This window comes from Peromyscus californicus, unplaced genomic scaffold (assembly GCF_007827085.1).
Source record: "Peromyscus californicus insignis strain IS unplaced genomic scaffold, ASM782708v3 Scaffold_5__1_contigs__length_169319896, whole genome shotgun sequence".
Lineage (NCBI taxonomy): Eukaryota > Metazoa > Chordata > Mammalia > Rodentia > Cricetidae > Peromyscus > Peromyscus californicus.
In genome coordinates, this window is record NW_026294573.1 from 25,723,518 (window position 1) to 25,789,123 (window position 65,606).

Here is a 65,606-nt window from a genome sequence, read left to right on the forward strand (position 1 = left end):
TCCTATTTTTTGTCTAAAATAATAAAAGGTTATAACTAAATAAGAAAACTATATACAATAAGTACAATAAATATATACAATCAAGAGTTACATTAACAATGTTCAGTCCATAAACATTTGACAAATTCAGACAAAATGCTCCATTATCTATCCTATTTTGGTGAGTCCAAAATGTTGTTCCTAATTCACTTTCTATCCTAACTTGTGTTACCAACCAAAAACTATCTTTTGATGTCTTTCAAACTTATACACTTTACACATCTTTAGTGAGTTTCTTTTCTGAATTTGTTAACAAGGAAAACTATAACTATAACTGTCTAATCTTCAACGCCCTCAGAGACCCGAGAAGGAAATAATATTACCTAAGTAAGCAGGAAGTGCAAACAAGCAACTTCCAAAAAAAACCATGAGAAATGACAGAAATAGACAGCTGCCTGGACAGTCACCAGAGGTTTCTCTGCAATGTTGGGGCATCCATCTTTGGGCTACAGGCCTAGCATATCTGACAGACTCGTCTGTGAAGCATGATTTTCTAAAGGGCTGTCCTACCTTGTCTTGGTAAGGTTCATCAGTCCTTTCTTTTGTCTCCTACTTGTCCATTTGGACAGCATACTGTCAGCAGTAGAGGAGAGGGCACTTTCTTGCCCAGTGGCTAACTTGCCACAAAGAAAGTAAACTCCACAAGGAGTTTCTTTGATGTCCACCATCTTCTCTGAAGCAGATTGGTGCTGCCAGGAGCAGAGATGTCTCATTGTCATTAAAAAAAAATCTGAGCCGGGCGGGTGGTGGCGGCGGCCGCAGCAGCAGCAGCAGCAGCAGCAGCAGCAGCAGCAGCTGCGCACGCCTTTAGTCCCAGCACTCGGGAGGCAGAGGCAGGCGGATCTCTGTGAGTTCGAGGCCAGCCTGGTCTACAGCTCGAGATCCAGGAAAGGCGCAAAGCTACACAGAGAAACCCTGTCTTGAAAAAAAACCAAAAAAAAAAAAAATCTTAAATGCCATATTCTGTAGATCTCTAAAGTGTTTGAAGATGACCTGTTTATCCAAAAAAATATTTCTGTTTGACCTTGAAAACATATCTAATATGACTACAGTTCGATTGTAGTAACTAACTACTAACTTTCATTTCTTTATATCCTAATTAGTTGGTAATAATAAGTTTCAAGGACTAGCAATTTTCATTTCATTATTAAATGAACTATATAGGTACAATACCTTGAACAAGATTAGAAGTATATGTACAGTATGTTCTAACAAAATTAATCTCAAATTTGTGTCAATATACAAAATTTGTATACAATGTACAAAAATCCAATTCAATGTAAAATATTTAAAACAAGTAGTTGTTTTCTAAAAGTAGATTCAATAATCTACCCTTTTATCGTGTCAACTGATCCCACTAGTCTAGCTAGCCAGCTTGCTCCAGAGGTCCACCCCCACTTCCTGAGTACTGGCCCAGCAGTGTGCCACCACACCATAAAAACCTGGCTTTTTATGTGGGTGCTGAGGATCAGAACTCTGGTTCTCATGCTTGCAGTGACAAGCACTTTATCCACTGAGCTCCCTATTTATTTATTTTTGAGACAAAGTTTCACTATGTAGCCCAGGCTGTCCTCTAAAACATGATCCTCCTACCTCAGTCCCCTGAGTGCTGGGTAGTGAATGTATTTTTAGTGGAAACTGCTTAGCGGGGGATGTTTGAATCAGTATCAGTTTCAAAGAAACAGCCATGAGCAGCATCATATTTTTTCCCATTTAATAGGAAAGGGGCTGGAGATAATGCTCAGTGTAGAGCGTGCCAGAAGCCCTGGTCGGTCCCTATCACAGAAACAATCATAACCAATAACAAGAACAACAATAAATATTTTGAATGGAGTTTTTGTTTTAAGACAGAGTGTCACACAATGTCTAGGTTGTCCTTGAACTAGCTGCAATCCTCCTGCCTCAGCCTTCCAAGTATTGGAATTATAGGCATGAGCCACCATGCCTCTCTTGAAAGGAGATTTTTATGAAGGTTTTTGAGACTCACCACAATGTTTAAGCTTTCTTTTTTGTCTATACATCAAACAATTAGGTTCATGTGAAATGAATCATGAAAATTAAAATCAAATAAAAAACATATCAACCAACAATATAGATCATAAATGTGACCATGCTTTTTTACTCAGTGTGAATATCAATTTTGATGAAAGCATGAGAAATTCAGAGGAGAAGGCACAGAAACAGAGAGTGTGGGATTATTCTGTGTCTCTCAGACTGGTGGGTCTACAGTTACTTGCTTCTTTCAAAAACTGTACCAACAAGGTATAAATGGAGGCAGAACTTTCTGTCCAGTACACTTGATTATACCTGGTGGTTGCTTCCCAAATTACTACACAGAGACGTATGTTAGTTATGCTTGGCTGCTGGCTCAGGCTTATTACTAACTAGCTCTTACAATTTAACCCATTTTTAATAATCCATGTACTGTCTCAAGGCTTGTTGCCTTTACCTCTATCCCATTTTGTATGTCTGACTAACTCTCTGTCTGGCTCGAGACTCTCCTGGCTCTTCCCCTCTTCTCTCTGTATCTTTGTTTGACTTTCCTGCCCAGCTTCATTCTGCCTGGCTATTGGCCAAATCAGCTTTTATTTTCAACCAATGAGAGCAACACACATTCACAGCAACAAGGTTGGGAATCATAAATCTGGGCCGGGGAAATGGCTTGGTAGGTAAACCATTTGCCGTGCAAGTATGAGGAGCTGAGATCGAATCCCCAGAACCCAGGTGAAGTTGTATGGAGTGGCATGTGTCTATAGACTCAGCATACTCCCGTGGGAGACAGGAAGGGGAGACAGGAAAATCCCAGGAGCTCATGGGCTGGTTTTCCTGGCATATACATGAGCGAATAGCAAGAAACACAGTAGATACCTAAGGCTGTCTTTTGACCTCCATACTGAGGCTCCATGCTGTGGCTCAAGTGTGCCCACACTCACACACACAAACATACACACACCATACACATGTGAGCACACACACATCATAAAATTGTTTAAAAAAAATCACAAATCTGTTATTTTGTGTGTGTTAAAAATATTTTACTTTCTGCTGCTATTACTGGCATCTCTGCATTTCTTTTGTAGCCATTTATCATTCATGTAACTTCATGATTAGTTCTGAAAACATTGGTGTCATATAGAAGAGAGAATATACTAACATATTCTTTGACCTGGGTATTGGCTGCCTTAGAACAGTCACCAAGGATGCAGCTTTCATTCAATACCTATGAAAAGTGTACAGTCTGCTTCGCTTCTGAGCACAAGGACACACCAGACAACAAACTGAAGGACATTTATAAAGTGACTGGCCTAGAGAACCTTCAAAATGTCAAGTTCGAGAAAGACAGAAAAATGTCAAGTTGAAGGAAGATGGAAAAGGTCGGTAACTGTTTCAGATTAAAGGCGGCCAGAGAGAGTTCAGGAGTAAACGTGGGCACACCGTCTCGGATTATACTCTCAACAGGAGACCGATCGTTAGCCAGGGCTTTGCTGGGGAGACTGACAACATCGGAGTGTGGGCTGTGGTTTAAACAACAGCGCTGCAGCCCGGCTCTGACTCCCATTTTCTGTGATTGTACTTTTGTTTCTTCTGGGAACTTTGTTCTTAGGGAACACAGTCTGAAATAGTTAGTGGAAAGTAGGCACGATGCTTTCCTATGCATATTTTTATGTGAAAAATATGTGTTTAGAGAAAGTTGGAGTGAATGAGGCCAAACCCGGATAAAAGACACTCGGGGGTTCTCATGCTAGCTTGCAACTTTTCTATAAAACCGGAATTACCTTAACATGAACGTTTAACTCTTCCACAAACGAAAGAAAACAAAGCAATCCAAACCCTAAACAGACTGTCCTCGGTGGTGTGTGACACTGAGCCGCTTTTGTTTGGGTTTATAAGGGGAGGGGGGACAGGCTGGCTACAGTGGGTTCTGCGGTTATTCCCCAAAGATATGTGTTCACATCCTGCCTCCCAGAACTGGAAAAAAAAAAGTGAATTTATTTGGTAAAAGGATCTTTGCAAATGGAATGAAGGTGATCTTTTAGGACATGTTTTATTTATTATTAGCGTGTGTCTATAGGAGTACTCGATATATGAGTGCAGGCATGGACATAACAGACCACATGAGGTCAAAGGTCAACTCTCAGGCGTTGATTCTCCTCTTCTATCCTGGGGCTTGAACTCAGGCCACCAGGCTACCAGTAAATGCTTTTACCCACTGGGCTGTCTTTGTGGCAGGAGTTTAGGGAATCTTAAGATGAACTCATTCGGGTTGGTACATAGCTCAGTGGCAGAGTATTTGTCCAGCATATGCAAAGCCCTGGGTTCAACCTCTAGTACCATGAGAAAGAAAAACAAACAAAAAAAATCATTCTGAATTTCCCATTTGAATCCTAACCCACTGACTGGAGTCCCTAAGAGTAAAAAGATGGAGTAGGACCATGAGGAGACGAAGGTCAGAGCTGAGCCCACGCGAGGGCTAAAGGACTCTCTTCTAGAGCCAGAGGCTTGAGACGGGCTTACAGACACCTGCATTTGGACTCCTGGCCTCCAGAAGTGAGAGAACAAGTCCCCATTGTTTCCAGCTACCATTATGGTAACTTACTGTAACAGCCCTCAGACGCTAACCCAGCCACCCAAAGGGAAATTTGAATGTAGCCAAAACAAGGGAGGAGGCCGGTGGCATGGCTGCACTCTGGGGCAGCTGGGGCCAGGCAGGGAGAGACTGCCTCTCCATGTGTTGTTTCAGATGGGTGCTTCTGGGCCCGTGGCTTTGGGCGGTTCCAAAGGAAAAGCCGGAAAGATGGCGATGGCTACCGGGCTGGCCTGTGTCCCGGGATCCACTAGGCCCACGAGAGTCATTCCTGTGGGCCACAGAGAAACCCAGAAAAGTGGTTCTCTCCACAGAGGGTGCCCAGCTAGGAGGAGTGGCCTCCCTTGGAAGCCTCCACTCCCCTTCCTCTGGTATTTCTGCATTCCTGGAAGTTTCTGTTGTCACTTTGGTTTTAATGACATTCTGCCTTCCCCAATGGGCAGGCCACAGGCAGAACATTTATTTCAGCTGTGAAGATACCTACCTTTGGGCTCCTACTTCTTTTGGCCCTGGCCTCTTCTCTTCCCACAGCCCTGAAGGGACCGTAGGGCACTCCAAACGCTGCCCGACTGGCTGCAGGTGACCAGTCCAAAGGTGGTCCCTGACTGAGGCCGGCCAACGACAGCAGATGCCCTTAGGTGTGGCTCTGAACTTCAGTTTTCAGGGAGAGAGAGAGAAGTTTATCTGAATCGTGGGCCGGGAGAGTTCAGTTCATGGTCTGATGGACCCGTTGCTTTTGGACCACATCATGGCAGGGCTGGACAGCACTTCTCACTGGGCAGGATGCGAAAAGAGATGGTGAGACCAAGGTCTCAATATCCCCCTCAAGAGCACACAACTGCAGAAGACCCCTCACTAGGCCTCACAGTGAGACCCTCGCTTTGTTCACGGCTTTGCTGTTCACCCCCCTCCTCCTTTTTGGATTTCGCTTTTTTGCCACCGTAAGAGATTTCTGTCTTTTGCAACATGGAAGATGCAAAAAGATGGTGTGTGGGCAGAATGAAACCCAGCACCGTCCACGGTAGCTAGGGAAGGTGGCCGTGAAGCCACCATGGTGGCCTCAGCTCACTCTGCAGGTCGGGGAGCTGAGGCCGAGAGCGAGGAGTTGACCTCCCCAGGCCACAAGCATTTGCGCAGGGGACCTCCAACACAGGAGCTCACTTGCCTGCCACTGTGAATCTCTTTTTAAGGACTTCCTCTAACTCGGGGATTTGTGTGTAACTTAGGGTGGCTGGCTTTATTTTTCTCTGCCTCGGTTTCCCTATCCTGTCCCTATGGGCTTTCCATTCCTGGTAGAAGGGAGCCAGATGTGAGCACACAGGCTGTTTTTAGTTCTCTGGGGACAAAGGCCATTATTATTTAATTACTGTGAGTGGTAATTAGAAGGGAAAGTAATTGCCTGTCCTTTCATTATGGCACTTGTACCCTTCTCCGCTCACAGCCCCAGGCCAGCCATAAAAGGGAGCCGGCAAGCTCTGCTGGGAGAGTTCCTCCAGAGGACATGGCCCAGCTCTGGAGAAAGCTGTGAAGGTTACTGCCAGGGGTCTCACCTCCCAAAGGTGGTTTGTGGGTGACGCACCCTTCCTATGCCCAGGAGTTCCTCCAATCCCCTAGGCATAGGGGGCCCTGAGCATATCCAGGGCACAGGCATAGGTACCCTCTTCTCTGGGCAAGATCCTTCCACCAGAAGCCCAATAGAGACCTTGCTTACAGCTGATGCTTGGCATATGGTGGTGTGTTCTAATCCCCACTGCCTGCTGATTACTGCACCCATTTACAGACGAGAAAACTAGTATCTCAGGGCTGGAGGAAGAGCTCCTTTGGCAGGATATTTGCCTAGAGGCACAACATAGCTTGCCTTGACTCGCTCAGGGATTTAACAGTGTTGGGACTTAGTGTCCCATGTCCTGCCCTGTCTGGATGAGGCTCTGGCCTGTCGCTGGCTCTGCTCTGTTAGTCTGCCTTCTCCCCTGCCACACATCTCAATCCCCAATCCCAGCCCTACTGATGTCGGAGACAGGAGGATGGCTAAAATCAGAGCTTTGCCTCTGGGCAAGTGAGAACTGAACTGAACTACAGAGCTGGAGTTATGGACTCCTGGTGGCTTCTGGCGATCATTGCAGGCTGCAGCCATCACTAACCAGTGAGAGCATTCCTCCTGTTCCAGCCCTGACTCCTCAGCCTTCCAGATCTGGGTAATAGTCAACTAGAATTTCTTACCTGTGCCTTGGTGGAAATCCAGTAGTGTGCTCAAGATGTCTTCAATCTCCAATGATTTACAAAGTCCTGATCCCTTCTCGCTCCTACTCTCTGCACCCAGCCCATCTCCACCTGTCTTTTTTTTTTTTTTTTTTTTTTTTTTTTGGTTTTTCGAGACAGGGTTTCTCTGTGTAGCTTTGCGCCTTTCCTGGAACTCACTTGGTAGTCCAGGCTGGCCTCGAACTCACAGCGATCCGCCTGGCTCTGCCTCCCGAGTGCTGGGATTAAAGGCGTGCGCCACCACCGCCCGGCCATCTCCACCTGTCTTTAATCTCAGCTCAACCTTCCCACTCTACTCCCCAGTGCCAAGCCAGGCCACCTGATGCCACCTGAACATAGTGTGTGGCTCATTTCGCTAACGATGCAAGGCGACAGGTGCCGCTTGCAGCTCATCAAGGCAAGGGGCAACAAGCTGAAGAAGAGATCTGCTCTCTCTTAGAGGTCACTGAGCCACAGACTCCAGGCCACTGCTCCCCTCAGTCTCCCCTTTTCCCAGTCACCCCATTAAGTCAATGTTGGCTCACAGACTTCAGCTCATTCGTTCTGAGCACCTCTCACACTCACTGTTTTGATTCCTATCACATGCCTATGAAACGAATGAGCACAGAAGTATTGAATGTGTGATCCGAGGGTAAGTCCAACTGCTAGTGATCTGAAGGCAGAATTACGGATGGAATAGTTGTGCAAGAAGAGGAGAGGCCTGTGAAGCTATGGGAGCAACCTGAAGGTGGTATAGGCTGCCCTTAGGATGCAGCTATGGGCCGAGATACGGTGGGTAAGCAAAGGTTCCCTAGGTCAAGAGATTGTGGGTGTGGTCAGGTGGAGCATCCGTTCTGAGCGGAGGAGGGCTGCACGTGGAAAGCCTTGCTGTAAAAGGAAATGATATGCTTTGCTCGGGTTTGGTAATTGTAGATGAAGACAAAGAGATCAGTAGGGGCCAAGGTATGAGGTTTTCAAGGCCCATCATGTAAATCAATGAAGATCTTTTCTCGTTCACCTCGCAGACAACTGTGATTTATCCCAAGTTCTGAAGATGTGCCTGCCTAATGAGGGGCTGGAGGGGGTGGGAGTCGGCTCGTGGGTGAAGAGCCTGCCACATGTGATGGTTGACAGCCTTAACTGTCAATTCAACACAAGCTCCAATCACAGGGAAGAGGTTCGCAGTGAGAGGTGGTCCGCGTTGAGTTGGCCCGTGGGCATGTCTGTGGGAGGTGTCTTGACTGCCTTAAATGATGAGGAAGGACCCACCTCAACATGGGTGGCACTTTCAGCTACCCTGTTTCTGTCCAAGCTGATTCCTTTGCTGATATTAAAACTGGCTTCTTCGGGCTTCCAAAGTGGACTGAAGGCCAGCAGCTCTCCAGGAATCTCCTAGGCCTGGTTTATCAGGCTCACTCACAGGAGTGTGGGTGAGGGGCCCATTGGTGATCCCCAAACAGCCACATCACGGAAAAGCCCTTCTCGACCAAAGGGCGATGCTCTTAAAAATAAATTAAATTAAATTAAAAAAAAAAAAAAGCTTTATTGGAGTGCCCACTCCAGTTAGCTAGCCATCACCTCTTATAAACTCTAGGTGGCACCTCCCAAGGCCAGATGCAGCTCAGGCAGGATTGCATGTATCTTGGAGGGGTTAGGCGGGAGTGGGTCTCCTTTATCTATTTCCTTATTTCTATAAAACTGAAGCTCTAAGCCCTCACCTCCCGGGGCCCACATGAAGCATCCCTCCCTTGGTATCATGTCACAGTAGCCTCACTCAGTCTCTTCCCTGTGACAAGCTCTTCCTTGCTCTGGGCCTCCACATGCCATTCCCTCGCCTAGAATCACTGTTCTCTTCCTGGTTTCAGTTTAAACCTTTTTTTCCCCTGGAAAGTTCTCCATGACCTCTTATCCTGTCCCCCAGGACTTCAGATCTCTCCTCTGTAGCGCTCATGGGCCCTAAACATAACCAAGTAAAGGAATTCTTTGCTAAACCCTATGTCTGGGAACAGACTTTTGAAGAGTTCACTCACATCACAAATACCTACCTACCTCTCTTTCTCACAGGGAACTCTATCTCCCAGCTTCCATTGTGGTTGGGGAGGCCATGTGACTAGTCTTGGCCAATGGATGGTGAGCAGTGATGAGTCACTCCCAGGCAAGAGCAGTAGAAAACCCATGCACATGGTCATTGAGACAGTCTTAAATTCCAGTGGGTACTGTTCAAAGATGTCAGTGACTGGCCAGTCTAAGGTCCTAGGTGAGTAGTGCAGAGGATCCATGTGGGTCTGTGGTACAAGCCAGCAGCAAACTGCTGTTATTTTCTACACCTGAGGTTTGGAGTTCTTTGCTACTGCAACACATTCTGGCTAGTACTGTGTTCTATCTGAATGTGGACCGGGGTTTGTCTTCTGCTGCCTTGGCAGAACCTCGGTCCCTGAATGAGACACCTGAGCAGGCCCTTCACAAATGTGTTCTGAATTATTGAAGATGTAAAACATGTTTCCTTCTTCAAACAATTTACTGGGGCCTGGTATGAGGGCACATGCTTTTAATCCCAGCACTCAGGAGACCAAGGCAGGCAGGTCTCTGTGAGTTTGAGGCCAGCCTGATCTACATAAAGAGTTCCAGGTTAGCCAGGGTTATGCAGTGAGATCCTGTTAATTTTTTTTTCTCTTAGACTCAGACTTAAGGAACAAATATATCTACACAGTAGATAGAATGTAGTTAGGCAGTACACTGTCCACATTTGAGGATTGGGGGATCCACCTAGGCCACAGAGGGCTTCCTAAGGGAGAGTAAGGAGACTTGCAGAATCGGAGAGAATGTGCATAGGTTTGCCTCCCCCCTCATCATTCACCCATTGGTTCAGTGAGCATTTATTCTGATGTACCACAGGCAGTTGGCTAGCAGGGTGTCTAGTGGCCCATGGAGGTCTGTAGAACCAGGAGAAGCTCTTCTTCCCACGCAGGAGATCTACAGTGACTTCATAGAGAAGATGCTATCTGAGCATAGGCTTGACAAATAGGTGTTTACCAGACAGAAGAAATGTAAAAAGGGATTGGGATCCCAGACAGATGGAGGAGCGTGAGCAGAGGCGGAGAGGTGAACAGTGTGGTGAGGGACAGAGAACCACCTACCTGGGCTTAGCGGGAGGAGATTGAAGGCCAGTGGCAAAGAGCTGAGACTCCTCATCCCTGGCTTCCAGATGTCTTGCCACATCATATACATTCAGGCCACACTAATAGCATTCTGGAAGGTCCTGGATGGATTTTATTTTGTCAATTTTGTGTACAAGTGTGTCTGCGTGTGGGTTTATACATATGAGAGTGCAGTTGCCCACAGAGTCCAGAAGAGGGCAGCAGATTCTCTGGAGCTAGAGTTACAGGCAGCTGTCAGCCTCCCATTTTGATCCTCTTAACAGCTGAGCTACCTGCCCAGCACCCCTCCCTCCCCCATAGCCTTTAAATGTCTCAACTGCAGTCTGAAGGATGAGTTGAAGGTAGTGAGGGAGGGTGCTGTGGAAAGACAGTTGAGTGAGTGAGTCCCAGGTGGAGGGAACCACACATGAAAAGGGATATGGCAAGGGTGGAATGGCAGCTTGTGTCGGCTGCAGCAGCTTTTCTAGGCAGTCAGAGAGGAGGCTGGCAGGGCAAGGATGAACCAGGCAACATGGCCTGCACTCCACAGATCTCCTCTAAAGGCCCCAGCTCAGCAGTCAATGCCTTTAATCTTCTGTATCCTTGATTGTTGGCCCTAATACCAGGGATATTCTTAGGGACTTTTGAAGTCCCCTAGAATGTTCAGCGCAGTGGCGAGTTGAACCTTTCAGCAATGCCACAATTAGTACACTCAGGATTTTTCTTTTTTGACTTAATATTTATTTATTTGAGATAGGGTCTCACTGTGTAGCTCTGGTTGGCCTGGAATTTGCTATGTAGATCAAACTCACAGAGGTCCTTCTGTCTCTGACTTAGAATACTGGGATTAAAGTCATGCAACACCACACCCAGTTAGATGTTATTTTAAAGGATTTTTTATATTTACCAAAATTTTGAGCATATGGTAGAGAATCTCCCTTTATAGACTTTTATATACTCTCCCCATTAGTACCATATTATGACTAGGTGATACAATTTTCTACAGTTATTGGTAGATACTTTTATTGACATAATTAACTAGAATCTATAGTCTATTTAGAGATCTGCTCCTGTACCTCACCTAGGCCAATCACATTACATTTAGATGTCATGGCTCTTCAGGCTCTGCCAGGCTGGGAGTTTCAGACTCTCCTTGTTTTTTTTTTTTTTTTTCTTAGTTAGATGTATTTATTTATGGATGTGAGTGGTGTTCTACTTGCATGTATGCCTGCATGACAAAAGAGAGCACCCAATCTCATTATAGATGGTTGTGAACCACCATGTGGTTGCTGGGAATTGAGCTCAGGACCTCTGGAAGAACAGCCAGTGCTCTTAACCTCTGAGCCATTTCTCCGGCCCCTCTTGGTTTTTTTCCTTTGTTTGTTTTTTGTTTTCGTTTGTTTGTTTTTAATGATCTTGACAGGTCTGAGAAGTAAGCTAGGTATTTTGTTTTTCACCACTAGTGGACTGTCTGATATTTTTTCTCATAGGATGAAATACTACAGAGGTAATTATTTTTAAAAAGATTTCTCACCGGGCGGTGGTGGCGCACACCTTTAATCCCAGCACTCTGGAGGCAGAGGCAGGCGGATCTCTGTGAGTTCGAGGCCAGCCTGGGCTACCAAGTGAGTTCCAGGAGAGGCACAAAGCTACACAGAGAAACCCTGTCTCGAAAAACCAAAAAAAAAAAAAAAAAAAAAAAAAAGATTTCTCTCTGTGTCTCTCTCTTTCTCTGATTCTGTCTCTGTGTGTGTGTGTGTGTGTGTGTGTGTGTGTGTGTGCGCGTGTGCGCGCGCGCAGGTACCCGTGGCCAGGGAGGCCAGGAGAGAGCGTCAGATCCCCTGGAACTGGAGTTACAGCCAGTGGTGAGCTGCTGAACATGGGTGCTGGAATCTGAACTTCAGTCCTCTGAAAAAGGAGCAAGCCCTCTTAACTGCGGAGTCATCTCTCCAACCCCTAAAGTGTTGCTTTTTAAAAAAGAATGTTTACTATTTTTAATTATGTTTGGGGGGCAGTGTGTATACACATCAGAGTGCAGGTTCTGAAGGAGTCCAGAAGAGGGCATCGGATCCCCTGGAGCTGAAGTTCCAGGCAGTTTTGAGCTACCCGACATGGGTGGTGGAAACCACTCGGGTCCTCTCCAAGAGCAGTCTGTACTCTTACCTGCTGAGTCATCTCCCCAGCCCCCAAACGTGTTGCTTTTATCACACGTCAAGTGTACACACTACCAGCATGATTCATGACTGCTGATGTGGCCTTCATTGATGATTCATGACTGCTGATGAGGCCTTCATCCCTCGGCTGAGGTGGCAGTGGGCAGGCTTTTCCACTCTGATGTCACATTTCCCTGCCCTTCTCATACTGTGCTCCTTAGAAGGAAGTCCCTGTGAAACCCACACCTGTGTACCCCACCTCCCCCCCAGCACTCATTCTCCCGCATGGGTGATCACTCTGGTTACTTGCTGGTGTTTCCTCATAGAACTTCTCAACCACGGGCTAGTAATTTTTCACCCTTGTTCTGGACACCAGAAGGCCTCCCTCTCTCCTCCACCAGGCTCACCCCAGAGCCATGTTCTGAAAACAGCCCCCATCTCTCCCGGAGAGTGGCCTGTTCTGTGTTCTCAATACCGTATCATTCCAGCTAATTCGTGTCACGTGCTTATTGTGCCTCTGCCTAATGCCAGGAACTAATGCTTGAGAAGGAACTAACGACCTCTGTGGGTCCCACCCTCCAGCTGTCTCAGCGTGTGACATCCTGTGCTAGACTGGAATCTCCAGGAGGGCAGGGACTTTGTCCGGTCTTCAGAACTGTGCTCCCAGCCAACCAACAGTGTCTCTACATTTTTACTTCCCAGAAGACAGGATGGTTTAGGTGTCCATCTTTCCCTGGGGTGCTTCCTCAGGGCGGAGGCAGCCTTGATCTTCTAGGCCTGCAGGTGGATGGCAGATTGTATTCAGAAATCTAAGCCGGTTTGGAGTCAGGAATGTCCGCCTCTTCAGGTAGAAGTGAAGTTTAGAAGTTGACACAGCCCGCGAGGCCGAATCAAGAGGACTTGGTGACTGATTGGCTGGGGAGGGTGAGGCGGGAGGAGGAGTCACGCAGATGGCTCTGAGGTCTGGAGCTGGGGGACAGCCGGTGCCACCTCTGATAGACTTGGAGAACTGCTGTCAGCCCCAGGCCGCCCCACGGCTGCGGCTCAGGCCTAGGGCTAGGAAGCGGTGTCCTGGCCTGTGCAAACTTCTGCACCTCCCGCCCCACCCCCGCCCCCATGGCCTTGTTCTTCAAAAATAAATAACATTAATCTTAGTCTGCATTTTGAGCACGGCCGTTGGTCACTAGGTGTGGGGGGCCACCCTGGGGGACCGCACCAGCCTGCGGTTTCCCAGGGAGGGACACCCCCAGCCCCCCACCCCGGGGGCAGCCTAGCTTGCCAGTCCCGGATCCCCAGGCCACCGCCACCCGGGAGCGGAGTCTGGGCGGGACAATGGCCGCGGCCGCCCGGGCCCCGGGAGCCCCCGTGCTGGGGAAGGGGCTGTCCTAGGGCCGGGCGCCGGTGCCCTCCCCGCGCGGCTCGGGCGGGCGGAGGGGGGCGCGGAGTTCCTTTGTGGCTCAGCCTCCGGCGCGGCGCGGCGCGGGCAGGGGGCGCCGCGCAACTTTGCTTGGCGGCGGCGGCGGCGGCGGCGGCGGCGGGCGAGAGCGAGACGAGGCCCCGGGGCCGAGCGGGGGCCCCCAGCGCGCGGCCCGTCCCCGCCCCGCCGGCCCCCTCCCCTCGCCGTCGCCAGCGCCGGGCGCTGCCCACTCGCCAGAGCCCCGGGGCCGGGCGGGCTGCGCAGCCGAGAGGCGGGGGGCCGGACGCGGCTCGCTCGCGGGGCCCAGCGCACCGGGGCCGCGCGGCTGCACACCCGGCCTCCGCCGCCGCCGCGGCGCCTGCAGAACCCAGAAGTGAACAGCAGGCGACCCGGAAGGTTTGCGCGCCGCTCCGCACCGAGCCCTAGCCGCGCGCCGCTGCCGGAGCCGGGAGCCCCCAGCCCGGCCCTGCTCGGGCCGCCGGGCTCGGGGCTGCGGCCACATCCCGGAGCTCCGCCAGCACTGCCAGGTCCGTGCGGGCCCGGGGCGCGCGGGGGAGCGGGCCCGCCCGCGGGAAAGTTGCGCCGAGTTGCGGGGCGGGGGCCGGGCCGGCGCGAGCGCTGTCAGCGCGGGGCGGCCGCGCTGCGAGGGCCCGGGGGGTCGCCGGTGCCTCGGGCCCGGCCCGGGGCTGCCGCGGCGCCGGCGGCGGCGGCGGCGGCGGCGGCTGCGCGCGCGGGGTAGGCAGCGTCTCCCGCGGCGTGTCTGGGGCTAGTCTCCGAGTGTGTGCGTGTGTGTTTTCCTAAGCCGGGCTATTCAAACCTGCTGCAATTCTCCGGTAAACAATGATTCATGGGGCTTAATGCAAATAAACGGATTGCAAACGGCGCGGTTCGCGCACTTTGCAGCCGGCCCGGTGGAGCGGCCAGTGCCGGATTTCTCCGTTTTTTTGCAGATCTGCAGAATATGGCGTCCCTGTCCTGTTTTAAAAATAAGCCAGGCTGCCATTTTTGTTTTTCTTTTGTCTGAAGATTTTAATAAAACTGTCTGAGAATGTGGGAGAGGCGGCTGGAAGCAGAGGGGGCACCCGAAGGGTTGGCTTTTTTCCTTTTCTTTAGAGAGAGCCGGGAGCCTTTCGGGGAGGTGAGACACAATACAATTACACTTTAAAGGAAAAATAAGGGGGAGAGAAGCTGCCGGGTGATTTGGGGGGAGGGGGCTGGGAATTTAAAGTTAACTCTGAAAGTTTTCTTTTCTTTTTTTTTTTTTTTTTTGCTTTTTTTTTTAAGGATTTTTTTTTCTTCCCCCGAGGGCTGTGAGATGCCGCGAAAGGATGTGGGGGCCCATTTCTCTGTTTCTTCTCCTTGCTAGCCGCCTTTGCAGGGTTTTTGGGAAAAGTTAACTGCCGGTTTCCCCAGAGCTGCGTGGGTGGGGGTGGGGAGTGTGTGTGTGTGTGTGTGTGTGTGTGTGTGTGTGTGTGTGTGTGTGTGTGTGTGTGTGTGTTGTGTGTAGGGTTGAGGTGAGAGTTTTTGGGAGGAGTCGTTTGGATGAGGCTCTCTATCCAAGGGGCATTGTAAGGAACTATACTCTTAACCCCAGATTTGGGGGAGGTGGCTGGCCCTGGGGGTTTAGAGTGGACCCAGGGTTTGGAGCTAAGACCCCTGTCATGACGACATGACCCTTCTCTCTCACCACCCTATCCTCCCGCAGGGTGGCTCCCTTAGGAGTTGTGTGTGTTGGGGGTGGAGGGAGGCTTGTCCCTTCATGGGTGGCCAGAGCCCCTGTGGACAGGAAGTTTTGGTAGGCCCCCTCTTGGGGCAAGTCTGGTTGACTGCAGTTGAAGAACCCTCTCCAGGTATGGGTGGCCTTCTTGGCCTCCAGAGATGGCTTCTGTCGATGAATGTTCTCGGTGGTGGGTTTTTGGCTAGGTATAGGCCTGCAGCTCCTGTGGGTCCCAAGACACACAGGGGTAGCTGGTTGCCTGGCCCCTGTAACATGGGCCTCTCCTCCGTTTGTGTTCTTAACCCCTTCTGTCACCCTGCCTGCCACTTTGAAGTCTTACTGATTGGACATCAGTTGAGTTTCTGAAGTGTCCGGCTGGACAGGTCCGAACCTGCTGGCTCTGCTGGCAGGGGAGTGGTCTGAGGCCAGGCCTATAACATCTGAACCTGGGCTTTTCCCCTTTTGGGAGAATCTGCCCTAGGAGGCTCCTGGGCTGTGCTCAGAGCCTTTGTGCTTATCTAGTGCTCCCCCCGCCCCATTTCCTGGAGGGAAACCGCTCAAGTCTCCCTCTAGATCTGTGTCCCGGCTCCAGTAGACCGTGTGAACTCTCTCCCTCAGGACAGAATCAGGGGTGCGAGGTCTGGGAACGTTAAGCTGCAGAGCGCGGCTTGCCTAGATCACAGGGTTCTGAACCAACAAGGTTCTAGATGGGGAAACTGAGGCCCAGAGTCACAGTATACTGCCCAGTGAGAAGAGAGCCGCAGCCGGGACCCACTTGGTTCCCGCCAGTGTTCTCTCTTCGGGAGCTCTGACACCGGGATGTTTTGTTGCAGACAGGCCTGAACAGGAGTAGGACAGTGTGACCCCCTTCGTTTTCCCCAGGCCCTATCATCCTAACCTTTCAGGAAATTGAACTTTACAGTTTGTACAATGTCATAGGCGGTCGCTATGTCAGGCTCGCCCCAAAACTGAGTTGCGGTCAGACGTTCAGGTAGGGACAGTTGACTCCCATTCTAAAAATCTAAGAAACTGAGGCATGGAGAGATCAAGCAGTGACAGAGGAGGGCTTTAATTCAGGCCTGCAGACTCCCTGTGTGGGCCTTTCCTAAGTGGGTGGTGCTGTGGGCAGGACCTTTCCCAACTTCTAGTTTTTGGTCTGAAATTCTTCTGCTGACCCTAATGGTTGTGTAAAAATCCAGAGGCTCACCCCCACCCCAAAGAATGTCAGAGATGGAAAGGTCCCGGGAGGTCATCTGGACTCGGAGAGAGGAAGCCACTGGCTGAAAGTCTGGTCCTGGACTAGAGACTGGAGCCTCGGTCTCCTGTGAAGAGCTCAGAGATCTAGTGACCCACTGGCCCTGTGGAGTGGTGCCAGCCGGCTCAGGGGCCGGGGAATAATGGCCACACTAGATGGAGACATAGGTTGGTCCCAGGGGCTAAAGGATCGTCTGCATGTGACCCTGGGGAATGGAGACCAGCCTGGTCGAAGGTGGGAAGCTGGTGTGGGAGTGAGCTGTGGCCTGGGTCTGAAGCTAGCACAGCCCGGGCCCTTCCCTGGGCAAGCATGTCCTTGCATCTCTCTCCGGGGCTTGCTCATTACTCTTGCCATTTGTAGATCTGTTCATTTGTTGTTAGGCCATTCATTTATCCTCCCACTGTCCACTCATTGGTTTATTGGTTAGTCATTTCAGTAGTCTGCCTGTCTGTCCCATCATCTATCCATCCATCCATCCATCCATCCATCCATCCATCCAGCTCCCCCAGCCCAGGTTGGACAGATAGGAGATGCAAATGTAGCCCTGTGATTCTCTAAAGCCAGCAAGGGAGAAAAGCCAAGGTTTCAGGTGAGTCCGCAGGGATTGTCTCCCCACAGATCAGAGTTTCAGAGACTCTCCGCAGTGGGCCTGCGTCCTAAGCTGAGGTCCCACTTGTGTCTCAGGGCTCTGAGCATGCTCCTTACTTCTGTGAGCTTCAGGCTGCGCACCTGTAAAGTGGGGTGCTTTGCTTGATCTCACTGATAATGGGGGAGATAATAATAGCATCTTGGATGTCTCCCACCCCTGGCCAGGCATGTGCTGGAATCTCTGGACATGTGCATTGACCCATAAGGATGGTTACTTACTTTTCTAGGCCCTGTCTTGACTTTGTAAACCATAGTGGGGTTTTTCAGAACACCAAGTGATCTGGGGACCCTGACAAGCGATTCTGTTTCTTTAGCCCCTTGCTGAAAGTTCCGCTGTTTCCTAAACGTTTAGAAGAAAATAAATAAGTAACCGAAACTCCTCTTTGGGCCCACAGGGCCTTTCATGTCCCAGCTTTGCCCACTTCTCAACCTATGCTTCCCTGCTCTTGTTCTGCCCTGCCCTGCTCACCCCCTTATCTTAGCACCTCTGGCCACGCCAGCTTCTTTGTGCACCTTCCCTGGCCTGGCATGTTTTTTCCTGAATCCTTGCCTAGCTGGTGGCCCCATGGGACATCACCTCCTCAAAGGGGCCTTTGCTGACCGTTTGCTGTGAAAAGCTTCCCCGCTGTCACATGAGCCCCTTCTTGTTTTCTTTTGTGGCTCTGGGCATCTGAAACCTTCTCATCCGTTTGTTTGTTTGTGTTGCCGACTGTCTGCCCCGGGGAACGTGTTTTAAGTTCTATGCAGGCTTAAGCTCACCTCGAGCTTCCAGTGAGGTGTGGCTGGGGCTTCAGCAGAGGTGAGGAACAGCTGTGGAGCCAGGTGTGGCGGCAGCCCCAGTGTCCTGGCAGTGCCTGGGAGATGAAGTTACACTGAGGTCTGTCATCTTCCCCCGGGAGTCTCGGGGTTGTTGTTAGGAAATAATGAGATGGTTAAATTGTGGAATCTCAGAATCGTAGCCTCTCCCAAACTCAGAACTATAGCATCTGAGCAGCTTCCCCACTCAGTGCCTTCGACACTTGGACCGTGACCCCATCTTGGACTGTCACAGGTGTGGCTGGAGTGGATGCAGGAGTGTTTGCTTTGGGCCAGAACATGCCCTCCAAGGCTTTGTGCACATGGAAATACACAGTCGTCGTTGTTATCATCCTCTTTTGCAGCCTAGGAAGTGTAGGCATGGAGAAGTCAGGGAACTTATCCCTGGGGGGGGCGGGGGTGGGGTGGGGATGGAGGTGGGGGCACTCCTGGGTCTGGAAATCAGCGCTGTGTGGCTGCTTAAGGTCCCACGGCTGTTGTAGAGAAGCCCCAGCCTTACCCGATCCCTGCCCGCATCCTGACCGAAGAGCCTCTGCTCTCTCACAGAACCCCCTCCACTGAGCTCTTTCTTCCCCAGGATCCTTCTCACTACTAGGACACTTACTTCTTTCCAAACTTAGAGTTCCCGAACCTCCCAGTGAATGACCCTGGGAAGCCAAGTTACAGGAGCAGCTTCCGGGAGCTTTGACCCTGTGGTTTCATGGGCTTCGGTGGCTTCTTTCTCTCCACTGGGCCAGTCTGATGGCCTTGGTGCATGGTATTGAACATAGGAGTGAATGAATGAATGAATGAATGAATGAAGAGTCCATCGAGACTGCTAAGTATTTCCGGAACCCCTCCGGTCTCTGTGGCACCATGCTGACTCTTGTTCGGGGTCTCTGGACAGGCTTGATGTCCTCAGGGAAAGGAGACTCGCTTTCCACTCCTGTAGTGGGCATCTGTAGTTTCGTAATCCAGACGTCTTCTTCCCCACTGGGAAACGCAGGGATGGGGAGAGGAGGGGCTGTGTCCAGTATGTGTCTCCTGAGGTTTTACCTGCTGAATTCTCTGCTTGTCAGCTCTCAACAGGCTGCCCAGCTTTTGCCTTGGGGTTTGAGAGCAGGAGGAAGCACTGGTTGGAGTAGCTGTACCCCTCCAGCTGTACCCCTCTTCTCCACCATGGGGCAACATTCCTGGTGCACAGGGCTACGCCTGGCGCCGAGGAAGCTAACTGTTGTGTGAGTGTGTTGGGGCTGTGGTGGTGAGAGAGTTTTCTGGAACCCAAGACCTGAAGTGGGCTTTAGAGACTGACCTGGTCTGGGCAGGTGCCTGAGTGGTGTCATTAGTCGGTCAGGTGTGAGGGACAGGCTGAGGGACTTGTCTCTGGAGGCCTAAGGAGTCCTCAGAGTGTTGGTTCCTGTCTCGCCCATCTGGCCAGCCAGAAGGTTCCGTTTTGAGCTTTGGGCAAGGGTCTTAGGCGCCTCAGACTGCAGTGGTTCTCAACCTGTGGGTCATGACCCCTTTGGGGGGGTTGAATGACCCTTTCACAGGGGTTGCATGTCAGATATCCTGAATATCGGATATTTACATCACGATTCATAGCAGTAGCAAAATTACAGTTATGAAGTAGCAATGAAAATAATTTTATGGTTGGGGGTCACCACAACATGAGGAACTGTATTGAAGGATTGAGCATTAGGAAGGTTGAGAACCGCTGCCTTAGAGGATAGTCTAGTTAGCCAGGTACTGGGGTTCTGACAGGGGACACCTGGCTGTGGTAGGGAGACTCCCCCCCTCACACTCAAACATACACATCCATACATATATAGTCACACATACACATCCATACATACACATCCGTACATATATAGTCACCATTCCTGTGGGTAAATGCCCACTCTCTGTCTGCATCTGTCTAAAGAAATGGAGCCACTCACAAACACGAGAAGACAGTAGCCCTGAGAGCCCAGGGTAGGTGTGGGCCACCAGGTGGGGCTGGGGACAGTGTGGTCCAGTTTGTAGTTGATCTTCCCTGGGCTCTCCCCCACCCACATGGCCACCCAGTCCTGCTTGGGCTCCATACTGGTTTGCTGGCCCTGAGCCTTGCCTAACCTGACCACACACGGCCTACACGGGAGAGGGAAGGGACTGCTTCGTGGAGGGGTTATGATCACACGCTGGGGTTCCCAGTTTGGGACCTGTCTTGAAAGACAGATGGATCCATGTTAGCAGAGCAGCCCTGGTATGGGGAGAAATCAGAAGAACCACAGGAGACTCCTTCACCCCACACACCGGGACACTAATGTAAGGCCCCTTATACTCAGGTGAGCATGTGCAGTGACGGCATACCGTAGAGCCGGGCACCGTCCTGAAACCTGAAACATGTTAACCTGTACTGTTCTCACAGCAGCCGCACACACACCCTACTCGTACCTGTCAGGTTACAAATGGCAGCTTTGCGCTCTGGGCTTTGCTGCTATTCCAAGGCCCAAGCCTGGGCTCTCTGGCTGTAAGATCCGTCCTTTCAGCCTTCTTGTGAAGGCCTAGGCCCATCCCTTCCCAATGGTGATTGGTTGAGCCCACTTCCTAGAGAAGGACTCAGAAGACCCAGAAAGGCTCGCCAGAAGTTTCTGGTCCCTCAGCCCTCACCAGCTCAGTACTAATGTGGACTTAAGTGGTTAGTACCCACAGAGCCTCGTTCCTGACCCCAAATCAGAGGGTACCCTGAGAACCAGGCAGGCAGGGCTTGGAGGCTGGGCAGAACTGTAATGGAAGGACAGGATAAGGACCCCCAGGTGCCCTGGCAGTATGCCTTTTGACACATTAGCGTGGTGCCCAGGTATGTCTTACGCATCTTTCTGAGAGTGTGCCACATTTCAAACTATTCATAGATCCTTTCTTGTGAGGTTGGGAGGAGTTTGAGAATTGCCCGGGAAGCATCTAAAAGGACCTAGGTGGAGGAAGTGTTAGTCATTGCCACCCTCTCCCGCCTGTCCTCCCTGGGGCAGCTGGCAGCAGAGAAAGTCCCATGCTCTGTGTCTGTGAGATGGTGGTGTCTCGGCCTGGAGAAGGTTCGTGGTCCGGGACATCTCTGGGTGTCTGGAGGTGGGAGTGGAGTTGCTGAGGATAAAGGGATGCAGGATCAGGGAGGGCACTGGGTGCAGGCATCAGCTCTCTCTGCGGTCACAATGGAAACAGCCCTTCCAGGGCCTGTGGGGCTGCAAAAACCTGCCCTAATTGAATCCAGGATCCTTAGCCTTGCTCGTCACAGGAAGTTCACAGAAGCCAGTTTCTGGGGCTGGCCCGGCTGGAGTCTTAGAGACAGGGTCGGAGGAGGAGCAGCAGTGAGGGCTTTGGGCTTCATGGAATGTGGGAATGTGGAGGGCAGAGGGTCTGTGGGAGGGAGCTTTGAGCATAGGTGGGCGGGCGGGTCTCAAAGAGCCAGGTAGAGGCCGGCTCACCTCAGCCTCTGTCTGGCAAAGCCTCTCGCCTGTCCTTTCTCAGCCATCCCCGTGGCCACAGAAGGATTTGTCTGCTGGAAACTTTGCCCTCGGTTGCTCAGGGTATCACCCTCCCGCCTTGCATGAACTCTGGCTACCAGCCTTGTGCCTCCCCTCCACCCTACCTACTCCAGACCAGCATGCTGCTCCCGGCCCTCCTGCCTCCTGGCCTGTGCAGTTCTTTCTGTTCATCTGGGGAGCTAGCTGTGTTCCCTCTCTGTCCTGAGAAGGATCCTGCACCCTTCTGCTCCACTGGCACACAGAGACCCTGCCTTATGAGTCCCTCAGGGCCTTGTGGAGTACTAATGTGGACTGGGCCCTGCCCAACTCTAATTTGGTGGGTGCATGGCTCTGCCATGATCCTAGCCTTGAGGGTAACTCTTGGCTGCTGGGGAGACGAGGATATTTAGAGGTATGGGAAAGGAAAAGTAGAGGACACGGGAGTGTGGAACTGGGCGGCCTGATTCCTGTTAGGTAGGGAAATGATCAGAAAAAATGGCCTTGAACTTAAGACCTGTCAGTTGAGCCATCAGACCTGACTGAGGAACAGGGAATGTTACTATAAGCCTTCAAATAAGCTGTCCTCAGCCAGCCCATTGCTTACATGGGCAATTGGATAGACAAATAACCAGACCATCCACCCATGGCAGTGTGACCTGTGCTGAGGTCTGATGCCAGGGTTCTAGCTCAGGATGTAGCCTTCAGATGGATGGACCTGCTGGCATTGGAAAGCAGCTTGTTTGGGGTGGGAGCCGCAGGAGCTGTAGGGCAGAAGGATGAGGGCAAGGCTGGATGATAGGGATGAGTGTGGCCAACAGGACCTTGCAGAGGCCTTGGCTGACCAGCTGTGGGGTTAGGACTTCCCCCAAGCAATGGCACCTATCAAGGGCTTTCAGCGGGAGAATGGGTGACAGGCGGGCTGGCTGTCCCTTGGTCTGTCTTCCTGGATGTGATGGGACTTGAGTCCCTTCCTAACTGCCCCGTCCCCGCCCTGAGTGCCTGGGGGCCTGGTGGGGCTGGAGCTTGTAGTGGGCATCTTAGCTTATCTTCTGGGGACATTGGGAGAGCATGGCTCTTTGAATAGGAAGCAAGGGTGCCTTACTTTGCCAAACAAAGCTTACAAAAGCTTTAATTTTATTAAAAGAAAACATTCCTCACGACAGCTACGTAGCCACACTGTAGGAAAGTCATAAAAGATGGATGTCAAGCACTTCAACCCCCAGTCCCGTCTCTGCCCTGTTCCAAACCCCACACACCCCCACTGTTAGCACGCAGGTTCTCTTTCCTCCCAGCATCCAGTCTTGGGTGGGGTTTTCTCTTTTGTTGTCCTCCTGGCTCTGTATCCTGAGTGTCTCCTAACTGTCCAGGGAGTTTTATCAACCCTGCTTTTCAGTGGGTATGGTAGCCTGGGCTCCACATCCCATATAGATAGTCTGGATCAGAATCCCATATTCCCTGCTTGGCTTTGGGCAGTTCCGTAGTCCCTCTGTGCCCCTGGTTCCTCTGAGGCTCATGTGCACATTGAGCAAGTGACAGCAGTGGCACTGTGGGCTGTCCCAGAGGAGAACCTTTTCAGGGCTATCTCCCTATTGCTGGCAAGTTTGGCTGTTCCATGTCTTTGCTCATGAAAACCCATGGACACAGCAGTGATGTGCATGGGTCTTTGGGCTGTTTTCTAGGGATGGATGACCAGGACTGGGCACACTAGGCCAGGAGTTCTGACTGTTTTTAGAGCTCTTGACACACTAAGGGTAGATTCTGTTCACAGACGTGTGTTCCAGTTTACACTCCCACTGATCATCACGGGAGTGACAGCCTCATCACATCCTCGCCAGTGTGGGATGTTAGCATTTTCATAGTCCTTTTGCTCCTGTGGCAGGTGAAGCTCGTTGACTTTTCGTGGCTAGTGAGGCAGAACTGGTGACTGTTCCCTAGCTGTTTACATCTTTTAGGGTCAGTGCACAATCAGCCCCTCCTCGTGTCAATCAGAAAGAGATCGGGTAGATATGGGCCCCAGGACTGAGTGTGATGCAGGGGTCACTCAGGGGAGGACACTTTCTTCTGTCTAGGCTATAATATCTTTAGTTCTTTTCACTAATCATGCATGTACACTGTCATTCATTCATTCATTCCTTCATTCATCCATCCATTCATTCATTCATTCATTCATTCAGGCACTAGATGTTGCCAGCTTAAAAGGCCTCTGCTGTGGACAGTGCTCTGATGATGGACATGCAGGGCACACAGGGAACAGATCCCACGTGGGGTAGCAGACCCCATATGTTTCCAGGTAGAACAACAGCCTGTACCCCAGGACCCATGGGAGGAGTTGAGATCATTCATCCCCTTCGAGGATGCCGGAAGTGGCCCTGGCATCCTTAACTGGGAGGAAGCAAGAAGGAAGTGGACACTGGTGAGAGGAACTGTCAGTTTGGCCGGGCAGTGTACAGTGGGACAAGCAGTGAGTCCAGAAGGTGGTAGGAGCTGGTCACATGTGCCTAAGGAGCCATGGAAGCTTCTAGGTAGGACAGGATACACTGACTGCAGTAGAGCTTAGAGTGGGCTGAGGGTGGAGATGGAGAACCTGCAGGAGGTAGCTGAGGCCAGAGCCGAAGGCCTGGACCAGAAGACTGGGGTAGGGACAGAGACCTGCTTTGTCCCCTGCCCCAACCTGTGGAATCCTAATCAGGGTCCAAGACATTCTCTGGCAGCTGGGTCTTAGGAGGAGGCTGTCAAAGGCCTGATGTGTGGTGGCCCTGGAGTGCCCCCATCCGCTGAGCTGACTTTCCCATGAGCCTCCTCGCTTCCCCCCTTAGGCTCCCAAGCACTTTCTTTCTCTCTCTCTCTTTTTTTTAATAATAAATTTATTGTTTTCATTTTAAAAGAAACTGAATGCCATGACTGGGAATTTGGAAATCAGAGAAACAAAGGCAAAACCCCAAGCCGCGGAGGCTGGCACCTCCCCCAGGGCTCCTGGCCCTTGTGGGCGTGGTTCCCTGAAGCCTCCTTATAATCACAGAGTCTCGCTTTAAGGGTCCGGCTCCTCCCACTTCCCCATCCCTACCCACCCATCCCCACCCCCTTTGGCTTTGTTGGAAGCCTGCTCCCGTGTGGCCATGGGGACGGGGCAGATCTCAGTTTTAATGTCTGTGGCTTTGGGGGGGGCAGGGCCTAAATTGTTGAACTGACAACACCCACTTCCTCCACCCTGGCAGCAGTGACCCCGTGTCCCCACCCCGCTCCTTACAACCCACTGTGGGCTGTGTGTCCTCTGTGTCTCCCGGTCTAAGTCTGTGTTTTCCCCACGCGGCAGAGCCTGGCCGAGAGAGTGCCTTCCTTCTGGAGTTTGCTAAACTAGCCTCAGAGGCTTTCTGGGAAAAAGTGACAGGAGGATCTGCTTTGAAGTCTGTACTTAGTTCCATGGCCTCAGCCAGGTTGCTTAACCTCTCTGGACCTCAGTTTCTTCATCTGTACCATGGGTCTGTTGTTGCAGTAAGTAATAACTGTAACTGTCCTGCCACGGCCCCCACCCTGTTGGAGGTGGCCACCTTGGGTCAGTTGCTGGCCCAGGTGAGATACCAGATACCATCCTACCTGGGAAGAGGTAGCAGATTCTCCCAGCCGCTGAGTAATAACCACACCAGAGTGCATGCGACTCTGCAGGGCCGGGTCAGGGCTGGGTGGCCAGCCTTACTCCCTTGCTTGCTGTGTGACTGGGCAAGTTGATTGACATCTCTGAGCTGTATTTCTGTTAAATGCTCATTTCACAGAGTCATTGGGAAGATTCAGTAACTCGAATCATAATATGCTCAGCACATTGGTGTTTAAATCAACAGTAGCTGTCATTTTATTATTATTATTGTTATTGTTATTCCCATATACAAGGTGCTGTTGGGAACACAGAGAAGTGACTGACTGGGGGTTCAGGGAAAGCTCCGTAGAAGAGGGAACACTTGAGCTGGGTCTTGAAGGATGAGTAGAAGTTCACCAAGTGGGAAAGGACCCTCTAGGTAAGGAACCTGTGATTCTAGGCTGCGGGTCTGTCAATAAGGGGTTTGTTCTTTGGGGATCAAGGCGTTGTGTTCATAAAAGTCCTGAGTGCCCCTCACTGCTATCCTCTGGGGGTGTCATGGGGGAGGTATGCTTGCCCTTGTAGTGTTGGTGGCTTTGGCTTCCTGTGTCCATGGGTCCATGCTTGTGGCCACAAGTCCGTGTCTGTCCCCTGTCTGGGTTTGGTTCTGTCTGCATGCTGTGTTGACTGTGTTTGTCTCTGTCGATGTCCAGAGATCTGGGCCACACTGTGGGGACAGCCTGTATACTTCCCCGGCCACCAGCTCCTCTGAGTAGCCGGGACCCTTTGATGACTCACTCCCCTCTGGGCCAGGTACAGCCCTAGCCTCACACCTCTCACTGGGAATTCCCCTGCCACCGACTCCTACCCTCTCTAGAACCTGCTACTCTGGTAGTCATAGGGGTCTTACAAATCACCTATTCCAGCCGCAAACATCTGGACTTTGGGCCTAAGACCTAGGGATGAGCCTCGGAGCAAGGCCCTGGCTGACCGTCCAGGCTAATCTGTGTTTGCCAGTCTCTCTGGGAGGCCACCCCCCTCACGCTAGTGTATTGCTGGTCGACAGGTGTTAGCTAACACTGTCACTTTACCTGAATGCCTGCCCCCTCTGTTAGCTCACTCCCACTTACTCTTGGAGACTCAAGGCAGGCCTCATCTCCCCCTGAATCCTCCCTGGCTCACGCCTGCAGGCTGGGCCAGCCTCTAGGCAGCTTGTCCCTTACTTGGAAGCTGGGCAGGTGACTTGGCCAAGGACACACATTCAGTGAAGTGGAATCAGGATTTGAACCAGAGCCCGCTGTTCCCTGGTGGGGCGGGAGGTGTTCATAGCCAGGACTGGTGGGGAGGCAAGGGTGGATTGGAGAGCGTCTGGAAACGGCCTCCCCACCCATGTCAGCTGTGGCTGGTCTGAGGTGGGAGGGTCACTATGTTGTGTATGACCTGTTCAGAGGTGGGTGACTGGAGGAAGGGCTTGCCACAGGAGAAAGTCAAGGCCAGCACTGGCTGACTGAAGCAGAGACAGTCTGAGGGCAGGACGGGCAGCAGGGAGCTGGGCCCAAACTCTAGGTGAGGCTTAGGCTTGTTGGTACTTAGAGTTCCCAAGTAGATGGGCCATTGGTACTAAGGAATAGGGAGTCCTGCTCCCTGCTGCCGGGGGCTGGGCAGGGAGTTATGAAAGAGTTCAAGAAGGCAAGAAGCCCCAGACACACAGGAACCCCTTCAATGGCCCAGGAGGCTCTGAAGGGAGTGGTCTGGTGATGTGTAGACAGCCCCTTAGGTGGGAGCTCTTTCCCGTGAGTCTCCATTCACTGTTTTGGAAGACAAGGTACTGGCCCTGGATTCCCTGGTGCTGGTCTGGTTTGGCCCAGTGTTTGTGAAACAGCTCCAGGAGACACGTCACTCATCTACAGTTCAACTTCCTTTACCTTTTAGAACAAGAAAAGCAAGTGACAGTTGTGGGTGGATCGCAGGGGTCAGGGTGGGTGGCTCCTGGCTCCCAGGCTTGGCTTTTGCCCAGCGCCGGAGGCCCTCACTGACTATCAGTGTGTCTCCTCTGCCCACCCCGTGAGGACACTCAGCCCTGGGAGACTTGGCCCCTGCCTCGACCCCAGTATACTTCCCCCTGACCTTGGCATCCCCTCTGCCACACTGCCCCCTTGGCCCAGCATGCTCCTTGTTGCCTTCCCACCACGGGTGTCTCATCCTCTAGCTCATCTTGACATTCGAGGCCCTAGAGCTGGCCTCGGTGTCCCATACCGCTGTGGCACTGGGAAGGTGTTCACCCTTTCCACACTGTTACATCCCCATCCTCCTCCATCTGTCCTGAATGTTCACCCGGTCTTGCCTCTCTCCTGCATCAGACCCTTCCCCAGGGTAGGGCTTACCCACATGCCAGTGAGTACCAGCCAATGGTGAGGGCTCAGTAGACACCCAGGCCCCGTCCTGCCCCCTGCACCTGGCACACAGTAGGCAGATACCAGGGCCAAAGTCATGGACAGACTTACAGCTGGAGAAGGGTAGAGAGGAGAGGGCTGTGTGGAGCAGACCTGGTGCCCTGGGCAAAGCTTCCCCTGATGTGCCTGGCTCTGCCGCTAAGGCAAGGGCTAGCCCTGGCTACTCAGTGGCCTGGTAGATTGTAGTGTATACTTTATCCCAGCGATAGGACTCTGGGCAAGCCCGCAGCTCCCTAACTGGGTTGGGATCTGGGAAGGCTAGACCCGGCCTTGAATCAGAGATGAGGGAAAGGAGGAGGAGGGGATTGCTTCCCCGGAATCGTCTGGAAGCAGCCTAGTGCCTGGGGCAGGGCAGCCTGCCTCACCCCATCTTAGTGATGAGGAGAGCAGTTCAGGGGCTGCAGCCAGGCCTGCCGCTGCTGTCTCTCAGCCCGAGCAGGTCTCCCTTCTGAAGACTGATGAGCTCTTCCATGGAGTGGGCACAGAAAGTCTACCCTGCTGCTGCCATCCTCCTGGGCTTCTGAAGAGCTCCCCAAGAGGGCACTTGGTAGACGGAGCAGCTAGAAGGCGGGTAGGCTTGCCTTTCAGAGAATTCAGAATCAGTCTCCATGCATTACTTCATTCAATTCCCGTGTGTGCCCATTCCCAAGCTACCTTCGGTTAGCTCCCCAGTCTCCCCTCCCCCATCTCTGCCTTGTCCACTCACGGGGTCACGACCATGCCACCCTCAGGCAGGACACCCCCACAAGCCTACAGCCAGAAGCTCTCTCTTCTCCCTGAATGCACTGGATTTGGAGTCAGGCTGCGGGGAGTGGAGTCTCTGGTATGCTCACTTGCTGTGTGATCTTGAGCCAGTCGCTCTGCCTCTCTGAACTTTTTCCTCCTTCCTAAAAGTGGGCATGGTGAGAGGTCCTGCTCTCGGTGTCAATGTGCCCAGTACAAGGTGGGCACTGGTAACTCGCAGCCTCCTCACTGGTGGTCTGGCTTTGAGGATTTTCTGGGTGAGCAGTCCCAAAGGCCTGGGGACAGTCAGGGAGCTAGGCAGGCCGAGCATTGCTTTTTGTCTGTAAGAGGCTGCCATGCGGTTTGATGGACAGAGGGGAGGGCCTCCTCCTATGCCTTGGGGACCGAAGGCTGGCAGGATGGGAATTGTCCTGGTCACCTCCCACCCACCCCCTCTCTGGTTGAGAGCAAACTCTCCCCAGGTTGAGAGTGAAGAATAAGGCCTCTCACAGCGGCCACTTGCTTCCTTGTGGCCGACTTTTGTTATGCTGAGGACGAGAATTTACAAAGCAAATGGCCTGGGAAAGCAGTTTGAGTAATCTGACTTCCCAACCCTAGCACCCTCGAGGTGTGGCGGGGCCTCTTCCTTCTCTCCAAGCCCCTGTTTCTTCACCTATATGAAGAGATAAGGCTGCCCTTGGTGCCCGCTTATCAAGTCAAGATCACAAAAGGTGATCCCTCTAAAAGTTCTTTCTGGAAACACTCACATTGGATTGTGTTCGTGTGGAGGGCTCTCTCCTCAAACTCCACCGCGATTCCAGTAGGGACTTCTCAAGCTCATTGGAGCAGAAGAGGTCGCAGGCATTCCTTTTTGGTCTAAAGCTGCAATACCAGGTAGGGAAGTAATTTCTGAAAGATGACTCAGTCCACGTGGATAGGAAGCAATGAATAATACCCCTGTGCAGCCGATCCCTGTAAGTCTCTTCTAAACTTATTCTAGAGTCACAGAAAACTCAACCTCCCCCTCCCCTCCCCCCCCTCCCCTTGGCCTGCTCTGATTGAAAAGGCTCTCCAGCCCACAGGCTGCCATGGAACTTGCTAGCGGTAGGGCACTGGTGCTGGTGCCCTGGTCACACTGTGCTGACCCCTGGGCTCCCCAGCCTCCTCCCCTTAAGCACAGCACTCTGACACCCCCAACTTTGCAGGTCAGACCTTGCACCTGTCCACCTGTCCGTGCTTGAATTTTCCAGAGTGTAATTCTTGAATCAAAGGGAATGCTTGGGTCTGTGGAAATTGTTCTACCACGGGCCCTTCAGAGAGACTGTAGCTTTGCCCCATCTCATGTGTTCAGATGAGGATGTCTTCTCTCGGGAGGCAGTGGAAGGGCAAGGATCCCAAACGGGTAGACTTGTGGCTATTTATAAAAGTGTTCTCAGGGTTCTCCAGGTTGTCTCCAGGTCGGGGAGGGTTCTATGTAGGGTCCACGGGGTTGGCTCTAGGGGATGGAAACTGGCCTGGCAGCATGGGCGGTGGGCAGGTACTGGGAGCACTCGGGTCTGAATGTGACCTTTGCCCCTTGAGGTCCTCCCAGGGAGACACTGAATTCCTGACTTTTCAACCTGGGGATGTGGGTCTCTGGGCCTGGTGGGAGGCCCACTTGGCTGAGGCATTTGGGTCCCGAGGGGTAAGGAGATCTCATAGCTGATAGTGACAGTCATTCTCTTCCTGCAGGATGGCCGAACCTCGATTTAACAACCCCTACTTCTGGCCCCCTCCTCCCACCATGCCCAGCCAGGTAAGACTTTCGCTCCCGCTGCCTGCCTTCCGCATTGAAGCTGCTAGTCTTTGCCTGGGTTTGGGCTGTAGATTGCAGCAAGAGGGTCCTAGAGTGTGGCCTACCCACCCCAACCTGGCTCCTCTCCCTTCTGCAGCTGGACAACCTGGTCCTGATTAACAAGATCAAAGAGCAGCTGATGGCCGAGAAGATCCGGCCTCCTCACCTGCCACCCACCTCAGCCTCATCACAGCAGCCACTGCTAGTGCCCCCCGCGCCTGCCGAGAGCAGTCAGGCCGTCATGTCTCTGCCCAAGCTGCAGCAGGTGCCGGGGCTGCACCCGCAGTCTGTGCCGCAGCCCGACGTGGCGCTGCATGCGAGGCCGGCCACCAGTACTGTCACAGGTAGGCTGAGTGGGCGGGGCTGGCAAAGTCTGTAAAGAACATTGGGGCAGGAGCTGGTCCAGGTGGGACTTGGTGGTGGTAGGACCTGACCAGATGAGAACAGAGTGGGCAGGACCCAGGGTTCTAGGGGAAGCTTGGTGGAGGGACTAGTGGGTGCTAGCCATAGCTCCCAGGCTTCCTCTGACCTCGAACTATGAGACTCCCTTCCCAACAGCTGGAAGCTTACTAGGAAAGTGAGATCCACAGAGGACTCAGAACCCTCTAAGTTTCAACAGATAGAAGAGACCAGACGACTTCCACGGAGAAGAAAAGGAAAGACTCAAGGCAGACTTGGGTGGTGGAGCCGGAGGATGGAAGGGCCCTGGCGGAGGGAGCAGTGTGTAGAAGGCCAGAGGGCAGGTTGTTTAGTTGGGGAGGACTGGGGGAGTCTGGTGTGGTAGTGACTTCAGTTAACACCTGTGTGTGTCTAGTAACAGTCTTTCCTCACAGCAGCCTGGTGAAGGGGTTTGCCAGTGCTGAGATGAAGAACAGGCAGTGTTTGGTACTAAATCAGCATCTCCATGCAGTCCAGCCAGCCTGCTGTCTCCATTCAGCAGAGGAGAAAAGCAAGGCAGAAGTCACTGTGGTCCACACTCAGCAGTTTGGACTTTCCCCCGGTAACAGCGGGGAGCCAAGGCTTTAGGAAATCTAGTCTGGTCGTGAGGTGGAGACAGGGTTCTGGGCCCAGCACAGAGGCAGGGAGAGCTTCTAGAGAAGATAGTGAGGTGGACCACACAGAGCTGTGGGGATGCGGAGACGTGGATAGATCCTTACAGTGAGAAGGCGTGGAGAGGCATCTCTGCTGGTCAGGATGTAAAGAGTGCGGAGAGGGAGGTGTGTGGGAGACTCCCAGGGCTGTGCTCCTGGGATGGGATCAGCTGAGGAACAGCTCAGTGTTGAGTAGGTTGAGACTGGGGTGCAGGGGAAACACCCAGGGAGGCTCAGGAGGCCACCAAGGCTGGCTCTGCTCCCTCAGCGGCTCACCTCTGCCACCAGCCAAGTGACTTTCTCCCCCTTCTCTTAGAGATGCCCCCAAATTGTGGGCCTTGTGAGCTTCCCCAGGCCCCAGCTGCACTCTGCACATCTCCCGTTATTATGATTTTATTAAATTTATTTTTTCATTGTAAAAGTAATATTAAAAAAGCAATATAAGCATATTAAGGGAAATTTGGAAAAAGGAACTAAGAAAAAATTACTCATAATCCCCAGTGCCTAACCCAGAATCTTTTTTTTCTTAACCCAGAATCTTAGAGACTCTTTTAAGTGCATTTTTTCCTTTTCCATATTTTTGTTTGTTTTTTAATATGTACATGTTTGCTGTGTGTGTGGCAGGATTGTGTCGATGATTTAACTTTTTTCCTATTTGCCATTCTATCCCAGACATCTGTATTGTACTTTCATTGTAAAGGTAATAACGTGGCCATTACTGAAAACCTAGAAATATCAGAGACCCTGAAAGCAGAGATGTTTAGCCTTGGTTCTGCTATTGTTGCCATTCTTATGTATATTTCCCCTGTAATTTATTTTATCCTTTAATCACAGATGTTTAAAAATGGGTGACTTCACCAAATAAAAGATTCATATAGTTTTGAAGCAGACAGACAAAGTATGAAAATCCCCCATGACCAAAAATTCCCCTCCTTTGTTAAAGAGAACTGTGTTAGCCGGCGGGAGCATCTAGGGTCTGTCTCCCTCCATGTTGGCACACTCATGGTGCGGTGTCTGCTTGTGTAGTTAGCGTGTGCTTTCTGGGGTAGATGGGCCCTTGTGAGCTTGCTCAGTCTGGCATTTCCCTGTGTGCCTCGCATTACAGCTGTCCTGTTTTGGTGGCCGTCAAGGTCCCATTTCCATAAACACAGCCCTTGTTGAGGACAAGCACTTTATATCGTGTGTGGAATCACAGCTTTGTGTGGAAAACCCCTGCATCTTTGTGCTCATGCACAATTGTTTCCTTATGGTGGTTTCTAGAAGTAGAATCAATTGCCTGGTTAAAAGTTATGAGCATTTAAACTTTTAATATCTACTGCCAACTGTCCTCAGTGGAGGCTGCATAAGTATACGTTCCTGCTACCAGTGTGTGGCCCAAATGATACCCACACCAACCCTGGATTTTATTTTATTTTATTTATTTATTTATTTATTTATTTATTTATTTATTTATTTTTTGGTTTTTCGAGACAGGGTTTCTCTGTGTAGCTTTGCGCCTTTCCTGGAACTCACTTGATAGCCCAGGCTGGCCTCGAACTCACAGAGATCCGCCAGCCTCTGCCTCCCAAGTGCTGGGATTAAAGGCGTGCACCACCACCGCCCGGCCCCCTGGATTTTATTTTGATGCACAGATTTTCGCATATTTAAAAAATATAGAGAAATAGATTTTTAAAAATGAGTCAGATGATACATACTAGCATCCTATTTTACCTACTAAAGTTACTGTTGCAGATGTTTGTAGCCCCTTCTTTCCTTCTCCCTGAGTAGTCTAGGCTGGCCTGGACCTGGCCACCGCGAGCTCAGCCTCCCGAGTGCATGGATTCCAGGCAGCAATGACACCATTCCTACCTTCTTCTTTCAAAGAATGACTTTTCGCTTGGGCGGGCACAGTAGTTCACGTGGGAGACCGAGGCAAGAGGTTTAGGACTTCAAGGCCAGGCCAGCCTGGGCTACACGAGACCCTGTCTCAAGAAGCAAAACTAAGTAAATAAATAAAAACTGTCGTTACGGACTTTGGGGGTTTTCTCTTTTAAACTTCATTGCTGTAGGACCAGAAATCAGTTAAGCCATCGCTTTTACAGCTTGCCCTGCCCCACACCACGTTTGTGCATGTCGGCTGTTTATTTTTCCTGGGCGTGCGTACACAGCCTTTTGAAACAAAGATAATGGGAAGTTAGGAAGAGGAGGCTGACCACTGTTTACCCAGCCCTTCCCCAATTTGCATAATTCAGTTGCCTCTGAAATTCTGCTATTATAAATAACATGGAGGTGAATATCTGCGTGCCTGGGACTTTTTCTGTGGTTGGAATTCTCTCTAAAGTGCTTCTTGGTTTCTGTAGTGCTGGGGATCAAACCCAAGGCCTTGTGCTGTACCAGCACTCTACAGTGAGCTGGACCTTCAGCCCTTAAACTGACTTCTTAATCTAACCAGCCTTCAGCTTCTCTAAGGCATTTTACACAGCTGTAAGCTGTCATTTAGTTACCCCTGAATAATAATTTAGGATTGGGACTAGCTCAGAAGGGGAAGAGGACCTGTCAGTCACAGAGCTGGGTGGCTGGTGCTAGCTGTCCTCATCCTGCCCCCATGTGTGTGTCTTCCCAGGTCTGGGGCTTTCCTCTCGGACCCCTGCTGTGAGTACGTCTGAGTCAACTCCAGGCACTGGCACAGGCACCAGTACCCCGTCCACACCTACCACCACCAGCCAGAGCCGCCTCATCGCCTCATCCCCCACCCTCATCTCAGGGATCACCAGCCCCCCCATCCTGGACTCCATCAAGACAATCCAGGGCCATGGCCTCCTTGGCCCCCCCAAGTCTGAACGCGGCCGCAAAAAGATCAAGGCAGAGAACCCAGGAGGTCCCCCTGTCCTTGTTGTTCCCTACCCCATCCTGGCCTCCGGTGAGACCGCAAAGGAGGGCAAGACATACAGGTGAGGGTCTCTCCATACGGGGGCAGGGTGGGGTTGTGGTGGAGATGTGTGCCTAGAGCTAGAAAGTGGGACCCCAGGGGATAAGGGTGAGGAGCTAAGGTTCAAAGAGCAGGGTAGAGTGCCACCAACATACCGGGCCATCAGGGAGAAGGCGGGAAGAGGAATAGAGTTTAGCTCCATCGGTCCAGGGCAGGTAGCACCCTGGAGTTTTAAGAGTCCTGGCTCTCTTTGTCCCATGAGAATTGTCTGGACCATGTCAAAACATCTGATGAGCTTTCACACATGCTACTGCCAAGGCTGGACCTCCAGAAGTTCTGAGTTAGCTGGGTGGCGGTAGGGAGCTAGGCATCTGTACTTGTCAAAAAGTTCCAACACTTTTTTTTTTTTTTTTTTCCAACAAAAAGATTCTAACACACAGCCAGGTCAGAATGACTTAGCCGGTGAGAACCTCCTCCCCCGGGACCACAGGTGTGGCTGTAGGCAAGGTCTTTCCTGGCTTCCCTGTGGTTGTATGTAGCCCTTTTCCCCAGACAGCTGCAGATGTTCCCAGATGTCAGAGCTCCCTCCAGACTAGAAAGTGCCTGTGCTGGAACTTGCCTCTGACTCTCCCGAGTGGATCCCTGTCCCCCGGACTCCACAAGTAGACCCTGCCCCATGCACATGGTCTCTTGGCTAGAGAAGGTCTCCCTGGAGATGGACTGAAGCGGGTGGGGATCTTCCCAGGTGTGAAGTTGCCTCTTGCCTGCAGGTGTAAGGTGTGCCCGCTCACCTTTTTCACCAAGTCTGAGATGCAGATCCACTCCAAGTCACACACAGAGGCCAAGCCCCACAAGTGCCCGCACTGCTCCAAGTCCTTTGCCAACGCCTCCTACCTGGCTCAGCACCTGCGCATCCACCTGGGGGTCAAGCCCTACCACTGCTCCTACTGTGACAAGTCCTTCCGACAGCTCTCCCACCTCCAGCAGCACACCAGGTAGGTGCCTCCCTCCCGTCCTCTGCCGTGCCCCCCCACCCCCAGCTCAGCGCCTGATGCTTGGTGCTGGAACTGCTTCAGGGAGGGGCAGGGGCTTTCAGGGCTCTGTTGCCCCCAGGGTCAAGTCCAGATTCCTCTGATGAGTCTTGTAGTCCATACTGGATAAAGCTCTTCCACTTCCTTGAGCCCTGCTCTCAGTACTGCGCAACCTTCTCATCTCCTGGTCTTGACACTTATCAGTGTCCTTTACTTGAGATATCCTGGCCACCTCCTCTGCACCCCTGGGTCCTGCTTCCTCCATCATAGCTGGTTCAGGTGCAGCTTCTGGGAGCCCATAGGTCCCGAGCATCCAAGGACTGTTTGCCTCCATTCAGTCAGGGGTGGGCCGTCTCATACTTGCCTGTGTGTTTTTCTACTTCCGTCAGTATTTTGGGAGCTGTGGAAAGCAAGGGCTTGGTGTCCTGCATTTCTGTATCCCCCGTGGGTGGCAACGCACACGAGTGTTTAGGCATTTGTTAAGTATTTGTGGAATAGATAGACCTAGTTTGAACAGAGAACATGATTCATCCATTTAACAGACATTGTGGAGCCCCTGAGCTGTGCCAGATGGAATTCTAGGAACAAACCAGACAAAAATCCCTGCCTCGTGGCGTATATAGTCTAAGGTGACTTAAGGAAATCAAAGTGTGTGTGAGGGAGAGTAGAGACTAGCTACAATGAGCAGAGGGGTTAAACAAACAAGTTCGGAAGACTGGAGTCAGTGTGCTCCATGTGCTCCGACCCGAAGTCCAGCTTGTTCATGTGGCTGTCGTGTCTGCAAGCGAGGTCGGGTGTTTCTAGTGTCGACTGGACCAAAGTCAGTGAAGGGACTGTTTGATTGGGGAGCCTGTAACTACTGACAGCTGAGGTGACCCTTTCCTGGAAGGGACCAAAGCTATATAGGGAACTCTGTATTTTATTCTTAGTATTACTCTAAAAATTGTCCTGTGGTGTTGGGAGTCAAACCTATGGCCTCATGTGTGCTAGACAAGGGTTCTACCACTGAGCCATATCCCCAGCCCTGGTAAATTTTGTTGTGATTTTTTTTTTTTTTTTAAGCAGGGATTAAGCCCAGAGCCTTGTGAGTGCTAAGCAAGTTAGGTACCACGGAGCTACACCCCAGTCCTTTTAAAATTTCTCTTTTTCTTTTGAAACAGGGACCTGTTCTGTACCCAGGCCAACATTGAACTTGCTATCTTCCTGCCTCTGCTTCCTAGTAGCTAGGATTATGGTGTGGCCACCAGGCCCAGTAACGTTGTTGTTAGTGTTTATCTGTCACGGTGACCTTTGCATCCTTCATCCCAGGGTGCAAATGTTTTGCCTTGTGTGTTTCTCTGGTGTGGGGCATAATATGTAGGTTTAATAGTAAGAGTGAGGCCGGGCGGTGGTGGCGCACGCCTTTAATCCCAGCACTCGGGAGGCAGAGCCAGGTGGATCTCTGTGAGTTCGAGGCCAGCCTGGGCTACCAAGCGAGTTCCAGGAAAGGCGCAAAGCTACACAGAGAAACCCTGTCTCGAAAAATGAAAAAAAAAAAAAAAAATAAGAGTGAATGACAGTGTGGCCCAGGGCAGGCTGTCAGCTTGATTTCCCATTTCCGTGCCTCCTCAGGCACAGTTCGGACTGTGTAAGTGTGTTTCAGTAATTTTCTGATTTTTGTCATGCCTTGATTTTTAAAAATTTGGCTGGTGTGATGTGCATAGGTGTGCAGGACCTGGTACTGATGAATAAGCAAAGATCTGCTGGTAGCCTGGGTTGTAGAATTATAGCATATGATACAAAATGCTGTCAGAAGACTGCCAAGCTCCTGGGCCAGAATTGTAATCACTGTGTGTATGTGAATTTTTCCCTTATATTATTAGGCATCAGTGTACTGAGAATTAACTGATTTCACCTCTGCCAGACTGTGTGACGGGAGGACGCCTCCCTTTTGGAGACTAAGTCTCAGTGTATCAAGGCTCCTGGATTATTTTCTTGTTTTGTTTTATTTGTCATTATAAAGGAGTAATAACACACAAGTAGCAGAGGCGGGAAGATTGGGAGTTCAAGGCTAGCCTCAGTTACATAGTCAGTTCAAGGCTAGCCTGGGCTACATGAGATACTGTCTCCAAGGCAGAATAAAACCAATCAACAAATGTAAAAAGCCGGGAATGGGGGTGGGTGGGGGGTGGGGGGGGAGAGGCTTTGATGCCACATGATGTGGAACAGGTCCAGCCTTGTGCCAAGGCAGCCTCATTCTCACGAGGTACTGTCATGCCTAATTAAATGAGATTTGTCTTTAAATGTGACATTTCTGGCATGGTCACGGCTACAAATTTGATTTAGACAATTATATCCCGTTAGGAAGGAGAGCAGATTCCTTTTGAGCCTACTTAGGGAACTAATGATGTTAGAAAGGAGGGGGTCTCACTCGAGCAGAGAGGGACCCTGCTAAGCACTGCAATTGTTCTGTGTGGGTTTGTACATGAGGTCAGTCATATGTGTTGTTTCTGAGAGAGGTATGATTTTAAATTTTCCTTGATAATTAGTATATAGGGATGGGAAATTTCTGTAGCCCTTCTCCCACATGGATCTGAAGGGTTAAGTGAAGCAGGTCATCTATTTGGAGACTGTTTTATTCTATTTTGTTAAATATAGCTTCCTAAATGAAGGGTCGGAGACAGACCAAGTCGAGGCTGCTTCTCATGGGCCCTTTTAAAAAATGAAATATTAACCATAATGAAATTAGCTTCATTCACCTTGGTGACAATTCCTTGTCCTCTTACCCCATGTCATAGTCAGTCCACTGGGCTGTGCTGCCCTCATCTAGACTAAAGTCTCAGGCAGTGTCTGGCCTTAGGCTGGTGTCACATTCGAAACACAAGGAACCAAGGTCTGTTCCAGGCTTCTCTCAGGCTTCATTCACTTGACGTTCTTCAGGAAGATTCCAGAAGTTTCTGACCTGCTATTCAGAGCAGAAGCCTTAAGGCAAAGGTGAGCGGGGCCCAGAGGCCTCTTGACAGGACTGCATAATTCTGCCCAGTCCACCGTAAGAAGCAGCGAGATCAAAGGGAGAATAGAATCTGCTACTCAGGGCTCGTGCATGCCACTCACTGTCTAAAGACATGATGCACACAGTAGGGCTCACCTTCAGGGCCTTTAGTTTATCCTGTATAGTTAGTTGAGAAAGGTATTTTACATTTAGAAAGAATTTTTGTGTGTGTCTGTGGTTCAGGGGATCAAACCCAAGGCCTTAGGCATACTAGGCAAGCATCTACCACTAAGCTGCATGCCTGCCCAAGACATTATGTGCATGCATGGGTGGATGATGAGAGGGTGGGTGGTATGTGTGTCTGGTTTATACACATATGTATATGAGCACAATTATGGAGGCCAGAGGATATCTGGTCCTTTCCTGTCTGCTTTAGTCTCTGGCTGAGCTTGGAGTTAGTCTGGCATCCAGCCAAGCCTGGCAGTCCTCTGCCTCTGCCCCCACCTCCAGTCCTAGGATCATGAGGGTGTGTGTTTAGCTAGATAGATCCAGCTTTCATCTGAGTGCTGGGGATTCATGTAGAAGAAACTGGGACACTTTATTATTCTGAATTAAGGGTCTAGACCTGAGAAAGGCCACCTAGCTCAAAGTTGGCAGAAATGCATGGAAGCATTAGTTAAAAATAGACACAGTTGGGCCTCAGTGGTTAAGAGCACTTACAGCTAGCTCTTCTGGAAGACTTGAGGTGAGTGATCCCCACCACCCACATCAGGTGCCCACAACTGCCTGTAAGGCCAGCTCCAGGAGGATAGAATTCCTCTGGCCTCTCTGTGGGCACCTGCACTCACACGCGCGCGCGCGCGCGCGCACACACACACACACACACACACACACACACACACACACACACGCACACACACACACACACACAATACATCATTTTTTTAAAGTTAATAAAAAGAAAATAGATACCGTAGCAAGAAGTAATAATGATTAAGAATTCGGTTTTTTTTCATAAGTAGACTTTGTTTAAGCATATTTAAGAATGAATATGGGAGGGCTCATATTTGTAACCCCAGCTCTTGAGAGGCAGGAGGATTGCTGAAAATTTGAGGCCAGCCTAGAGCTGCAGAGTAAGATCTGCTGAAAGTCAGTAAACACGCGAAATGGGGAGGAAGAAAGTGAGCGAGAAAACAAAACAGAAATGAACTGGCCCTTGAAGGGGACTGTTTTGCCAGAATATTCCCAGACCCTGGGGATCGCTTCTGTTTCTGAGGGCTTCTTTCTTTCTTTCTTTTTAATCTCTCTCTCTCTCTTTCTTTCCCTTGTTTGTGTGACTCAAGTTTGAAATAGGCAGGAAACAAAACAGCATGACAAGAATCTGTCAACACTTAGGAGATAATTACAAGTCACAAGGCACCAGCACATACAATTAAGCACCGAGTCTTAACCAAATGGCAAAGAGATGGGTTTATAAGGCTCCCCAGCCCCAGGACCCCTAGACAACCACCAGATCAAGGAATCAACCCCGTTCCGTCTGCAGAGACCATGTCCTGTCTTCCTGCCCTTGACAACCAACCCACCAGGGCCTGTAAGAAACCCAGCCTGAACTCCCAGTGTTACTGCCAGGACGGGAGTGAAAGAGGGCAAATCCAGAGCAGAAGCTGTGCCGGACACACCACAGATGCACAGTCAGCAAAGGGCTGTGCCGTGCACCCTGGGAGCTGAAGGAGCTGTCCCCAGACCACTGTTGGGATGCTCCTATTTAGTGACGCTCAGAAGAAACTTGTGTTTGAAAGGGAGGCACATGTGACGAGCAGATGACTCCCAAACTGTCCCACAAGCCCAGATTCGGGACGATCATCTGACTAAATGATACACACCCCATGCATGTATCAGCATTGTAAGCAGGACATTCTCTACTGTGGTCTGTTTATGGTGGGCTCACAGCACGCGTCTTTCGCAGTTGTGACAGAGAGATGCACACGGGAAAGGTACCACATGTCTGCAGGTACCAGGGTGTGAGAGTCGGGGATGAAGCTGCTTCAGGAGGAATTGAGTACAGAAGGGGGCTCGGAGTCTGTCTATTTATGGAGGCTAGTGCCAGACAGGGTGACACTACCTGTGTGTGTTTGCTTATGCTGGGTGCAAACTGTCTCTTGGGTTTGTTTTTCTTTGCCTGGCTGTGTGATGTGATGTACATATATAATCATAACCGCAGCTGGGAACAGTGTCATTTGGCTTTCTTGAGTCTGATGACAATAATTATAATATTAAGAACAGCTATTCAGCATCAAAGGGCTCCTGTGTGCTTGACACACAGCGCTTTAACACGAGATGGGCCCGGAAGTCTTTATATGGGCTCAATGTGTGTCTTTCTAGGAGAGAATGAAAAAAGCCACGGAGAGGGATTCCCGCTCCGTGAATATTGACTTTCGCTATATCTACCCTTGTTTTAATTATGAACTACAAAGTGGGTCGAGCCATTCAGTGGAACCTGAGGGTGGAAGTGGACCAGCTGGGTGTTGCGGGGCCTCATGTCTGCCATCCCAGCACATAGAAGGCTGAGGCAGGAGGAATGCCTTGAGTTTCAGACCAGCTTGGGCCAGAGTGAGACCCTCAAAAAATAAAACGAAAAGGAGGCTGGTGAGCGGGCCCGGCTGGTCGAGGTGCTTTCCAGCAAGCTTAGTGACCTGGGTTTGGTCCCTGCAGCCCACGTGGTGGAGAATCAGTTCTCCTAACACTGTGAAAGTGCTGTGGGAGCAGCCTGGACCCCAGGTGGAAGGGAGGGGGTGTTCTGGGTCTGGTGTGGAGGGGGCGAGCATTAGGTAAGAGAGCAGATCTGGTTTTGAAGTCCCCACATGGGGCTGGGGCATGGGGGGTGGGGAGCAGGCAGGGCACCAGTTCCACCGACTTTCCTTGAAGAGGCTGAAGAGGGGCCACCTGGGGTCAGGGTAAGTGTCCCCTCTCACAGATGTGGGAGTCAAGGCTGGAAACTCTGCTAGCGGGATGATGCTAGGGACAGGATCCTGGTGATGGGCGTGGCCTGAAATTCAGGGCCGGAATCTGAGAGCTTTGTGCATAGTGGGAAAAGGCAGCCTGGTCCTTTGTCCAGTGGCGAATGGTCAGTCTCCTTGAGTCCCTTTCTGAGGCAGTTAGTGGTTAGAGGCAGGCCTTGGCCCCGAGGACCCCCATTATGACCCCACTATGACAAAGCCTGTGTGTGTGGACCTGCCCGTGAAAGAGGCACGGAAAGGTGGACTATCTGGGACGAGTATTGAAAGGCCCCACATGCCAGCCAGAGGGCAGAGGCCTTCCTTTCTGGTAGAGGGAACAGAATGGACAAAGGCTCAGAGGCTTGAGGCTGTGTGTGCTCTTGAAGGAAGGGGGATACAGGAGACTGAACGTGAAGGACCCAGAAAGCTGGGGCAGGGCTGGAGATTGCTGAGCTTGGGCACCACCAGGGCAGGCCCCAGGGGTGATAACATAGCTGAAGTCAGAAAGAGGGTACCGAGGCTGAGAACCCAGGGAGAAAGCTGGATAGTTGGCATAGTTGGGTGGATAGAGGCCAGTGGGGTAGTTTGCTGGTCAAGATGTTTGGTGTATCTCTACAGAAGAACCTAAGTCCTTAGAGGACTGTCTGTTAGTCAGTCAACAAACACTCAAGAAACACCTGGACAGGAGGCTGATGATAGAATCATATTTCTGATGTTAGTGGCTAACTTTTGAGCTGTCAGGCTGTTTATTGAGGCCTTCCTGAGCAGAACTTGGGTTAGGCACTGGAGAGGTAGCAGTGGATAAGACCAAGGAGGTCGTGCTTTCATGGAGGGAGCCAAGAAAACAGAACTGCCAGGCCACGGTGGCACACACCTTTAAATCCCAGCACTCGGAAGGCAGAGCCAGGCGGATCTCTGTGAGTTCGAGGCCAGCCTGGGCTACAGAGCGAGATCCAGGACAGGCACCAAAACCACACAGAGAAACCCTGTCTCGGAAAACCAAAAAAAAAAAAAAAAAAGAAAAAAAAAAAGAAAATAGCAAACAGAGACCCAGCACTGACAAGGAGGTTGCCACAGGGATTTGGGGGAGTGAGAAACTGGCCAGACCAGCGGCAGAGGGCAGGGAACGGTACGGCGGCCTCTGTAGGACCACTAGAGAACGTGAGAGGTGGACACAGGTGCTGGGCAGCAGAGGTCTAGCTGCGGCCGGCCAGGCAAGGGCTTGGGGACTGGAGCTGCCGGGGAAGTGTCCGAACCACTCCCTCACGGGGGCTGCTCTTGCAGAATCCACACAGGCGACAGACCCTACAAGTGCCCACACCCCGGCTGTGAGAAGGCTTTCACTCAGCTCTCCAACCTCCAGGTGAGTGCCTCCCTGCCTCCTGCCCCCCAGGCGCACAACTGTGTCCCCACGTCCAGAGGGCCAGGAAGGGGGCGGATTGGGGAGAGTGGCCGCCCCGTGACCTCCTTTCTATGCTCTTCACAGTCTCACCAACGCCAGCACAACAAGGACAAGCCCTACAAATGTCCCAACTGCTACAGGGCCTACTCAGACTCCGCCTCCCTCCAGATCCACCTCTCCGCCCACGCCATCAAGCACGCTAAAGCCTACTGCTGCAGCATGTGTGGGCGGGCCTACACCTCGGTGAGTCCTGCTGCCTGGCCCCAAGCTCCAGGGCCTAGATTCTGCTCTTCTGAGCTAGGGAATCCTACTTGGGGCAGCTGTAATCCCTGCCAGAGCCACCAGAGGGCACAGTACCATAGCCAGAGCTACCCATCCTTCAGGGAAAGGTGGCCAGAGATGGGTCCTGGGCAGGGGAAAAAAAAAAATCTTCCAAAGAAGGGCCTTGGGTACTCAGGTAACTCAGTTGTGTGCATGTTTCTAGTTCTTTAATTATTCTGGTACCAGGCCCCCATAGCCAGGAGTATTCATGAGTATCAGTCTCCTCCTCTCTCAAGTGGCTCCTTACAGGGCAGCTGGCTGACAGGGGTATCAGGGAGCCAGTGACTGTTTCTTCAGTGTCCACTGGCCACTGAGTCAGGCACTGAGGAAGCAGGAAATACCGATCAGACATGGAAGTTAGGGACCCCTGATGGAGACAGGGAGTAAATACATAATTGCACATACACTGTGGTTACTGCTTCCAAGCAGCACGGTTCCGTTCTAGCCCCACATACCCTAGGCAGGATGCCCCTCTGTGGCTGGACACTTCCCTGTGTCTAGTAGGACATCCATCAACCTCTGCATCTACCCATTGAGTGCCAGTAGCATCCTCTCCTCCCCAAGATGAGATCACCAGAAATGTCTCCAGACACTGTGTATGTCCACTAGAGGGGCAACCCTTTTTTCTGTCACAATAACAAAATACTTAAGATAATTGATTTTAAAAAGATGAAAGGTTAGTTTTGGCTCCTGGAGTTGGAGGTTTCGGCCCATGGCCGGGTCCTCACATTTGCTCAGGAGGCTTGTCACTGACAGTACTATGTCTTCAACTGCTGCTCTCTGAAGCAGAACCCAGGCATCCTATTATTTTGTTTGTAAAAATCTTCATGTCTCACCAGGCAGTGGTGGTGCACACCTTTAATCCCAGCATTTGGGCGGCAGAGGCAGGCGGGTCTCTGTGAGTTCAAGGCCAGCCTCATCTACAGAGCGAGATCCAGGACAGGCACCAGAACTACACAGAGAAACCCTGTCTCAAAAAAACCAAAGAGATAGATAGATAGATAGATAGATAGATAGATAGATAGATAGAGACTTATATTGCCCTGGGTCAGTGTCTTTTAAGCCACAGCCTCCCTCCCCGCCCGCCCTTCCCTCTGCTGTGTGCTCACTGGAACGATTCCTGGCTTGGCTGTTGCTGACTTCTTCTGGCTTATGTCGCAGCTGGCCACGTTCACAGGCTCTCTCTGCCTGACTGCCCGTCTTGAGGTGTGAGGCCTGGAGTGGCAGCCAGGGACAGGGTATGTGTGTTACCTTGCTCCTGGCCAAGGCCAGTGGAGGATGTGGGCATGCAGACAGCCCAGGTCACATCACGCATCTAATCATGATGCCTCAGGGCAGGCATAGTAGAGCCCGTGGAGCATGGGGATGACTCCGATGTGGCCTCACCCCCAGAGGACCAACTGGAAGTTTACAGAGGCAAGGATTCCTGCTTCCAACTGGAATAAAATGTTGAGGCTGGGGAAAGAGTGGCCTCCTTGTCCCTCACTGTATGCCAAGGGCTCTAGGTGATGTCCTTGCTTCTTATAGAGGATGAAACGGAGGCTTGGGAGCAGGTTGCGGGAGATGACTTGTCCTAATGCTAAAAAGATGGCAGAACTCAACTCCACCCAAGCCCCTGCCTCACAGGAGACACGACCAGATACAGACGTGGATGTAGGGTGTGATGGCACCCAGGGCTGGGTTCACACTGTATATCTCCCTACAGCTGTTGATGACGAGCTACCGGCTTGGCCCTTGGGAGGTGCAGGGTTTGGGATGGGAACTGTTGGAGGTGAGCCTAGTTGCCCGTCAGCCTTGTCCCACACCTCCAGCCAGCACGGAGTAGGACTGGACTCCAACAAAGAGCAGAATCACCCCCAGCAGCAGCAGCACCCCTAAAACCCATCCCATCGAGCCAACTGAACCCCAAGGCTGTGGCTGCAGCCCCAGCTGGGCTGCCCTCCCGTGGCCGCTTTGGGAACTGCAGCCTCTGTTGTGATATCGTCTGCGTCTTCCATCTATCTGCCTGCAGGAGACCTACCTGATGAAGCACATGTCCAAACACACAGTGGTGGAACACCTGGTGAGCCATCACTCACCCCAGAGGACGGAGTCCCCCGGCATCCCGGTGCGAATCTCTCTGATCTGAGCCCACCTGTGGCGCCGCCCCGCCCACTTGGCCGACCCAGACCCAGGCAGCACCCAGCCTAACTCCTGCTGGGCCTCCAGGAACCACCAAGCTCTCTCATGACGACCTTTCCAACCTGCCAGAAAGCTTGGTCCACAGAAGCCCTGCCTGGTCCGGCTCCTGGGCAGCCAGGCCAACTGCAAGATTCTGGATGGACTGTTCTGGTGGCATCCAAAGACGATCTCAGAGCACTTTGAACCTGTCTGTTGGGTTTTCTTTTTGTTTCCCTTCCCTCACTTGCTTCACTGTTTTCTTTTTTTTTTTTTTAAGTTTGTTTTGGAAATAACAAAAAGGATATTTATTGGCCAGAATGTTGGTGCTGCTAAGAACGAGAAATTAAAAGGACTGGACAGACGGATACAGAGAACCAGAGGGCAGCGTGGGACCTTCTCTGGCCATTGCCTCAGGTCTTGAGGGGAGGCTCAGGCCTGGGGTTCTGAACTTCAAAGGGGACCCTCCCCCAGGTGGGAGGATACAGGAGACAGCTGGAATGAGCCCTTCAGCCCCGTCGCCCAGCTCAAACCGCCTGAGCCTTGTCCTAGCCTTCCCTGGGCAGAGGGCTCGGCAGCTGCCAGGGCTGCCTGGCTTCAGGGCATGGAAACAAGAGGGGTCTGGAGAGCCGCGGGACCAAAGGGTGCAGTGACGGCTGGGTGGCGAGCCCAGGGAAGTGGGTTGGGGAGGTGCCTGGTGAGGCCCGGCTCCTCCCCTGCTGCCCTGAAGACCACCCCAGTCTACCTCGGTGCTGGCCAGGAAACCTATCGGCTACCTCTCCCACCACTGCAGACTGTGGGCAGGGGGATGGGGATGGAGTGGGTCTGGGGCTAAGACTTCCTTCAGAATTCCCTCCAGAAGGGGACAGTGCCCAGGGAGGGGTTGTCTTTCTCGCCACAGAAGAGGACTCCCCAACCCAGACCCCAGGCCCTGCAGCAGGGATAGGATCCTCCAAAGGAGGTCCCAGGAGCAGACCCTGCCCCCAGTCCCCCCAGACATCCCAATCCGAAAGCCATGCGTGTCCATGTATATAGGAACTATGTACAGAGCCCAGAGAAGCCCTTCCACACCCCCCAGAGAAGAAAACTAGACAAAACTCATCTATATATTCTGTATCTGGAGTCCGTTTGAATATTAACTGTGTTATTTTTATACACTTTTTAAGCCTTAACTCGCCATTGATTTACCAGTTTAACGTTTCCTGGGGTTTCTTTTCCACGGGGGTGTTCTCTGCCCCCCACCCAATCCCTTTGTTTGACTGCGTCTGATACTCAGTATTGTAGCTTTTCGTCTGCATGTTACTACCCTGTAAATACGCTGTTCCAATGCTGTTAACACCCTTGGCTTTTTTTTCTATGGGACCTCCAGGCCACCATATTTAGAAATAGTTACCTTATTAAAAAAGAGAAAATGGTCTGTGGCTTCTCAGTCTGCATCTCGGTGGCAGGGAGGCGAGGGCAGGTGGCCCTCGGAGCTTCAGGAGAGAAGCCGACGTGCTGTTTAAGGAAGGGGGTGAAGCTAAAGGAGTCGGATGTGGGGGAGGATCACTAAAGGGGGCCAGAGTCGAAGGGACGCAACCCCTCCTGCTCTTTGTATGTTTCTGATGTGAAGAATAAACTGAACCTACACACCCGGGTGGTGGAGGTGTACGGAGTGCATGGTGCTGTGTCGGGTGCTGTGGGGGAGAGCAGGCTGGACCACCTCTGCCCTGCTCCGCCCCAAGGTTGGGAAGGGAGGCCAATGGCCACGTGCTTCGTGCTGGCATGCTACACAATGCCCCGTGGAAGGGGCTGCAACCCAAGAGAAGCATTTTGTGTCCAGTTGAGTGGCAGGGATGTTGCGCATACCCGGTTTTTCTAGTTTTGAAACTTGTGTTAGGTATTCTAGGTTCTGTTCCCCCTGCCTTCTGGTCGTCCATCACAAGAGCCTGTTCTAGTGTTGGAGATACATTCACATACGTTTTTCTCCATGGTGGAGTCAGTGTGTTGATGTCTCGGAGGGGCAGAAGGGAACTATAAGAGCAAATCCTCCCAAGTTTATCAAGGTTGGCCTTGCGAAGGTGTCCTAGTGGAGACAGGTGACCCAGCTCCGGTCACCACGGAGCCTCTCTGAAGTACATCTCCCCAGGAAGGAAGCAGAAGGTGTGTTAGATACCCGGGAGAGTTCGTAGGAGGACTGATTGCTTTCGGCTTACAGTTTTAGTCCACCGACTCTTGGCCATCAGGTTAGGACTGAGGCTTGAGCCTTGAGGAGAGCGGGCTGTATAGAGGACATGCTCACTCTGTGGCAGCCAGGAAGTAGAGAGACAGAGGAAGAAGTGGGGACAAGACATGTCTTCTGTTGTTTCTGGGCCTGTGTGGGGCCAATCAAGCATCGGTGTTGAAAGGTGTGGAGGTGGGGACCGGAAATGGGCAAATGCCCCGCCTGGCTGTAACACGAGTGAGCTCCAGCAGTTTGCAGCAGTACGCCCATCCCCTCTAAAACCCAGAGCGCACAGGGCTTTGTTTTCAGTCCTGTCCTCATTCTGGGCTCTGTTGAAACTTCTACTAACTTGTCCAAATTCTTCCCACAAACTCTTCCCAAAGGCTGCAGATAGTCACAGCGATGGCCTAGTTCTCTGGTAGAAATTGTTTTGTGTGCAGACGTTTCATCCTGTGACAAGTGGCAGATGGTTTACAGGAGGCGAGATGGGCTTGGGTCGATGGTTTCTGTCAGCCGCACCGCCCATGGCTGGCTGGTTCCATTGTTTCGGGGTCTGTGGGAGGCAGAGCATCCCCATGGAAGGGCTTGGAAGAGCACAGTTGCTCACCTCAGAGTGAGAGAGACAGAAAGGTGTGAGAGTCACCATGCCCTTCAGAGGCCTCTCGGGGGGCCTGCTTCCTCCAACCAGGCTCCCCCCAAATGTCAGCAAATCATGAGTGTGAATGGATTAATCCAATGACTAGGTTAGAGCCTTCAAGCTACAGTTGTATCTCAGGAGTTGGCTCCACCCTTGAGGACCAAGCCTTTTGGGGGTGCACTTCATATTGATGTGATATCAATGTTTTACCATTGAACCAAGAATGGATGAGCGGGTGGTCTTGCACAGAACCACCATGGTTTTGGTAACCTTACAGGCCTGGGGTCTTCCTCTAAGGTTGACCTTTGTGTTCTGCTGTGATGGAAAGAGCGGGACTCTGGCAGCCCTATCTGTCACGTTACCTCATTACCTATGTTATCCACACTTGATTGGCCAGAGGTGACTCAGTAAGTACACACACACACACACACACACACACACACACACACACACACACACACAGAGGCAGCCAGTGGTACAGCAGCTGCTTGGCTCATAAGAACAGATGGTACACATCTCTTCCCAATTACACATTCAGGAGTGTTGGTGGCTTGTCCTCAGCCATGACGTGTCCGCGTGTCCACCAGTGTGGCGGCCAAAGGCTAACCCTGAGTGCCAGTCTTCAGGCTCTGTCCACTTCCTTAGTCTTTACTTTTTTTTTTTTTTTAAGATTTATTTATTTTGTATACAGTGTTCTGCCTGAAGGCCAGAAGAGGGCGCCAGATCTCATTACAGATGGCTGGGAGCCACCATGTGGTTGCTGGGAATTGGACTCAGGTCCTCTGTAAGAGCAGCCGGTGCTCTTAACCACTGAGCCATCTCTCTTTTTTGAGCCAGGCTCTCTCGTGTCCCGGAGGCTCACTGACTAGACTGGCTGGCCAGGAGCACAGGAACCTGCCTGTCTTTGTCTCCACAGCCCTGGAGTTACTGCTACTCACCACACTCAGCTTTTTGATATGTGCTCTAAGGATCGAACTCAGGTCCTCACACTTGCGCAGGAAGTGCTTGACCAACTGAACCGTCTCCTGTCTTCTTGAAGAGCCAGAGGCTAAGTATTTACCAGCTCGTCATTGTATGGCGCTGCCTCTCCAGTCAGCTTCTCCACTCCATGTGTCAGGAAGAAGTTAGGAGATGGTAGACAACTGTACTGGAAGACCCTAGAGACGAGGTGCTGGCGTGGCTGTGTTTGGCCAGACTCAAGCAGAAGAGAAAGGAGGCAGAGTTTGTGGCCAGAGAAATGACCCCAGGAGACTAGAGCAGTGATTGCCTCAGTTCCTGAGACTTTCGGTCTTCAATCTCTTGCCATATTTCATTTCCTGTTTGTTCTGGTCCTCTAGTGGTGTGACAGTGACTAAGTTACTTGTGCCTGATGGCATCTTTGTGTCAAATGTGATAGGTAATAGCAATCACTTAGTAGGGTGGATGCAAGGCCAAGTCAACCAGCAGGTTGAAATGCTTGAACCTGTGCCTGTCACGTAGCATCAGTAGCCCTGCATGTAAGTCTGGACCTTGCTAGCACTCGGCCTAGCCCTTCTGGTCCCTAGACGGCTGGAGCTGTTCGGGAGTTTCTGGGCAGTGTAGGGTACCTGGGCCACACCTAGATTTTGCCTGGAGTGCTGATGCCCAAGGAACCAAGGTTCTGATTTTCATCTCCTCCCCTGGGAATGTGTGGGCGAGTCCTATAGTCGCAAGGACAATGGTGGCAACCAGAAAAATCTCTGTAGAAGTGAGGTTTTCCTGTTCCCGAGAAGATGCCATCCTGTTCCACCCTATAGTTTCTTGCATCCTCTCCTTGCTCCTCAGAGGGTCTCCCTCAGCAGCACATGGCTGCCCGTGGTATGGGTCTTGGAAATCCTTGCTCATGCTCCTTACTCCCCTAGAAATCTGGGGTCCTCTAGTCTTTTTTTTTTTTTCTGAGACAGGGTTTCTCTGTGTAACAGTCCTGGCTGTCCTGGAACTCGCTTTGTAGACCAGAATGGCCTCCTGCCTCTGCCTCCCAAGTGCTGGGATTAAAGGCGTGCGCCGCCGCCGCCGCCGCCGCCGCCGCCGCCGCCGCCGCCACCCGGCTTTTTTTTTTTTTAATTTTTTTCTTAGATTTATTTATTTTATTTGTGAGTGCTCTATCTGCATGTACACCTTTATGCCAGAAAAGGGCATCAGATCTTACTACAGGTGGTTGTGAGCCACAATGTGGTTGCTGAGAATTGTACTCAGGATCTTTGGAAGAGCAGCCAGTGCTCTTAACCTCTGAGCCATCTCTCCAGCCCCGGGATCCTCTATTCTTAGGAGAATCCCTTACACTCTGTGACCTTGCTTGCAATGGGGACAGGTAGAGAGGGGGGAGGGCAAGATGTTTACTGAAGCATCATGGCACCCCCTCCTCTCCCCTCCCCCACACTGCAAGGAGGATTCCTGGCTTCCCCATGTTTCCTGTGAATAAGCTGATACCCTGCATAGGTAGGAAACTTGCCTACATCACACAGCGTTCATAGACTTGGGAAAGCTTACAAGATATTCCTGGCTCATGGTCAACGCTCCAGTGGGGCGGAGCTTGTTAGAACTGGTGAAGGTTGCAGGGCGAGGTGGAGGGTGAGCATTGTCCCACGAGAGGACTGTGCCAGCTCATAGCCAGCACCCACCTGCCTTTAAGCACACTTGGTCCATTCAGCCCCTCTTTCAGAGTCCAAGTCACTACGGGGCTTGGCGTTCATTCACCTGGTGAAGACCCCGGGAAGCAGAAAGGATGGGTTGCTCAGGACTGGAATCAATACCAGAACCGGCTCGTAAACAGTATCCGATTGTAAAACATCATCAGAGTTGGGTCAGACAAATAGCTAGAGTGACTGCCCTACTTGAGAGCAGTGGAGGCTGCTAAAATACAAAGTCAGGCAGGATCATCCTGTCTCCACAAGCATGTGCCAGTATGCCTGCTGGGTCCCTTGGATCTGAACTCAGGCATTCATGCTTGCTAGCAGACACATAGTTGAGTCTCCTCAGCATCCTGTGTCTTTCTTACAGAGAATGAGAACAGTAGTGCGGGCATGCATGAGGAAATTCAGCCACCACCTCTTCTTCCCCCTCCTCCCTCTTTCCTACTTTCCCTTTTCTGTTTTGTTTTGTTTTTTTTAAAGATTTATTTATTTATTATGTATACAGCATGTATGACTGCAGGCCAGAAGAGGACACCAGATCTCATTACAGATGGTTGTGAGCCACCATGTGGTTGCTGGGAATTGAACTCAGGACCTTTGGAAGAGCAGTCAGTGCTCTTAACCTCTGAGCCATCTCTCCAGCCCCTGTTTTGTTTTTTAATGTTCACTCTATAGTAGAAAATACTTTAAGGATCTTTTTGGTTTTTCGAGATAGGGTTTTTCTGTGTGACTTTGGAGCTTGTCCTGGAACTCGCTCTGTAGACCAGGCTGGCCTCGAACTCACAGAGATCCACCTGCTTCTGTCTCCCGAGTGCTGGGATTAAAGTCGTGCGCCGCTGCTGCCCAGCTGCTATAAGGACCGTTTTTAAATCTCTTGTTTATTATAGTATTCCTCAAATATGCACAAGCTATGCTGCAGACTGGGGGTGATACCACGGCAGAGCCCCCGACGGGAATGCCTGCTGTCCCTTCTCAGTGGCTAGTTCCTGAAGGATTGGGCTGGGCAAGAGGGATTAACCTCGCTCTCCTGCTGCTGACATCAAGAACTTGAACAGATCCTGTGTTTGGTCAGTTTGGGTCCCTCTTTGTGCCCAGGTCTCTTAATTACTTCAAAAGATGCACTCAGTGAGGTCAGAGGTGAAAGGGACTGGGGGAAGGGGACGCATCCCTTCCTGGGGCCCTGGGTAGCGTGAAGCAATGTCAAAAATCTCTTCAAATCACTGCCATTGTTAATGGTAAGTTCTTGGAGCCCTTACCGTAAACATTCCCTCTGATGCTCATTGTCCTGTAAATAAGCAAAGCCGTAGGAGGGGCAACTTGACTCCACATTAGCAGATGTCGGACTCTCCCTTTCTGCCTAAGCAAAGGATGTCAGCCAAACAGCCATCCAGACACCCTCATGCCAGCACCAGCCTCCTTGCACAGTCCACGGACACCTTGAGAATGCCACACAACAGCCCCAGCTGGTGACCGGCTCCTTGAAGGCACAGCCTTAACCATGATTATTTGAAACAGGCTTTTGGCTGTCAAAGCCTTTGTGAGATCTAGAAGACTCCATAACCATTCCCATACAGAGAGGAGGTCTAGTAGAAGGGACTCTGTGAGTATGGCAGAGACATAAAGCTGGGTTGGTTCATACATCTCTGTAACACAAATTGCTAAACGTTCTTATTAATAAAAAACCTGGAGCTAGATATTGGGGTAAAAGCTGAAAGATCAGAGAAACAGAACAAACCACAGCCATCCCCACCTCACCAACTCCTCAGCCAATCCTGTTTCCTCAGACTGAGGAGCCTTTGAGTCCTCACCCAAAACGGTCTTAGCTGAACTGCTGCTAAAAGGCTTCTAGTTCTTGGTCCTCACGCCTGATATACCTTTCTGCTTCCTGCCATCACTTCCTGGGATTAAAGGCGTGTGTCCTTCCCAAGCAAAGACATGAGATCTCAAATCCTGGGATTAAAGGTGTGTGCCACCATGCCTGGCTCTGTTTCCAGTGTGACCTTGAACTCACAGAGATCCAGATCTCTGCCTCCCAAGTGATAGGTGTATGCTACCAATGTCTGGCCTCTATGTCTAATCTAGTGGCTGGCTCTGTCCTCTGATCCCCAAATAAGTTTTATTTGTTAGAGTACAAACAATATATCAACACATTTCCCTCTTTTTTTTTGGTCTAAAATAAAAGTTATAACTAATATAAGAAAAACTATATACAATAAGTACAATAAGTATATACAATATATACAGTCAAGAATTATATTAACAATGTCCAGTCCATTAACATTTGACAAATTTAGACAAAAAATTTCATCATTTATCCTATTTGGGTGAGTCCAATACAAAATTTGTATACAATGTACAAAAATCCAATCCAGTGTAAAATATTTAAAACTAGTAGTTGCCTTTTAAAAGTAGGTTCAATAATCTACCTTTTTTTAATCTTATCATATCCATATTCTCTCTTTTTTCTTTTCAGACTACTCTGAAAAGTAGGCTCAATAATCTACCTTTTATCTTATCATTTCTATATCTTCCCCTTTTTCTTTTCAGAATAAATTCAGTAATCTACCCTTTTATCCTATTATTTATCCTGTATGGAACTAGATGTTCAGCTGCTCTTAGTGAGCCAGTGGGGGTGGGGTCGGGGAAGACGACACTCCCATGCTGCTTCCCTGCATTGCACTGTTAGGCCCATAAAGGACTTCTCTTGAATGGTCTTGCCAATGTTTAAGAGTGAGGGGTGATCTAGTAGCATGAAAGACGTGTTAGCATAGCGACCCGCAGAGCAGTGGAGATGAAAGGGGCGGTTACAGCTAGCTGAGCGGTCAGCAGGCCACACCACACCAGCGACAAGGGAGCCAACAGCTTGGGAGCCCAAGGAGAAGTACTCACTGGGTCAGCCAGGCAAGCTGCAGAAGTGGGAAGCCAGCAGCCCGTTGATGGAGGAGGTGGAGGCAGTTGAACAAGAGGGGCCGGAGCATGAACAAGATGAACCGCGGAGGCTGAGGAGGAGCTGAGGACCAAGAGAAGAGAAACTGAAGGCCCTGGTCACAGGAATGCTTCCAGACAGCTGTCAAGCCTCAGATACTGAAGGCTCAGTGGCTGTAAGCACTGTCAAGGTCTGGGGAACCCCCCTGATACCTAGGACCACGCAGAAACTAATGTCAGCTGCTGCCAAGGACTAAGACAGGCGAAAGTTTTAACACCAGAAAGCGTCCCTTGCGACCCCCACCTGCTTGCTGCTGATGCTGACAAACACCTGTCATACAAGAGTTGCCAAAGTAGGCTCCCAAAGAGCTTCCTCTCGCCTTTCCATAATTTGCATCTGGTTAGAGCAAAGGGATTCTCCAGTCAGCTGATTGGTTAACAGAGTCTACGGGTCCCAGGAACAGGAAGCTCTTTTGAAGACCTCTGAGCTCCACAGTCCCCCTTCCAGGGGCACTGTAACCGGCCTCCAGCTGGCTTCATGGTCTCGAAACATCATGCGATCCCCACTCCACACCCGCAGTGCCAAAGATGCTCCTGCGCCCGGACCGTCCAGGGGAGCGTGCTAGTTTCGCACCAGCGCATACTCCTTGGATTCCCAGAGCAGGCGAGGGGAGTGGATCTCTGGCTTCCAGCCAATTTTCTGGTCCCAGCAGAACTCAGGCGACAGCAGCTTGGTGGGCTTGTACAGCCAGAAGAACTTGTTGAGGTGGCTCTCGTCGTGCCAGAGCGCCTCGATGCCGCGCTCACGGTCCCGCTGCTGGCCAAGCGCACAGTGGGCCGTCAGCTTGCGCAGCGCCGCCACACTGCCCCCGAACACCGCCGCGTGGTAGTAGAAGTCGCCCTCTCCCAGCCCCAGCGCGGCAGCCGATCGCTTGTCCCGCTCGTAGGGCAGCAGCCACCGCGGCCAGCGGTAGTGCCAGGCGTGCAGCTGCGCCACCAAATCAGACAGCGCCTCGGGCCCGAAGTTACCGATGAAGTGCTGGTCTACGTCCAGGCAAAACACATAGTCAGCTTCCTGCCCCAGCTGCCCTCCCAGAGCCTCGTGTAGCGTGCGCATGCGCGCCATGGACACGTCCTGCCAGCGGCGCTCTCGCAGTACCGGTACCACCCGCAGCAGGCGACCCTGACCCAGCCCTATGTAGGGCACTGCTTCCGGGCGATCAGTGAACACATAGTACACCACGCTCTGACCCACCATGAAGTGCTGCTCGGCAGATTCCAGGAAGTGTTTCAGGTACTTCTCCAGGTACCTGCCAGGCGGTCAGGCCAGAGTTAGTCCTGCCATCCTCCACCCCTGCCCACACCGGGCCAAGCAAACCCCGATCTCCAGCCTTGGAATGGTGGATTAAAGGGGATTGAAAGCTGTCTATCACTTCTGGAAGGGAAGAGTTGCCCTGCCCTGTTCCCTTGAATACCGACTTGTTCTGACTCCTCTGACCCAGACAGTACTGAGAATGCTGGGCCATCCTTGGAGAACAGGAAGTGTTTGCAGTACTCTGAGCCTTGTGGAAGGGGGTCTGTGGTGGTATTGTGTTCCCCAAAATATTGTGTACCTTAATAAACTTATCTGGGGTCAGAGAACAGAAAAGCCACAAGATACTTAGGCTAGAAAATGTTAGCACACGCCTTTAATCCTAGCATTCCAGAGACAGAAATCCCTCTGGATCTCTGTGAGTTCAAGGCCACATTGGAAACGGCCAGGCATGGTGACTCACGCCTTTAATCCCAGAAAGCAGCCTTTAATCCCAGGGAGTGGTGGTAGAAAGCAGAAAGGTTTATAAGGCGTGAGGACCAGAAAATAGAAGCAATTTTGGCTGATTAAGCATTCAGGATTTCGAGCAGCAGTTCAGCTGAGAGCCATTGGAATGAGGACACAGAAGCTTCCAGTCTGAGGAAACAAGACCAGCTGAGAAGTTGGCCAGGTGAGGTTAGCTGTGGCTTGTTCTGTCTCTCTGACCTTCCAGTGTTCACCCCATTACTGGCTTCAGGTTTGATTTTATTAATAAGAACTTTTTTTTAAGATTCATGCTACAGGGGTCCCAGGACCAGAGACTGCTATGATGCAAGGAAGCCTGTGCTGTTTAGGTTTTTTGTCAACTTGACACAAGTCAGGGTCATCTGGGAAGAGGAAACCTCAATTGAGAAAATGTCTCCATCAGATTGGCCTGTAGGCAATGATGTGGGAGGGCCTAGCCGACTCTAGGTGGGTCCATCCCTGGGCGAGTGGTCCTGGGGTGTATAAGACAGCAGGCTGAGCAAGTCTGTGGGGACCAAGACAGTAAGCAGCACTCCTCCATGGTCTCTGCTTCAGTTCCTGCCTCCAGGTTCCTGCCCTGACTTCTTTTCCTGGTCCTTTCGAACTGAAGTAAGATGAAATAAACCCTTTCCTCTCCAAATTGTTTTTAGTCATGATGCTATCACAGCAATAGAAATGTAAATTAATATAAAGCCCAAGCCATGGAGGGAGCTTGTTTGGAGTGAGAGGAATCGGTGTGTGTCTTTAGTTGTTCATCTTTCTGTTGAGACTCAGACTGCTGGCTGTGTGGAGTCCTTCCTGGGAGGTCCTGAATTCCTGACTGTAGCAATTTATTTTAAGTCATAATGTTTGTGGCCATTCTTTACACAGACAAGCAGAGTGCTCAGAATACTGACAGTTTGCATCCCTGGTAACCTGGGACACCAACCAGAAGTTTGAAGGACTAGTAATCAAGCCTACAGCTTGGAGTTGGGGGCCAGACTCTTGACTTGCCTATGCTCTGCTTCTGGTGGACCTGTGGAAATCTGGACTCACAGGTCAGCATCTCAGAGTGTAGGATTCACACCAGGAAGGGGTCCTGAAATCTCACTTTCTGGAGCCTCTGGCCCCTAGAGCATTCTCTTGGTCCCCTAATGGCTGCAGGCACAGAGGCTGGAGGAGCTGCCACAGACTAAGCGGTCCAGCCGTCTATCCCCTTCCTTGCCCTTGGGCCAGCCCCGTGGATCTTTCAGCCACCTTGGGTTGCAATGACTCCAGAGGCTTTCTCTCCCTTATGTGGGGTTTGGGATGCAGTTAGAGAAACCTTGAACAGTTTTCTGGGACATCCAGTGGCCCAGAATTCTTTGCCCAGGTTTTTGGGTTTTTCTTCCTGGGTGGGCATTCTCATTTTAGTCCACAGGAGGCTGGCCCACTCCCCAACCTATCCTGCACTCCCCTGCTCTGTGGCGTAGGGTTGTAGGTCCGGTTCCACACGCAGCCAGGCGTCTCCTTTGCACCACTTTGGAAAGTAGCCACCACCTTGGACTGTCCCTCCTACCCACAGTGGGAAGGCAATGTCCTATCTTTTGTCCCTCCCACCCTCCCGGCTCCTCCTACACCTGAGGCCCACCCTTTGTGAGCCTCACCTGCCACGATTTTGTCCTCCTCAGTTACCTGCTTCTGTGGCTGCTCCCTTGACATGGTCACCCGGACTGTGTCCCTGTGTGAGAAGACCCTCATTCATCCAGCTCGCTTACCCTTCTCTTTCACCCACTAAGAGTCCCACCTCACTCAGCTCTGTGATCTGGCAATTGCCTGTTCTGTCACTCTCCGAGTCCACCCACGCTCACGTCCTTCTTTACCTGGCCTGGAGTCACCCCGTTCTAAATTCCTGAGCTCCCAACCCTTCTCTTCATCAGCCTTCCCTGGCAAAGCCTCACTACACTCCTGCATCACCTACACTGAGTCCCTTCCTTTGGCCAGAGGCTGGCCTCCTTTTCTCCTCATTAGCCCGAGAAGATCTTCTTTGTCCTCACTACAAACCCAGTGTCTCCGTGTGTGCCAGACCTACCCCAGGCATGTTCCTTTTTAGGAGTAGTTCTGAGCCCTGGCTACTGGGCTGGGGGCACTCTGGCACTGCTGTCCTGGAAGAAGGAGACAGGAGACGTGCCTTTGTGCTCTCCCAAGGGTCTGAAACAATGGGTGCAGCCTGTAGCTGCGCTAGGAGTTCCTACGGCGTGGAACAAGGCTCCATGAACCCCTGTGCATGCCCTCCTGCTCGCTGCCTAGAAGCACGGTCCCCTCCCTGGGCCTTACCTGCCTACAGCAAAGACAGTCAGTCCAATGGTGAGGTTCTGCCGTCTCGCCTCTTGCTCGGCTTCATGTGGGTCAAAGATGCCATCCCAAATAATTGGCGCTCTCCAGGAGGTACAGGTCAGGACTTCAGGTCGGGCCCTGGTCATGAGCACGAGGAGCAGGAAAGACAGTTCTGTCCACCCAACTGCTTGACACCTGCTCATTGCCACGTCCCCATTGCTCGGTGCTAGGGACTCACAGACCTGTCCCTAAGAACCCCTAGCTTAGAACCAACCAAACACAGACTGGGGGATGTGGGACCTGGTAGAGCTCCTGGCTTCCCGAAGACAGAATGCCTGGGTGTGGGTGGAAGAGGGCAGAGCCCTGGGGCAGACCTGTACAGTTTGTGGACATTCTGAGTGGGAGAATGGTGGGTGCTTACCAGTGCCGCAGGACACCTGTGAAGTTGTCCCTCAGCCTTGTGGCTGTGGGGCAGATGCCCATGGGGACTAAGCCTTCTAAGTACCTGTAGGTGCGATAAACAGGAAGGGGCATTTGGCATGTTCCTTGTTTGGGGAGGAGAGTCAGCAGAACATTTGCCCAGGCTAAGCCAGCTACCACCTTTCTTCCCTCTAGGAGGCCCCTGGAAAGATGCTCTTTAACCCTGGCCCTGGGGGAGTACCTGGCAATATGGAGCCCGTATAGGTACAGGCCTAAGACGCTGAATGCAAACAGGAGGAGCTGCCACAGGAGTCTCTTCTTGGCCCTGGGGTGGTGGGAGTGGGAGGGCTTCAGTGACGTACTTCACAGGAGAAATCATTGCCTAATTTTCCTGCTTCATTGGATTTCTGAGTAGGAACCTATTATTCTAGTCACACAGCACAGACATTCAGAAAGGATTCAAGAGTTTGCCTGGCACAAAGCCTCTGCAGTTCTGCATGGAGGTGGCCAATGGTATCAGTGTCTCAGGCATATTCCAGAGATGGTCTGTGCAGAGAAGGCACATACAGATTTCACAGCCCCTTCCTCCCCTGACTCCCCCACAGACGGCGGCACAGTGGACAGTCCGTCCTGGGCCTTGCAGGTGTTGCTGACTATTGTATCTTTCTGATAATATATAACACATTAATTATCTCTCAGAGTTTAAAGACAACATGTCTTTACAGTGCTGGGGATCAAACCCAGGGCCCCACACATTAGATAGCATACTATCATTGAGCTGCAGCCCCTCTACACCCCCCCCTCACCCCCGCTTCATCTCAGTACTTAAAGAAGCTCTCACCCTCTTCTCCAGCTGCCCCTCATGCCTTAGGTTGGAGCAGCTCATCTGCCTAGCAGGATCTAAGGAGCACTGAGTCTGGAGTTTGGTTTGGACAGCAGTGTGGCAGGGTATGAATTAGGTGGGCTTGGAGAATAGCAGCATTCGAGTTTGCTGTGCGTAATGAGTTAGGGTGAGGCTGATCTTACAGGGTGAAAGTCCAAGAAGAGAAAAGAATTTGTGGTTTGGTAGTGGGGAGGGCGGCGGCGGCGGGGCGGGGGGGGGCATGTCAGTGGTGGCCTGTTCTCCCCGGGTTACTCTTCCTCCCACCAAGCTCAAAGGTCCTGGCTTGGAGGGATTGGGCATTGAGATTTGTTCATGGTTAGCTGTCTTCTGTAAGAGCCCCATAGGAAAGAACACATATGGGGACCGGGTGCCTGTTTGGAACTCTGGTCACCTTTTACTAGCAAGGCTGGCCCTCTGGGCATCAGTCTTCATTTGTGAGATGAAGTAATGAGACTAGCATCCTTGGAGGCTGAACCTGAACTTGGACTCAATATCAGCAAGATGACCAGAACTCGCTGAACTTCAGCTGCTAAAGGCACACACTGATAAAGCTTCCTACTTAAGGTCACTTCTGATAATCTCTTATCTCTAGTCTCTGCCTGCCCTGTAACTCCCCTGCCAGTTTCTATGGCCTCTTTCAGGAAGGCCACCTCTTATCAGCTTCCCTTATCACTTGGAATGGCTCCACACCTATGAACCTAGGATTTGCTCAAAGCAGGTGTGGGTACCCTCTTACCTGCAAGCAGCCCCACCCCTGCCCCCATGCTCACCTACCGTGGTAGTCCCCAGGTTGGCTTCCCTTGGCCTCTTTGTCTCTGTCCTTCCTGTTTTCTGTAGCCTCCATGTGACCCTGGCCGGCTCGATCCCCATTCAACCCCGAGAGCCATCTCCTAAAAGACCAACCTCTGGGAGCAAGGCTTGTGTCACATCAGCAGCTAAATCCCCAAAGGGGAAAAATGCATTTAGTAGTCAAATACATGGAAAAATGTTCAGCCTTAGTACTAGGCAAAGACATACAAATTAGAACCCAGTAGCAGGTTTTGTTTATAAAATGATTACAAAAAACAAAAGCTATGATAAAAATAGCCAGGCTGCCAGCATACCGTGTGAGAAAGGGGACTCCTGGCTTGCTGCTGGAGTCCTGGGCTTTGGGGGAGCTACTTAGCTTTCAGTACCCGTGGGTTGACAGCCCCAGGTCAAGATGTTGGTCAGCGTCTGCTTGGCTCTTGGCATTATATTTTGGTCACAGTGTGGCACCAAACTTTGTGCTGGGTCCAAGATGTCAGGGTAAGTGAGACAGTCGGAAAAGCCGTCTTCAGGATGGGGGGTGAGGATGATGTGGTCACATGGAGGAAGGTGGAGTGAGAACAGAGCTCTGCACAGTGAACCCCGGGAAGAGGCTACACACAAGGACTAGTCAGGGTGTTGTACATCAGCTTGGGAGGGGAAGGAGGAAGTCAGGAGGCTTTCCGGGACATCCTGGAGGAGTGGACCTGTAAACCAGCTTCAGAGAACTTTTAGATAGAGATGTTTGGGAAGGGCAGCCTCCAATAAGGAAACACCAGTGCACCCAGGGAACTCCCATTATAGAAAGATTTTGTGAGAGGGTGTTGGCGTAACTCCATTTGGAAAAAAAGTGGAATTACTCAGATTGAACTTTGGACCTAGACATGGTGGCTGGGTGGGAGGTCATGACTAGAAATCCAGTTAGGGGCCAGGAGTTATTGGAGTGTGAGGCAGAGCGTTGGTGGCTGAGTGGGGAGGGACAAGTAGTGGAGGGCTGAAGGATGGGCAGGGTGTGGTCGTTGATGGCAGAGATGTCTGTATTTGGATCCAAGAGTATTTGTATCTGTCTGGTTGGGGGTAAGGCCTGGAGCTCACCAGAGAGTTCTGGGGTTCACCAGGAGGGCAGGAGTGTCATGGGAAAGAGCACAGAGGTGGAGGAGGCCAGCCCAGGCATTGAGTGCTGGGTCTGTCTGCGCCAGGTGACAGGGTGGAAGCTGATGTAAGTGGGAGCTTGTAATAAATAGGCGTGGAGGGATATGAGCTATTTTCCTAAGGCTGGGCTCTAAGGAGTAGACAGATGGAAGCTGAAGAAGTCAAAGATTTGCAGTTGATGGGGACAGTTTCCTTTGACAGGTGCTACCACACCCGGCCAACACCTGGCTTTTTTTTTTTTTTTTTTTAAAGTGGGTTCTGGAATCAAATTCAGGTCTTCATAAAACTGTGCTGATTTTTAAATGAAGGGATGGAACATCTGTGGCTAACTGCAAGATAAAGCCCACATCTCAGCAGGGCCGAAGGAGCCTTCCAAATGTGGCCTGTGCACTGTGGTGCACACCTGCGTCACCCTCCCCCCCTTCCTGTTCCTGGATCTCCAGTCCACACAGCAGGCAGTCTGAGGATGTTCTAGCAGGACTTGAAAAAGCACGTGGTACCTGGCGGAAGGGCGGCAGTGCTTGCTGGGGAGCCTGACTGATGATGCTTTCCGTGTCCAGGACCCCTGGAGAAGGAGTTGAGAGAACTGACTCCCTACGTCTGTCCTCTGACCTCCACATATGCGCTATGGCACACTCGTGCAGACACACACACACACACACACACACACACACACACACACACACACACGTAATAAATTTTTTACTAAAAAGACTAAGTCTTTAAACAAAAAGAAAAGCAAAAGAAAGTGTGTATTTGGAGGGAGGAAGGGGACTGAGAGAGGAGAGAAGATGGAAGTGGAATATGCTGACAGGTCTGTCCGAGAGCGCCATCGTGAAACCTGATGTGCTGTATGCTAGCTAAAAAAACTAAAAGACTAATAGAAAGCTATAGGACAAAAAGAAGAGATGGACATAAGGAGCCCAGCATGGACTGGGGGGACGTATTCTGTGTGTCTCACAGCGGAGGTCAGTGTGGCCGGTGAGAAGCTTCAGTGATGCTTGCACACTGGAACAGAGAGCAGACCAGAACTCCATGGAGGGGCAGTCTGTAAGATGAATTGCTAAACAGTCTTATAAACAAACAAACAAAAAAAACCCCTCAAGCCAGGTATTGGGGTGAACGCTGAAAGAGCAGAGCAACAGAGGGAGCCACAGCCAACCTCACCTCGTCAACTCCTCAGCCGATCCTGTTTCCATGAATCCTCAGACTGAAAGCCTCTGAGTCCTCACCCCTGAGGGTCTCAATTGAAATGCTTAGAAACCTCACGTCTATATGCCTTTCTGTGCCCTGCCATCACTTCCCGGGATTAAAGGCTTGTGTCCTTCCCAAACAAAGACATGAGATCTCAAGTGCTAGGATCAAAAGTGTGTGTCACCTTGCCTGGCTGTTCCCAGTGTGGCCTTGAATTCACAGAGATTTGGATGGATTTCTGCTTCCTGAATGCTAGGATTAAAGGCATGTGCTACCACTGCCTAACCTCTACGGGTAATCTAGTGGCTGTTCTGTTCTCTGATCCCCACATAAGTTTATTGGGGTGCACAATCTATCAACCACACAGGCCTCTCTCCTAGTGTGTCCATGTGCCGACAGGCATGGCATCCGCAAGAGCTGCGTTAGTGTTTACTGGGGAATGCTAGGGCAGCAAAACTCGCTAGGATCAAATGTGATCCACATGGGAGATTTTACATTTTATAGTAGCCATGCTAAAAAAGCAAAGCAGATGAAATTAATTTTTAACAATATTTTGATCTATGCCAACATATCCAAAATGTCCTTTTAATATGTGACCAGTATGAAAATTGACACATTTCCTTGCCTGTTTTTTCTAAGTCTAAATACTAAATCTAATTTCTGTTTTCGACTTAACACAGCACACTTTGGGGGGGTCAGTAGCCACAGGCTGCTGCTGGCTGTCATGTACGGATTACATAGGTGGATTTAGGGGGACATACCAGATTGGTGATGGGGGTCGAAAAGTTCCAGGGAGAGAGGCGGAGCCTTTTAAAATTGTTCTTGACTCAGTGTCCTTCAACTGTGTCCAACCCTGCAATAAGGCTTTGCCCCACTGTTGATGAGTGTATAACTTTGTAACGGAACATGCTGTACTTCCAGCCTGCTGGTTGAGCAGTGGCCACAGGTATCGTGTATCCCCTAGATTGCTGTGTCTGCCCAGATGTCCCCCACATACTTTAACCTCACAGCATCTCATCTGCAGTTTGCGTGTTCCTGCCCATCCCATCCCACCTTCCTCGTGTGCTCCTGTGGCCCTAGAACCCCTTTCTCCTTAACAGTGGTGGTCTCCAGGTTCTACTGCTTACAGGCACCCACCTGCTCCATCCTCTCTGCCCCACTGTTTCACATCTGGATTTGTGTAGCAACTTCCCAGCCAGGCTGCTGGGTTCCACCTTTGAGCCCCCACCATTGAGTTCCCTGGGTTTCCGTGACTCACTGGGATTGTCACCCCTGTCCTTGACAGACCACTTTCCCCACCTTTTGTCACTTGTCCTTGACATCTGGTCCCCCTTCCTACAGCTCTACCTTCACCAACCCACCCCTTTACCTCTTGCTTAATGTCTGCCTTAGAAACTCTTCGTTGCCCTAGAAGACTTTAGAGTCTTGGTACAAGTCCCAGAACCTGCTTCATAATTGGCGGCATTAACATCAGTTGTTAGAAGTGAATGAAGTAATGAATTGTGACTTTACTCTTTCCCCAACTCATGGTTACTCCTTTGCCTAAAACTCCATTTGCTCCGGGAGTCAAGTCTGTGCCTATTCCTAATCCTGGGCACTGATGGGGTCAGAAACTCTGCAGAGAACACCCCCAGGTCTTGGTGAAGTCTCACCACAGTGCCTGGAGAGGAACCTGGATTGTTCCCACTCCATCAGCGAGGAGACTGGGTTTCAGGTTAAACCATTCCACTCAGGGAAGTGGCTGTAAGTGCTGGGGCTGAGCCTTGACCTACCCAGTGTGACCCCCAGCTCCTCTCACAAAGGTCCCTGGATCCTCTGATTGGCATGTCTCCAGCTAGTGTGGTTCCCGAGAAGCCTGCCCCTTCCCGATGTCTGCAGCCCTCTGAACCCTGGCAGCCTGCTACACTTGCCCTGAAGCAAGGAAAGGCTGGCACGGACTTCCTTGTCCCCAGTGGCTGTCCCGCATTCTTAGTCAGTCACCTCCGCTGTCTTCTCACACACCAGAGTAGGGAAACCAACGGTTATCTTGGACACTGGACCTTAGTCTGGGCATCCAGGCAGAGCTGGCCCCGAGTGGCTCAAGTTGGACCACACGGCTGGGTGAGGGAGGGTGCTGGGACCCAGAATGGGGTGGGATGACTGTTAAGAGATCGACCATCCTTCCCCTCTTGGGCGCCAGTTTAGAGCTTTACTCTAGAGTGCCTGTGTGACCTATTCCTGACATTTCTTGGTCAGATTTTGCTGAAGGGCCTGTGGGCTCCAGCTCATTGAGCTCCGTTCCTTCGCCCCTTCGCCCCTTTCCCTGCCTTCAAGAGAGTTCTCAGATACAGGGGGGAGTGCAGCCGTGGGTCCTAGCTTTCTGCCTCACCCAGGGGACAAAGGAAGAGGAGCTCTCCATAGTGTCCCTCTCTTTCCTCCCTCCCCTCACCCCCACTCCCTTTTCTAGACAGGGTTTTTGTATATGTAGATCTGGCTGTCCTGGAACTCGCTCTGCAGACCACGCTGGCCCCAAACTCAGAGATCCACCTGCCTCTACCTCCTGAGTGCTGGGATTACAGGCATGCGCCACCACCTCTGCCACCACCACCAGGCCACCTCTTGTTCTTGGAGCCACATTTTCCCTCAGCAATTCTACCACCTGGCTGAACCCCTCTTGGGTCAATCAGCCTGTGGTTTATACTTGTACAAAACACCTGGCAGGCCCTGAGCCCACTCACCTGAGTCCCTTGAGAGCCATTGGGAGAAGTCAGTTGTCATGAAATCTTTTCATGCCGGAGAGGTGGAAGAAATGACATCCGCAGTAAAAGTGACAAGGGTATGGGGACAAAGCAGTTTCTTCCTGCCTCCCAAGCCACACCCCCAGAAGCAATTTAGGGACTATCAATAAACTCAGGAACCTGGAGGTGAGGGTTACCACAGATCCTAGGGTGGGGTGGGGTGAGCAATCCCTTTGGGACCAATCATTTAGAACAGAGTGGAGGAGTGAGGTCAGACTGACCCATGGGAAGACGTGAGGCAGATGTATGGACTTTGGTTTCCTCCCTTGTGACTTATTTCTGGGAGGGTCTAGAACCAGGGTACTGCATCCCCACCCAGGAAAAGTCCTTTAAGGCACTGAATACCAGTTAAAGCAAAAGAGCACTGGGCACTGTGACTTCGGGCAACTTCACTCCTCATAGATCCCTTTGCCTCCCCAGAAACATGCCTGTTAAGGTTAAGGTTAAGTCACAGAAGATCATGGCTGTGTAGCTTACACTGGCAGTATTTTTTTTTTCCAAGACAGGGTTTCTCTGTGTAGCCCTGGCTGTCCAGGAACTTGCTCTGTAGACCAGGCTGGCCTCAAACTCAGAGATCTGTCTGCCTCTGCCTACTGAGTGCTGGGATTAAAGGTGTGCACCATCACGCCCGGCAGAAACAGTTTCTTAAACTGTGGGTCATGATCAAACATTTGTGAAAGTCTATGTAGCGTCAATACCAGGAACAGTTACATATTTAAGAACATAACCTCCAAATTTACAGTAGCAGCCAGGAGTGTGCCCTTCCTGTAATCCTAGCACTCAGGAGGCTAAGTCCAGATCAGCTGAGACTACATGAAACCTCTCAAAACACAAAAACCAACCATGAGACATGTTAGGTCCTTTCACCTGAAGTGATGGACAACTCAGCCGACTCAAATTCACTAATTTCTGAGTAGCCTTGGCT

At 51.3% G+C, this 65,606-nt stretch overlaps 2 protein-coding genes across 5 annotated transcripts; one reads left to right on the forward strand and one right to left on the reverse strand.

Moving 5' to 3' along the window:
* The first annotated feature begins 13,922 nt into the window (after positions 1-13,922).
* Znf362 (zinc finger protein 362) lies at positions 13,923-46,359 on the forward strand. Of its 4 annotated transcripts, none has more exons than XM_052715538.1 (9): positions 13,923-14,096; positions 25,370-25,494; positions 29,963-30,026; positions 30,163-30,409; positions 33,759-34,086; positions 34,835-35,059; positions 42,347-42,425; positions 42,549-42,707; positions 44,797-46,359. In XM_052715538.1, the coding sequence occupies exons 2-9, from the start codon at positions 25,457-25,459 to the stop codon at positions 44,911-44,913; spliced, it is 1,257 nt and encodes a 418-aa protein (XP_052571498.1). In that variant the 5' UTR covers positions 13,923-14,096; positions 25,370-25,456; the 3' UTR covers positions 44,914-46,359. The 4 variants fall into 4 exon arrangements, with proteins under 4 accessions (XP_052571498.1, XP_052571502.1, XP_052571500.1 ...); XM_052715540.1 differs by lacking the exon at positions 13,923-14,096 and adding an exon at positions 14,385-14,402; XM_052715539.1 differs by lacking the exon at positions 13,923-14,096 and adding an exon at positions 14,457-14,707.
* Positions 46,360-52,530: 6,171 nt separating this feature from the next.
* On the reverse strand, positions 52,531-59,700 carry A3galt2 (alpha 1,3-galactosyltransferase 2). The gene is made up of 4 exons (XM_052718823.1): positions 59,547-59,700; positions 57,891-58,214; positions 57,470-57,607; positions 52,531-54,668 (listed from the first exon to the last, which is right to left on the reverse strand). Exons 1-4 carry the CDS (start codon positions 59,657-59,659, stop codon positions 53,981-53,983), a joined length of 1,263 nt encoding a protein of 420 aa, XP_052574783.1. The 5' UTR covers positions 59,660-59,700; the 3' UTR covers positions 52,531-53,980.
* Between the last annotated feature and the right edge of the window lie 5,906 nt (positions 59,701-65,606).

Excerpts from the sequence above, each read along its gene's own strand:
- Znf362 (XM_052715538.1), top strand. The coding sequence starts at position 25,457 with ATGAGTAGAAGTTCACCAAGTGGGAAAGGACCCTCTAG. Across the intron at positions 42,426-42,548 it reads CTCAGCTCTCCAACCTCCAG|TCTCACCAACGCCAGCACAA; the intron begins GTGAGTGCCTCC and ends TGCTCTTCACAG. Across the intron at positions 42,708-44,796 it reads GTGGGCGGGCCTACACCTCG|GAGACCTACCTGATGAAGCA; the intron begins GTGAGTCCTGCT and ends ATCTGCCTGCAG.
- A3galt2 (XM_052718823.1), bottom strand. The coding sequence starts at position 59,659 with ATGGCTCTCGGGGTTGAATGGGGATCGAGCCGGCCAGGGTCACATGGA. Across the intron at positions 58,215-59,546 it reads CCAACCTGGGGACTACCACG|GGCCAAGAAGAGACTCCTGT; the intron begins GTAGGTGAGCAT and ends CCACCACCCCAG. Across the intron at positions 57,608-57,890 it reads ACAGGTGTCCTGCGGCACTG|GGCCCGACCTGAAGTCCTGA; the intron begins GTAAGCACCCAC and ends GCTCATGACCAG.